Source organism: Lingula anatina, chromosome 1, assembly GCF_051362555.1.
Source record: "Lingula anatina isolate TDL-2025a chromosome 1, LinAna3.0, whole genome shotgun sequence".
In the NCBI taxonomy this organism is placed as follows: Eukaryota; Metazoa; Brachiopoda; class Lingulata; order Lingulida; family Lingulidae; genus Lingula; species Lingula anatina.
The window spans coordinates 22,438,104-22,510,192 of NC_141767.1; the positions used below are offsets into that span (position 1 = coordinate 22,438,104).

At 36.0% G+C, this 72,089-nt stretch overlaps 3 protein-coding genes and 3 long non-coding RNA genes across 11 annotated transcripts in view; 3 read left to right on the top strand and 3 right to left on the bottom strand.

Moving 5' to 3' along the window:
• The first annotated feature begins 4,218 nt into the window (after positions 1-4,218).
• Positions 4,219-28,594, top strand: LOC106168823 (protein mono-ADP-ribosyltransferase PARP14). Of its 4 annotated transcripts, none has more exons than XM_013548020.3 (24): positions 4,219-4,526; positions 6,829-6,965; positions 7,275-7,820; positions 8,132-9,515; positions 9,893-10,102; positions 10,419-10,661; positions 10,761-11,036; positions 11,791-12,048; positions 12,439-12,681; positions 12,957-14,666; positions 15,419-15,913; positions 16,319-16,473; positions 16,603-16,830; positions 17,104-17,328; positions 17,540-17,675; positions 17,984-18,136; positions 18,840-18,905; positions 19,160-19,333; positions 19,652-19,852; positions 20,157-20,323; positions 20,841-21,234; positions 21,386-21,534; positions 27,063-27,237; positions 27,533-28,594. In XM_013548020.3, the coding sequence occupies exons 1-24, from the start codon at positions 4,340-4,342 to the stop codon at positions 27,799-27,801; spliced, it is 8,181 nt and encodes a 2,726-aa protein (XP_013403474.2). In that variant the 5' UTR covers positions 4,219-4,339; the 3' UTR covers positions 27,802-28,594. The 4 variants fall into 4 exon arrangements, with proteins under 4 accessions (XP_013403474.2, XP_086855042.1, XP_086855053.1 ...); XM_086998921.1 differs by lacking the exon at positions 4,219-4,526 and adding an exon at positions 4,609-5,032; XM_086998916.1 differs by lacking the exon at positions 10,419-10,661.
• Positions 28,068-29,760, bottom strand: LOC147764117 (uncharacterized). The gene is made up of 2 exons (XR_015331712.1): positions 29,680-29,760; positions 28,068-29,313 (listed from the first exon to the last, which is right to left on the bottom strand). It is a non-coding gene; the product is annotated as an uncharacterized LOC147764117 (long non-coding RNA).
• A 3,672-nt stretch (positions 29,761-33,432) lies between these two features.
• The window catches only part of LOC147764118 (uncharacterized), a 66,961-nt gene continuing 28,304 nt past the window's right edge, over positions 33,433-72,089 (top strand). Inside the window, exons 1-10 of the mRNA XM_087002133.1 lie at positions 33,433-33,724; positions 35,419-35,555; positions 36,260-36,805; positions 37,065-38,451; positions 39,030-39,239; positions 39,561-39,803; positions 39,901-40,176; positions 41,776-42,039; positions 42,464-42,706; positions 46,270-47,592. Coding sequence (XP_086858259.1) covers positions 33,538-33,724; positions 35,419-35,555; positions 36,260-36,805; positions 37,065-38,451; positions 39,030-39,239; positions 39,561-39,803; positions 39,901-40,176; positions 41,776-42,039; positions 42,464-42,706; positions 46,270-47,592 — 4,816 coding nt within the window. The 5' untranslated portion in view covers positions 33,433-33,537. The remainder of the gene's footprint in view (positions 33,725-35,418; positions 35,556-36,259; positions 36,806-37,064; positions 38,452-39,029; positions 39,240-39,560; positions 39,804-39,900; positions 40,177-41,775; positions 42,040-42,463; positions 42,707-46,269; positions 47,593-72,089) is intronic.
• Positions 49,123-56,492, bottom strand: LOC147764119 (uncharacterized). 3 transcript variants are annotated; one of them, XR_015331709.1, is made up of 3 exons: positions 56,215-56,492; positions 54,703-54,801; positions 49,123-50,067 (listed from the first exon to the last, which is right to left on the bottom strand). It is a non-coding gene; the product is annotated as an uncharacterized LOC147764119 (long non-coding RNA). The 3 variants fall into 3 exon arrangements; XR_015331708.1 differs by lacking the exon at positions 54,703-54,801; XR_015331710.1 differs by lacking the exons at positions 54,703-54,801; positions 56,215-56,492 and adding an exon at positions 50,277-50,340.
• LOC147764120 (uncharacterized) lies at positions 50,907-52,726 on the bottom strand. The gene is made up of 2 exons (XR_015331711.1): positions 52,483-52,726; positions 50,907-51,370 (listed from the first exon to the last, which is right to left on the bottom strand). It is a non-coding gene; the product is annotated as an uncharacterized LOC147764120 (long non-coding RNA).
• On the top strand, positions 57,045-60,509 carry LOC147764121 (uncharacterized). The gene is made up of 3 exons (XM_086999049.1): positions 57,045-57,224; positions 57,353-57,432; positions 57,860-60,509. The coding sequence occupies exon 3, from the start codon at positions 59,465-59,467 to the stop codon at positions 60,362-60,364; it is 900 nt and encodes a 299-aa protein (XP_086855175.1). The 5' UTR covers positions 57,045-57,224; positions 57,353-57,432; positions 57,860-59,464; the 3' UTR covers positions 60,365-60,509.

Sequence of the window (72,089 nt, forward strand, 5' to 3'; positions counted from 1 at the left end):
TTACTGGTAGAAGTGGTACGTGTGGAGATTTTTATTTTCAGGGCTGGCCGTGATACGAGTTGAACAATAGATATCAATGCCTTCAAAATCGTTAGAAACGCTAACATGCCTAGTCCCGATCTTTGTCCGTTATAACTGGTCATTATAATACATGTTTATATACAGAACTAATGGGAAAAGCACAAAAATCAAGTCTTGTAAAGATGGCGCTTGAACATGTATTTCAGAAAATATGGGGAATTTTACTTACCTGTAGGACAACCTGGAGGCAGGTGTGTGTTACAAAAAGCTCTTCTTTGTAAACAACCGCACTCGTGCCTCTATTCCTGAGAAAAGGTATTGAATCGCCTTAGTATAGTTTTCCTGCCAAAACGGGAGGTCGCTATCTTACGTAAAACTCCCAAGTAATCCCCACGAGAACGTGTAAATCGAAATGTATTCAGCAGCGTTTAAATCGGAATAAGTCATCCTCGGGATTGTGGAAAAGAAAATAATAATGATGAGAAAAACAATCGGAAGGAATTCAGGTCACTGTTATGGCAACAGTATTATGTGTTGGATATCAATTGCTCATTAGAGAGAAATCTCAAGAGGGTCGAAACTTATATAACTGGATCGAATATATTTTCTCTTTTCAAAGAAGAAAAATATCCGATCATTAATAATGATTAAAAACGTCGCCCAAGTTAATTTCTTATTTCGGTGGTGGAGGAGTTTTTGTTTTATGGCGAATCCGTTCGGTGACAGATAAAAACATCGTCGGCGACAGGTGAAAAAAAATCCCCTTTCTTGTGGTTTGTGCTTTCGGGTGGTAACCTCATAAAAAGTGGGGTGCTTGTATTTAATGCCGTGTTAATACTGAATATGAATTTAAATGCTACAAATTTCTTTTTTTTTTTTTTCGTTTTATTTAGTTATCGTTGTTAATTTAGTGTAATTATTACCATAATAATTTCGTGTGAGGAGCGGTTGTTTTTTTTAATGCAACCATGGAAAAATTTGTCAAAGTTTCAACCACCATTTGCACAAGGGCGACGGCTGATTTTTTCCGGAGAATGCGTCTGGCTAGTTCACGTGAAAAGACTTGAAAATTCCTACAAGCACGTTGAATACATGTGTTTCTAAGAAATGACCTGGTGAAATATTTGGTCCATGTAATTTATGACCTGTAAAGCATGACAAATGTACCTGGATGAATTCAATACAATCAAATAATAAAATCAACGTTACCAACATAAAAAGTGCCGAAAACAAGATATGGCTTATTTAACTTTTTCAGCCAAATGTACATAATTAGTTTGAATATTGTTATACATTTTACCAAAATATCTGATATAACTGTTTGTGTTTTCGGCATTCATGTCGCTTGGGACGCCCTTTTGACGATTAATATAAAGCCCGTTATACCTGTTATCTATACTCGTCACATCTTATATTTACCCAAATATCAAACTAAGTCTTAATTAATTGGAAACGGATATATAATTGAGAATCCGTCAAAAATGATCCAGATTTTCCTTTTCAGGATACAGAGACTCAACGCTTTGTGTACAGTGAAAAGCTATTTTCACCTCGTAGCCGACTACTTTTTTCCATAGGGTAATGACATGTCCCTCATAAACTAAGCTTTTTTACTTGCCTTTTCTCTTTGATGAACTAGAAACTGAATATCTAATCATATTTTCTCCAAGAAACTTGAAATTCAAGTATTTTATATTTACTTAATTTCTTGCAAATTATCTACTTCCATCAGGTGTAAGTTTTCTATCAATGTTGAGCAAATAAATATGTCCTTAGGCAACCTTCACCGAACCTTTAGTTTATGAGTTCATGGACCAGGTAACTCGCCCGGTTGAGACTATTGAGAGAACACCTGTCCCGTGCTGAGGTCACGTTGGAACATGTGCGGTCCCAGACACACGTTGCCGGAAACGTGTTCAACGTGAGTGACGTTTTATCACAAGGCAGTTCACGCTTGTACATGTAGGCGAGTTTATGTACAAGATGGGGGGTTACTCCTTGGTGCACCCGAGCTGTTTACCCTGCATCCCATGTTGGGACACGCCACAAAGAACACTTCGATCATAGGTTTATTTAAGTGGGGCAGTCCATTTTATTCCCGATAACTAAAGGTAAACTTTGATGTCAGTGTAGAACACCCCGTCGCACCTAAAAGGTATCCAGTGATTACGTTAATCTTGACGCATTAAGGAAAAGGCTTTTTTGTTATTTCGTTTAGTTCGTTGTCTTCAAGAGGGGGGTTACAAAACTACGAAATGTTTTACTATAAGTAATATAACCATTAAACTTTGTGAGTCTTTTATTTAGCTGTGTATTTCGACTAAAATATATAGTGTTAAATAAGAATATTATTTTGCGATTTTATGATAAAACCTCAACTGCACCTTTAAGTAATTTTAAAGATATTGTTTTGTATAAAATTATTTCTAAGGTGGTCTTATATTTGGTGTAAATGTATGGTGGGTTCTATAAATTTTCTACACGAGTGCGTTGTTTCCCACAGTTAACCTTTTAACCTTTGGCATACATTTAAAAAAAATTTTTAAGATTTTAATTATCAAGCGAACAACCTTCTGCGAGTTGAGAAGTTTTCTACACGGGTGCGTTGTTTCCCACAGTTAACCTATGGCATAATTTTTTTATTTTTATTTTTAAAGATTTTTATTATCAAGTGAACAACCTTCTGCGAGTTGAGAAGTTTGTCTGCAAGAATCTGCAACTGGAGAACACAATTATCAGGCTCTTCATTAATATTCCGTTTATTACCTTTGATCCATCCATTAGTAATAACTGGCCCAGGGAATATCTGCCTTTAAATCCACCTATAGATTTGGAGATAGCACGAAGAGTTCAGAAATAAAAGATGATGACGTCAGGAGTTCAGTTGGGGACGATGGCTAGGTCAGCATGCGCAATGAGGCAAGGAATCTAACCTCTACCAGGTTCACAAATTGATTTTTCACTAAATTTATTAATGGATGTGTCTCGGCTAATTCATGACACGATTCTCTGCTGATTATTCTTCGGCCCTGCTGATGTCTCAAAACCGACTGCATTACCACTATGAATGCCTTGATTATCCGTAGGTCTACAAAAAGAATTCGTATTCAATGTCTTATGTCTTCAAAATTTTAATAACGATGCATAATAAACTATATAATGACCCGTCCTTTTAACTATTCATTCATTTATTTATTTATTATGGAAAGTAAGCAAGCAAAATGATGTGATGTAAAAATAAAAAATAAATAAATAAGATAAAATAAAAAAAAGGAATACAGTACTGGATGTAAACTAATGTTCTATGTTTTGTATTGCTGTCCACCAGCAACGGCATTGCATTTTTGTATTGAGCACTCGTTAGGCATAGTTTGAGAACTTTTATCATCCATTGACCGTATATAACGAGTGCTGGTAGAGGACTACTTTATCAGTTTATCTACAAATTTTATAACACATGACTGTTGGTTTAAAAGGCCACTTCAAATACCATACAGGTAATATAGTGTAACAAAAAAGTTATTTGAATATAAATCCGTCTAAGAAATCAAGTGAGTGATAATTAGGCCAAACTAAATGTTTAATGAAGTATTTTACAGCACAGGCATGTTTTCTTTTCTTTTCTTTTCTTTTTTTTTTTTTTTTTTTTTTTTTAATACTGGAGCTTAATTGACACTTCTTGAATGCTTTTTTAAAAAATATTAGCAGTCTTTGCTTGCAACTTTTGATACCAACTTTTATCAGAGTAGAACGTACATGTGAAAGTGATATTATAGAGATTGATCACTCCCGCCCATTCAAATTCTCAAAAAGTATCTCTAAATACAACAAATAGGCTACATATGCTGTCCCAGGCAAAACCTGCATAATTACTGAAAACAATACAGGGCCGTAGCCAGCAAGTTCAAAAGGGGGGTTCTTTTTCAGAAAAAGTGGACCTTTTTCCATAAAAGCTTCATGTACCTAGATGGAATTTTACCCAGAATGGACCTTTTCCCAGCAAAAGGGGCGGTTCTTTCGAACCCCCCGAACCCCCCTGGCTGCGGGCATGCAACAAAAGTCTATTCATAAAAATATGTGTATCTACTCTTTATATCAAAAACTCAAATCAGAAACACGTACTACGTGGACCCCTATGCTGTAACTGCCAATCTGATTTCGACTCCGCCCAGAAGGCAGAGCTATTTAAATATCTCAACACGGCTGACGTCAAGCATTATTCTCGCGGTACAACGTCCTACTTCACTCCTCCATTTTATAATGGCGAATTACTTTCGCTTTGACTTGAAGGATCGAAGGCATTTGTGATTTTCTCGCAATGGCAGAGTTGATTTTGCGTGAAAAGGCGATCATCGTAAAAACTTACCAACCACAAGAACTAGATCAACTGATCATATACTTCCAAAGCCACCACCAAAGCGATGGGGGCGATGTTAATGAACAGCAGTCTCGAGTTTCGGAATGTGATTCAGGCACAGCAATCATTTGTTTTGAAGAGAAGGAAAGTAAGTATAATTACCGCCCGATTCAAGATGCGTTCCGTTTAAAACGATACAGAGTATAGCAGTTGCTGGATTTTAATGGAGTAACGACAAAATGTCCAGTATATCAAAGAAATCGGTTAAGTTTTGGTGTACAAGAAAAGTTCGCGGGTTTGGCCTGCCTGATTGGATCTGATTGCCGAGGTTAATTAGGCCTATTATTATTAATACTTTTTTTGGCAAAGAAAAGAGAGATCAAATAGATATATATGGACAAATGTTTCATGCTTTCTTTAGCCAATCTAAAAGTAGACGTGACGTAGTTTGAGACATGAAACGCACGGAAAACCCTGATGAGCTAATTTTCGTCACGTGACATAACTGGGAATTCCCCCTTCTGCTTCCGCCTTGCATGTTGATGGAGCTGCTGCGTGCATCGTTCACGTTTCTTCTAGTTGGCATATGATTCCCCCCCCCAAAGCATTTTAGAAAGAAAGGATTTACTGGGGTTAACGGCGATTTCCCCATACGTAATTACTAATTGTCCATTAATCCATTAATACTTTGTCTAAAGTAAGTACATGCACCAGTACATGTAGTGTGCACACATGAATTTTTTTTTCTTATTGAGCTAGAGACTTGAAATTTGGTACACAGATATCCACATACTTGACTATGAATAAACGGTTTTGATTTTTAATCCATTTTATTAAGATCAAAAGTTATTCAAGTTTTAGTGACACTGTGTCTATCAATTTTTCAGATGCCACTTTCAAAAATGAGTCAAAAGTTGTCCAACTTGATTTTCACTTCCTAAATAATGTCATTACATAGAAACTCTAAATATACCACATAATAATTAGAGAAGCTGCATGTGAACACTCAATTTTAATATTGATTCTAGGATTTTCCTAAGCAGAGTTTTATGTTTGTGAATTACAAGTGGGCAAAGTGATAGAATTTTCGGCCACAGGTTCATGCAAAAAAAAAAAAAAAAAAATAATAATAAAAATAAATAAATAAATAAATAAATAATAATAAAATAGAAATAAAATAATAATAAATAAATAAATAAGATTTAAAAAATACAAATTGATACAGTGTATCTTTCAAAGTGTATGCTGTAGAGTGAGATATTTTAACATTGACTAAATGGGGAACAAAAAGTTGGAGGAACAAAAGAATTACTAAAAAAAAAGCTATTTGTCCAAATTTCACCAAAAGTCAGAGATGCTGCTGGTTAAGAACCTAAGTACTTGTCCTTCTGTGTGGCAGATATTTTGTCTTGCTGAACTTTGCCAAATTAAAAAAAAAGAAATCAGTTCAGACCTTTCTTAGATCGTCAACATCAGGGGTGAATCCAGAGATATTTTCTGACAGTCTTCCAATTTATCTTTGTTGATCCATCCTCCATTTTTGACTGTCTTCTAACAGAAAAAATTAGATACCCATCAATATAAACTTGAAAATCTGACCGTCTTCCGGAAGACCCAGAAGACGGCCTCAGTCCGCCCCTGAAAATATAGTACCCAAGAGGAAGTCCAGCTGTTATCAATTATGTGCCAATACGTATAATATACGCTTGTTCCCATTGCATTAGTTAAGACAGCAATGTAAGAACAGGTTGAAATCTGATACTCTGGGGACAGCTTCTATGGCCGTTCATGAAATTGAACAACTGGCACCACCATTTTCCATCAGTGGTTGCTAGCTACTAGTACATGTTTTTTTTTAAAGTTTGGGTTTTTCTTTCATAATTTCTTAAAAGTCATGAATTATATTTACATTTTTGATGTCTATTGTATGTGCTAGTATAAATGTAAGCAGGATAAAACAAGCCTTTGGAAATAAAGATAAGGCTTCCAGATATACCTGTAAGAAGCAACGAAAAATCATAATAAGTAATAACACAGAAGTAGAGAATTAATTAAGAAGCTACAAGTACGTCAAATATTGTTTAAAAGAACGTTTGGGAATAAAGCAGCGAATTACACTTACTTCAAAACAGAATAATAGTAGACAACAAATAATCCCCGCTCACAGAACATCAAACAAGACAAAAACTCCAACATCAAACAACGCCGAGAGCGTCACGGCCTCCACGCATGAGCAACATCATCGGCTGCACATGATGCTGCACATCGTCAGTGGTGATGATATGTAACACGGGGTACATATAGTTAGCACATATAAAACAACAGGTCAGACTTTTGTACCATTCACAAAATGTCAGCTAATAGAGGTTGAAGACAGCAGAAAATTGGGATTTGTAGGTTCTACATTTAGTTCAGAAAATAAAGAATGTATTTATACAATTTGCTTCTAGCTGCAAAGAGAGTGTTAGCAAAGCAGGACCATCATTTTGTTGGTGTGAGTGGCATCCCATGTCAACTAACTGTGGAGCCATATGCAGGATCCAAGTACTCACCAGCTGGTGTGGGTTTAAAGTCTAATAAAGAGCAGGTAAACGTACCTGAACTTATCAATGGCACCATCAAATGAACAGACAAATAAAATAGACAATTTGTAATAAAAATACTTATTAGTGAAGTAACAATAACATTTTTAATTCCCATTGAAAAAACTAAATATTTTCACACAATCTCAAATTTGCTTGTGATGTTATATTGTTCATGGTAGTAATCGGCCTTTTTCTTTCTCATTCATCCACATTTTAGTAAGGCTTATTATTCTTGAAAGTCCAGTCTAATGAACATTTACCAGTATTGTAATTGTTGTTGAACATTTAAATTTAGTTTCTAAAATGTTCAGATCATGCCAGGAGCCCCTGATGCCAGGGAGGGAGCAACTGCCAGTCCCAGTCAGCAGTTACCAGACCCAGAAACAGCAGCCACACAAGCAGAAAATGATAGCACAGTAGCTGACAATAAACCATCTTCACCCAAGGAAACCCTTGACAAGCCTGAGATGCAACCACCCTCACAGGAAGGTGAAAGGTTTCAACACCAGCAGCCTCCAATTCAGAGCCCAGGTCAACCACAATACCATGATACTTTTAGTGCTAAATCACATGCAGATCAGCAGTCACCTGAGAATAAGAACATTATTTCTGAAGGATCAGTCACTGCAGAAGCCATCGACATGCAAACCAACAGGAGTAATGGTCATATACCAACAGAGCAGCCACAACTGCCTACAGGAAGTACTTCTGAGACTCTTAAAGCAACCAGCGACAGTCCAGTCAATGTTACATACCAGGGAGCAAGCTATCCCCCACCCACATCCAGTGCATACATCCCATATGGCTATGGAGCAGTGCAATCATATCCTCCTCAGCCGTTTATCCCATACCATCAGGTGAAGATTGTCTCTTTTTTCATATGTATATATATATATATATATACAATTTGAAACAAAAATTATTATTAATGAAGTAACAATAACTTCATCAGTTCCCTTAGAAAAAAACTTTGATTTTCACACAAGCTCAAATTTTGCCTCAAATTTTCCTTGTGATGTGATATTGTTCATGACAATAATCAGCCTTTTTCTTCCTCATTCATCCACGTTTTAGTAAGGCTTTTTAATTTTGAAAGTCAAATCTAATGTTTATTCTTTTATGTTGTAGTTATAGTTGGACATTAACATTTAGTTTCTAAAATATTCAGATCATGCCAGGAGCCCCTGATGCCAGGGAGGGAGCAACTGCCAGTCCCAGTCAACAGTTACCAGACCCAGAAACAGCAGCCACACAAGCAAAGGGTGCTAGCACAGTAGCTGACAATAAACCATCTTCACCCAAGGAAACCCTTGGCAAGCCTGAGATGCAACCACCCTTGCAGTCAGGTGAAAGGTTTCAACACCAGCAGCCTCCAATTCAGAGCCCAGGCCAACCTCAGTACCATGATACTGATAGTGCTAAATCACATGCAGATCAGCAGTCACCTGAGAATAAGAACATTATTTCTGAAAGTTCAGTCACTTCAGAAGCCATCGACATGCAAAGCAACAGGAGTAGTGGTCATGTTCCTACAGAGCAGCCACAACTGCCTACAGGAAGTACTTCTGAGACTCTTAAAGCAACCAGCAACACTCCAGTCAATGTTGCATACCAGGGAGCAAGCTATCCCCCACCCACATCCAGTGCATATGTACCCTATGGCTATGGAGCAGTGCACCCAGAAAGCACAGGGAAAACATCAAATCATAATGAAGTTTATGGAGGATATCCTCCTCAGCAGTTTTACCCATACCATCAACCTATGCCTGGAATGCCAACTGGTTATCCCTACATCAATGGATTTTGGTATCAGACCCCTCAGCATAATGATGTGCAGTCACAACAAAGCATACCACCTGGCCCACAGTATGGCCAACATATGCCTCTAGATCATCAGAATGCTGCCCACATGTATAGTCACATGCAACACAGTGGCCAAGGGTTTAGTCCCTATATGGTGCAACCGACAGGAAATCACCCAGGCAAACAGAATAACCCACACATGGTCCAACAACAACAAAACATAGGTTTCCATAATAGCCAGCATCCCTCTCAAGAAGCACACCATTTTGGATTTCATGGTGCAGGACATTTTCCTAGGCAGCCACAACATCCCACAGATCCTGGTTTCATTTACAGCAGGCATTATACCCAGCAACAGCAGACTTCTGGTTCTTCTGAAAACAAGTCATTCACTCAGAAACCACCGCATTTTGACTCCAAAGCTATGCCTGAGCAACAACTAAACAAAGATGTCCATGATAGCCAGCATCCCTCTCAAGAAGCACAACATTTTGGATTTCATGGACATTTTCCTAGGCAGCCACAACATCCCATATATCCCAGTTCCACTTATACCCAGCAACAGAATTCTGGTTCCTCTGAAAACAAGTCATTCTCTGAAAAACCACCACATTTTGACTCCAGAGCTATGCCTGAGCAACCACAGGATGTAAGGACCCCAAATGCCCCTAATGTGTCTCCACAACAAGAACATACATTGAGAACACCAGCCGAGGGCTTTTTTGCTTCTGAAAACTCTACTGTTGAAGGTAAAGATAACACCATCTTTGTATTTGTGCATATTTAGCTCAATTAACGATGTTTGTATTTGATCTTGTATTTGAATAGGAATCATCATAGTAGTTGAAATAAATGTAATCATATTTTCTGTAAGATCTTCAATGATGGAGATTGTTATGGTTTTTGGTGAAAAAAGATGCTGGTCTTAACATGTTTCATAGTCTATTCAAAACTCACCTTTATACAACCACCACTTGTATGAGGTTTCTTTAAGCATTGATTGTGCTAGATACGGTACATATTATGCTGAGGTGCATTTTTTATGACTCAGATAATTGGATTAAATGATGAACGGGCGGAGCAAGTGTTTGGTTTATTCTCATCTATTTGATTTTGTTTTACTTAGAACCTACCATGCCATCTGTAGAACAGTCCAGTGAAGCAACCACAAGTCAGCAGTTAGGGGTGTTAGTACAAGGCATTGGGACAGACATCAGTAAGGACCACTTGGAGATGTATTTTGAAAGCGAAAAGAGGAGTGGTGGTGGTCCAATAGAAGACCTAGATTACACACCTGGCACTGGCAAAGCTATCATCCATTTCAAGGATGCCAGTGGTGAGTTTGACCAGAGAGTTATTTTGTGAAGCTAAGTCATAAAATAAATTATAATGAATGTAATTGCTATGAAACCTAACTGTTCTTATTAGAACTGTGCATTGGTATTATTTGGTACAAAACTGCACACCTTTGGCTGGGGGTCTTGAAGCTTCTTTAATCCATTTATTCAAATATGTCTGGAGTTTCTGAACCCACTAGCATCAGAGTGACTTGACCTTCAAATGAATATGAAGTCTCTTTCTGTGACTCAAAGCTCTGTTGGCTGGATTTAAACAATACATCCAAGTTATTCTGAATTTTTACATATTTTTAGTGGCTGATAGGTTAGTTAAAAGAGGAACTGTTACCATGAAGGATTCAACTCTAAACATCAGCTGGCTGCCAGAACCTAGTGATGCATGCACAGTCATTGTGACTGGTATCCAGCATTACACAACTGAGGATGCTATAAGATTGTACTTTGAAAATGAAAAGCGTAGTGGTGCCCAAGGGTACAAGGATTTGCAGTATTCTGAAGGAAGTGGATATGCTTTGGTCACATTTGAAAGTCCAGAGGGTGAGTTTTATATCAGTCAGAATATTATAAAGCTGTATTTCTTAGATTTTATATTTTTTGAGCTTAGAACGTACTTATATTTTTAAATTCTAAATTCAGGTGCTGCCAACTTTGTGAAGGCAGGAACAGGGAAGTCACCATTAGATGGAGCCACTTTACAGATTTCTTGGCCTACCACAGAGGATACAGTTGCCACCAATCAAACAGGAAATGGTCAAGTCACTGTCCTGGTCTCTGGAATCAAAACTACTACAAAAGAGGAGACATTGAAGATGTATTTTGAGAGTCGGCGTCGAAGTGGAGGTGGTCCTGTGAAGAAAATAGAATATAAAGAAGGCAGTGGACAGGCAGAAATCACTTTTGAGGCAGCTGAGGGTAAATTATCTTCCAATTATAAAAAAGTTTTTAAAAAGTAAATTTCTTGTATACATACTGCAACTCGGCTGCATATTAGTGTGGTCTACAATAGATAACAATATGTCTGGCCTTTTTTTGTTCTGATAAAGGGTACTGTAAGGTTTTATTATCATCCAAATGCCGAAAATGAGTTTTTTCCTGCATCTGATTATTCAATAATACATCTTCCTTTGTACTGATTTAAAACAATGAAAATTCCCTAGAAATATATGAAATATTGGTTGAATTGGAACATTGGCCATTGACCATTGTCAAATGAAATAACTCTTCCCTCTGATGTTTGACAGCCAAAATATTGACAAAAAGAAAGTGCTAAATGGCATTTTTACTCTTATATTTACCTTTATTTGTAAAAAGGCAGGTTACTTACATAGATCATCATGATCAGATTTTTTTCTAAAAGCATTTTTTTTTGTATATATTTTCATAATGTTCACCCCATAAATACCAACTGAATTTTAGTTTTGCTGATAGGTTTTGATAAAAATCAGATTATTTTCACAAATGCCTTTTTTTCCAATATTGTTTTAATGTATTTTTGTTGTTTGGTGTCTGTGCATTTACCAGCTTTGCTAAGTTGATAGTTCTAATGGAAAGTGAGAAAATGCTGAATATTTGTGATAATATTTGCGTAGTATATAGGTATAGAGACATTTTAATAAGATATGAGAACTGATGCGAAAACTAAAATGCACATTTTACTTTCTTTCAGATGCTGCCAGTGTTCTGAAAAAATCTGAAGAAATGGCTCTCCAACTTGAGGATGAGAAGTTGAAGGCTGTGTCATGTTGTCCTTTACCCTTGAATCCAAAGCTTCTGCTCTTTTCAAATCTGGTTCAATACAAGCCAAAACTAAAATCCACTTTGATGTTGTTCTTGGAAAATATCTCCGGGGTGGATGAAAAAGACATCACTCTTATGTATGGTGAAAGCCCAAGGGTCCTTTTGGTGGCATTTTCAACAGATATTGGTAAGCTAGGATTTCTGTCTGCCTGATTGATGGAATTCACATTAATGGAAAGGTTGATAAAGTATAAATTGATTTTGGGCTTAATCTATAATATTAAGTATTTTGTTGTTGGCATACTTGATAATTTGTGAATTAATTTGAATGATTTATTGTTGTAAAAAAATTAGTACAACTTTTACTACACTGCATATTCACCAAAGTCAAACAAGATTCTCAAAAGCTTTTTATGATAGATTTATAGGCTAAAGAAGGGATAAATATATCTAATATCAATTTTAATATTAGCTCTTGAATTTTATTAGCTCTTGAATTCTAACTACACAGCACAGGTACACTGTAACAACATATGAAGAATTGTATTAACTGTCCACTGTATAAATTGCTTTTCAGATTTTGCCTTATTTAAAGAGAAATGCATGGAGAGAAGAGTAAAAGGCAGAGATGTTAGTTTGGGTGAATTCAACGTAGAACCTGTCTCATATCCAACTGCTGTTCAAGCACATGGTTTAAAAGGAACTACCACTGAATACATCATTCAATTGTACTTTGAGAAACTTGGACGTAGCTGTAAAGTGAATATGGTTTTCAAAAACAGAACCAGAGTGGCTGTGATTACTTTTGATGATTACAAAGGTGATTATTGTGATTGGATGGAGACCATTGTTTTTTATATTTGAAACAAAAATGCAGGCACATGTAACATCATGTGTTTGCCAGTTAGGTACATTTTTTCCTGCCTTTTTGTTGTAAGTAAAAGTATGCTATGTTTGAAAATTGTGAATTTTTAAAAATAAGATGATTAAAAAGATATGTAAAAAACAAATGTTGTTTTGCACTGATTTCTATGATTGGTATATTTTACGTAATACTATGTTTTTAAAAAGCATATTTTTGTACATTTTTTTCAGTGGTGGACAAAATATGCAAAGCCTCTCCTCACACCATTGAAGGAAAGAGTGTTGTAGTCATCCCTTATTATCCTTGCTTGGGTGTCACTGATCCACAAAATACAGATGTCCCATGGTTGACCATTCCTCCACCAGAACACTTCCATGTTGATCCACTGCTCATTGAATTTCTTCAGGCAACTCCCCAACATGATAGAAAACTGAAAGATATGCTACAGAAATACTGTGGTGTTGTTAAGCAAGAAGCGGGTACCACATCCTTGATAGTAGAATGCACCATCAGTCCTGATATGACCAATGCATTTTCTGAAATCGAAGCTTGGAGTGCAAAGGTATCAGAGGCAATGAAACAGTTTCTCCAAAATTATGATCACAAGAAGATTAAAGTCCCAGGTGACATTGGAAGTGTAATTTGGGAACGTGTAGATGAGATGGCTCAGTCTTACCCAGGAAGGTTATTGTTTCACAAAGACAAAAAGAATATGTGCATACAGGTAGTGGGAGAAAAGGGTGATGTATCAGGAGTCTTACAAAGTATGTCAGAGACAATTCATTCTGTTCAAGAAGATGCCCAGTCTGTGAGTGGCCAGGTCAAGATAAAAGACTGTGCAGTACACTTTCTAGAGAATGGCCCATTTTTGCAGCTACTAGGAGAAAAATACCCATTGTTACAAATAGAGCCAGACTTTTCCAATAAATTTGTCAATTTAAAGGGACATACTGCCAGAGTGGATGAAGCAAAAATACAACTGTTTCAATACATGCAAGAGATCAAAACAGAGCGGATTCCAGTTACCAGTGCTGTCCTGGATTTTTTGAGAAAAGAGAGTTGCTGCCAATTTTTGCAGGAAGAGTTCGGGAAAAGAAGCCTCAATGTGCATGTTATGTGTGGGTCTAATGAGGCATACATTTATGCTTTGTCCAGTCATGAGTCAGGTCAATGTGAAATGCAGAAAGCTATTGAATTGATACAACAGAAGATCAAAGAGAAAAAAATGTCAGTACAAGAAGGTGGTAGTGCTGTTATCAGAGAAAGAAAATGGCAAGATATGAAGGACCAGTTGAGTAGAGACTATGAGGACTTGATTGACATACGGGTATCTCCTCAAAAAAAGCATCTGACTATTGTTGCTTTGGCAGATACAATCAATAAAATTGAAAATCATGTCCAAGAATTTTTACGCTGCCACAGTGTTGTAGAACATTTTGAAGATGTCGCTTACCCAAAAGCAATTTACATCCAGAAATTCAAGATGGAGGAGGTCAACAAGGTTGAGCGTGACCTAAGGTTTTCTGCAGTTGATATCAGACTCGAAGTATCAGAAACTGGTAAATGTGGTTTCGGCATTAAGGGGAACCCAGATGGTGTGGAGAAAGCTACAAAGACTGCAATGGCTATTATAGAGACAATTAAAAAAGAAACATATAAAATTGATCGGCCAGTGGTGGCACAGTTTTATAGTGATGAAAGAGGACAGATCCTGTTGAAGAATACTGCAGGCAGTAACAATTGCATTGTTGAGGAATCGGGTAGAAGAGGCCCAGGACATGCTGGAAAATGTGTCCCTCAAGAGTTCAACCATCCGTCTGGTATTGTGTTCAAAGTGCGCCAGGGAGATCTCACCAAGTACCACACTGATGCAGTTGTTAATACTGCAAATGAAAGGCTTGCCTCTGGTGGTGGTTTGGATGGTGCCATTAAAAAAGCAGGTAAAAAAAAAATTAAACCTATAAAATCCATGAGCCAGTGGTGGCACAGTTTTACTTTTACAATTTTGGCAAGGTGTATATACCGGTATATATATATAAGTAATTTTCACTGTATCTTTTTCTGAAAAGCTACAAGCTTTATCTTTTCATAGAGCGCATTCTCAACGAATTGAGCCAGGCTTTACAAAGCCGGTGACCTAAAAATTGGCGGACGTACATGAAAGAAAAACCGCCTAATCTTTTAATAGTCTCTCCGCCTCCCCACACGTCGTCCCTGCGGGGTACAGTAATTAAATTGCGCCTCCGTTCGCCATGCGGAAGCTACCTGAGAAATATTAAGTACGCATGCTCATCAGTTAAACTCGTGGTGAAGAAAGCAATGGCGGCTGAAGGCGATCGAAGGAAAAAAAGCTCTTCTGTTCTATTATCTTTGAAAACAGAAACGAAAAAGGAATAATTTGGCCCGTAGAGCAGCAATGAATCGACTATCTACGGAGATAATATTACCAGTGATATTCACGGAAATATTAATGTTCGAAGCCGAGATTTAATTACTGTACCCCGCAGGGACGACGTGTGGGGAGGCGTGTGAGAGGCGGAGAGACTATTAAAAGATTAGGTGGTTTTTCTTTCATGTACGTCCGCCATTTTTAGGTCAACGGCTTTGTAAAGCCTGGCTCAATTCGTTGAGAATGCGCTCATACACTATGGTGCAGTTAATATTTAGGTAAATTCTACATTTCACTTTTAAGGTGGCAATGCAATTCAAAAAGAGTGTGATGATATCATGAAACGGAGGACCAGTCTGGATGCTGGAGAGGTTGAGGTAACAGGACCTGGAAAGCTTCCCTGCAAGCACATCTTTCATGCAGTAGGACCAAGGTGGAGAGGGGGAAGATCTGGGGAAAGGGAAGCTCTTCAAAGGGCAGTGGAAAATATATTGAAGAAGTGCAGTGAGGAAAGGGTTGAGTCTGTGGCCATACCTGCAATTAGTGCTGGTATATTTGGTTATCCTAAAGAAAAGGCCACAGAGACCATGGTGAAAGCTGCGAGTGACTTGTGCTCAAGGTCAAAACCGGATGGTCTGAAAGAAATCCATTTTGTAGATAAAGGAGAAGACATCATCGATCTGTTTGTATCTGCAGTTGCCAAAAACCTGAAAGATAGTGCTGCAGCTGGAGGCAACATTTCTGAAGATGAAGAAGATGGATACTCCGTGAATGACTTTGAAGTGATCAATTCAGGAGGCAAGTGTATTGTTTGTTTCTTAAAAAACTCAAACTGGTAGCATTTGATTTTAATTTTGCTTTAAATGATGTTTTCTTACTAGTATTGGGTATAATTTTGATATAAAAGTAAAAGAGGAGATATTGATTGGGCAATTTTTTATGTTTGTTTGTTTGTTTGTTTGTTTAACCAGTTAGATTTAAGAAATAATGATAATGTTTGTAAAAAATTTGTCTTAATTGGTGAATAATATTATTGTTTGTCAGGTTTAACATTTTGTTCATGAACAGACACTGTAGAAATAACTTAGACTAACTACTAAAATGAAATCAAAGTACTAGTGTAATTACTTTTCTTTGACTATAATTTGGTACTGAAGTAGAAAAAACTTGTTTTCTATTACAAAGTGTGTGTTCTAATTTTAGGTGGGGATACTGATGCCGACACTGATGAGGAAATAGAGAAGGATATGCAACAGAGTGATGGTGACTTCATTCCTCTAGGTGGAAAAGAAGACATGATAATGACCAAGGAACGGATTAAAGTGACACTGAAGAAAGGCCAGCTTGCAGAAGAACAAGTAATAACGGACTTATTAGATTCTTATTTAATGTGTGACAAGTTGTAATTTACTCATATCTCTGAAAAGTGACAAACTAAGTACTTTATTAATATATACCTAATACATGTTAGAATTTGATTCTTCCAGGTGGATGTTATTGTAAACACTACACAGACAAATCTTGACTTGAGCAAAGGAGCTTTGTCCAGGGTTCTGCTCGAAAAGGCAGGAGATGAATTGCAATCTGAGCTATCAAGGAAAAGACAAATCAAACATGGAGAAATAATTTGCACACAAGGCTACAAACTGCCTTGTCTTGAAGTCTATCATTGTGCTTGTGTTAAATGGGATGAGGACAAGGGTGATTCAGATAAAGTAAGATTTGATAAAAAAGTATTTCAGAAATATTTGTAATGATTTAAAAAGTAAAGGTAATACTGCTCCACCTAATGTTTTGATCTTGCACAGCACTTTGTGTACGTACAAAAGCAGTTCAACTGTAAAATTGATAATAAATTGACTACATAGACTTTTGATCATAAAGAAATATGAATGAAAAATAGTCATTAAATATAGTTATTGTTGAATAGTTCTACTTGGTTTAATGGAAATTTAAAAAATGAGAACTTACCTCTAATTAACTTTTAGGTTTTGAGAAGCATTGTAAGGGGCTGCTTAGAAAATGCACATAAAAGTGGTGACCATAGTTCTATTGCCTTCCCTTCTGTTGGCACTGGAGGCCTGGGTTTCCCTGCAGAGCTGGTTGCGGGGGCTTTGTTTGATGAAGTGAAACAATTTGGCATGCGAAACCCCAATACAAAGATTAAAGATGTTCGTTTGGTTGTTTTTGAGAAGGATGTCCAGACAGTGCATGTGAGTTTATCTTACAATCATTTATGATTTTTAGATGTAACAAGTTTTTTTCATAAAGAATTCCTTTGTTCTTTAATCAAATAATGGACTTCAAATTGTGAAATATACCACAATGTATGTATAACACAACTTTGTCTCAAATCATGTACACTATCAATGTCATGATAACCTGCTACTGTGGTTTAATCAATTTTGCTTTACTTTTTGTTAGGATTTTGAAGCTGAAATGCAACGTTTGAAAGATGGGGGTAAAACAAGAGAGCCAAATGTCTCTAAATCATATTTCTTTGGTTGGTTCTCAAAATCACCAAGCAAAAAAGATGAGGAAGGAGATTCCAGTAAGCCTGGTCAGTATGAGAGTGTTCTTTTTTTTCTTTTTGCCTACACTGTTAAATTTGTCTGTATGCCAAAATCTGCAAAACTGTTCTGCAAAATATGCCCCTTTGATTTATTTATTGATTATATATTTGATCTATGGTATCACATAATATTATTTTACTAAACTACATGTAGCTAAATACTTTGAAGTCAGCAACTCTAAAAATACTGAATATTTAAAATAATGACAAATTAAGATGTATAAAAAAATATTGTAAACATTTAATTGCGTATGTATGTACATGTAATCAGCTTAATGTTTTTCACCATTTATCAGCTTCCATATTCAGCAACTTTAGTCAGAACAGCAGAGGTTATTGTCAAATGAGGGTTGGAAAGATAAAAGTTCAGGTTCAACAGGGTGACTTAACAAAAGAAGATGTGGATGTTGTCGTTAATAGTACCAATGACAAACTTAATTTGGATGCTGGTGAGTGTAAGGTTGACAGTTTTACTGAATAACATAGGTACAGAAAATTAAAAAAAAAAAACATTTCAAACACTGTATTTTTTGTTGATTTTTTTAAACAAATTTTATGATTTTTGGTAATAAACATAAAGTGTTCTTTTTAACAAAAAAAAAGCACTGAATCAAAACTTCTGAATCATCTTTTTAAGGCATACCTAGTAAATACTGTTTTGGGAGATAAATAAATTTGTTCAAAATTACTGTATCTGATACATTTAATTACTTCTGCTATCTAGAATAATCCTCCATTTAATGGCTCTTAAAGGTAACTAGAAAAGCACCCTGAGAGCACAGACATAGGCCAAGGCAGTAAAGTCTCCACCCAATGCCGTTTCACCCCTAAATTTTCATTCAATGATTTAGTTTTTTGATTATTGATTGATTAATGATCCGGATCACCATCAAAAACTAATCATCTTTTCCTTGGTCCACTTCTGACAGTTCCTGAAAATTTCATCAAAATGGGTCCAAATCTTTTTCTGTAATGTTGCTAACAGACAGATAGACAGCCAGACAAACTAACGAATCCAAAAACATCTCCTTGGCGGAGGCAATTATACTGTGGACATATATGTCCTTGCTTTTTTTTCAACAATGGACTTTATTGTTTTGATTAATGAGTCTTAATATATATAATATATGTATAATTAATGTTTACTTTTAGGTGGTGTTTCCAAAGCAATCAAGAAAGCTGGAGGCAAAGAAGTAGAGGATGCGTGTAAAAAAGCTGGTATGAGTAGTTCAGTTTTGAAAAGTTTAACAATGGTTTACACGGGATGAGTAGATGACAAATATGTAGTCAATAGTGAAAGTAAGTTTGATAAGATTTGTTATCATTTGTTATAGATTATTGAGAAAGTATTCTTGCATTGAAAAAATGGTAATACATGATATGTCAGCAAAAGAAAATGAAATTTTACATCATCAGATTCATCAAATTTGATACGACACACCACTTAACTTTTTTGTGCTTTGATACTTCAGGCCAAACAACTGATGGTTTTGCACTCACAACAGCAGGAAGAATGAAATGTAAGAGTATTATACACATGGATGGGAGACATTTCCATCAAAACTGGAGGAAGGCTGTCTGTGGCTGCTTGGCTTTGGCGGAAAACAAGAAGTTCAAGACTGTAGCCGTGCCAGCTTTTGGAACTGGTAAGTTCTGTAAGAAGTGCAAAAATATTTTATGATATATTTTATTTGGAGGAATTAAAAACAAAAACTCCAGCTCTGAACAATCCATAATGAGTGGTATGGCAAGTTAGTAGTGCAGTAATACATATAATTTCAAAAGCTTTTTCATGGACTATATACTAGCTATTATAGGCAATTCCTGATAAGTATCAAGCAAAACAATCTGAACCAAAGGTAACAACAATAATTTAAAAACAGTTACAAGTATAGGAATATAGTTATCCCCAGTAAGATATGCAAGTAAAGGAGGGTAAACAACTCTGAACATGTCCATTTTAGGTGCTATGCATCACAGTCCCCAAGCAATTGCAGATAGCATGCTGGATGGTATTGCAGACTTCTTTTCCCGACATAAACCCAGATTTGTGGAGCTAGTCCGCATTACTCTCCACCAGGTGGAACTTCTTGAAGTGTTCCAAGATTCTATGAAGACGAAACTTAGTGGTAACAGTAGAAGGCAAGAGCAAAATGAGAAAGGAGGTATACCAATAGGAGAGTTGAATATTATATTATATGAAGTTCATTTTATGTGCTGCATAGCATTACATGAAGTGCAAAAATATGAGGTATTATGGTTCAAAATTATTTTGTTTTCAAGAAGAAAGTGCTTACAAATAACATGAATGATTGTGTAACTTGTCGTCCAGACACCCTTTAAAATTTGAATTGATCACAACACTTGCAATTAACTGAAGGAAGGCATACAGACTGAGTTTATTTAAATGAAATTGATGTGATTTTCAATATAATGATCAGCTTTCAGTAGAAAGTATTCTCTTTTTAGGCACCAAGTTCCAGAGAAAAAGAACAATGGCATTATCACTTGATATTTATTACACAAGAAGAGATGATTTGAACAATTTCAAAGATGAAATTAAAAAATTGGCAGAAAAAGAGATACTTACAAAGCCCATTGAGAATGATAACATTGGAAAACTTTCTGGAGACCAGGTAGAATAGTTGAGTCATATAAAATTATACTAATATATACCTGTTTAAAATACAGGTGCACTAAAGCCATTTTAAAAGTTAAATTTCATTTTAATCAAAGGCATTTAAAAATATTTCATCTCAGTATACGTATCTGTTTTTGTGTTATTTTCATTATGTAATTCAATTTTTAGGTTTTAAAAATGTTGGCTTTGTAGACACTGTATTTTTCAAAAAACTTATGTGATATCTGTTAAAACAGACTAGTATATGAATTTGTTGCATTTTTTCAGATTCTTTTGACCTGAAGAATATTGTTTTCAAAATGGTAAAGTAGATCTGGAACCTGATGTGTATCTTTATGTTCATCAGTAAATACCACACAGCCTATTTGCATCCTGGAGATACACGTGTGCTGTCACCAACTCAGTATTAATACTGGCAATTGGTTGCACATTTCTCAGCTTCAGCTGTATGAATATATAAATTTTTGGATGAATTTCCTTGATGTGCCACATGTTTCTTCTTTTATTTTTAGATGAAAAAGATAACAGATGTAGCTAAAGATGCTGCTGTGGAGGTAATTGATGAGCGTTCTCGTAGCAAAGTAATGAAGCTCAGAGGTAGACCTTCTGATGTCCTTAAAGTCCAAGATGTGGTGCAGAAGATGCTTGATGAAATCGCAAAAAAACAAAACCAGAAAGTGATTAATGCTGCAAAATTGAAAGACATCCAGTGGACCTTCTTCTATAAGGACAAAGAATATAGCTACAACCCATTTAGAAATGCAGAAATTGAAGAAGCTTATAAGAAAAAGAAACCAGAGTATGAATATTCAGATAAAGGAAGAAGGTTCAAACTAGATTTTAGTAACATGCAAGTCTGCTGCCAAGGTGGAAAGAGTGAGATTGTTACAAGAAAGGATTTGAAAGGTATTGCATTCCATAAAATGTTTTCTTTAAGGATGCATTTTCAGTTTTATTAAAAGGTTTTCATTCACTTATTTATATTACAACCCTATGTAACAGTTTTCAGTCAAAAGAGACTCTCTCTGTTTCTGTATCAATTAATTTATTCATTCAGCTAGTGGGAACTTTGCTCTGCCACGTCATTGGAGTCCCATGCCAAAAGATACCAGTGTCCTTCTTGTTCCCCTGAACTCCTCCTCACCAGAGTATCAAGAGGTGGAAAAGAATTTCAAGGCCACTGGGAATGGAGTATCTCCTCAGAAAGTAGGTCTCATAACAAATAAACATGAAGTTATATATATATATATATAGAGAGAGAACCAATTCCTAAATAATCTTGACCAATTCCGCCACTTTCTTTAGGATGAATGGGACAATATCCCACATAACAGAATTGTTACCCATGTTGAAGTCTTGTCGCGCCATCTACAGGATATAATTGCAGTACGCAGTAGACGCACACGCTGTTAGACACGTGACCTTTAACAAGCACACCCTAATGCTAATTGTGTGTGACATTTGATGGTGTCTTTTCAATTTTATAGACATTTCTTTACATCTGTAGAAGTCACAGTGAAACAGTCGATTTGAGGGGGTATCTCTTATAAATTTTACTAAATGGTATAAAATATGTATATTTTTACCACTATTTTGTATTTTTTAAACCATTAATCACGTTAGACACTCTATCCGTAATAAAAAGCACTATTTCTAACAATTTACGGCTGTAAGGTTATCATTTGTAAATAAAAGTACATGGAAATGGGGGTGGGACAACCTTTTTGACCAATGCTATTAACCCATTGTAGCCCTCGTCATCAAAACAAACGGCAGCCATACTGGAGGGAGACCGGAATCGTCTGCTGCGCATGATCATGTCTACATGTACAATTTAGCATTTAATTTCTGTGTTTTCTTTGATATTAAACCGAGTAAAATGATGAATTACTGCAGGGTATATGATAGAGAGAAGATAAATAACTTAACAAGCGTTCACAGACTGCCTGCAGTGGTAACAATCCAAGGTGTAGGGACGAAAACCGTAAACGGAGGAGAGACTGAGGAGTGGCTTTGAATCAAGACTCATCGGACAAGTAAAGGATAAAACTAATTTATTTTACAGCAAAGAATGAAGAACCAGCTGTGCAGCCTTTACCATAAAAGAAAAAAAAAGTAGAAAACCAATGACCGAGGTGTATAAGATATGAGCACACGTACACTGCATATTAGTAGTGCCCAAAAAGTCTTGGTGGAGAGTGTGTTGTAAAAACGTGTGGAAATACCCAGGCAGGGTTTCGACTTTCATTATGAAGACTCACTTATTGCCTTGGGTGTAATTTGTTATCAGTTATGGTGCTCTTTGGATTTTATCTGCTGTCATCTACCTCTTTAATACCTGGTTAGCATTATTGTCAATTAGTGTCAAGGCTACAGTACAATGTACACAGCTCAGCTGGGCCAATTAAATCAATTACCTGTGTCATGTGTATTTGGAAGTTAGTGGCTTGATTTTAGATTTAGTGTAGTGTTAAGAGTAAATCTGTTTTGTTAGTATATATTCTAGCTCAGGTACCATTTAATTGAATGAACTTATGAAATGAATTTGAAAAATGTTGAATTCTGTGTTTTCCTACTGTATTATGATGCAAGTTACTATATGAATAAAAATAACTATAGTTACCTTTTTTTGTTAATTTACATTTAGGAAATTGATCTGACATTTTCCCACCAAGCCACACTGAATGATTGGGTGCAAATAAATCTTGGTTATCAAAAAAAAAAAAAAAAAAAAAAAAAAAAAAGGTGACAGGTACAAAAGGCAGCTAGATGGCACACAAGGTAGAAGCAGCGAAAAAATATTCTCATATCTTTGTGACCAGCTGAGGAGACAGGATCTGAACATCAGGAGAGTGAAATTCAGTGCATGACAGGAGTTATTTAATTGGATTTGTTTATTTATTTAATTGTTCATTTGTTGTTTTAAAGTTGTTATCCTGATAGCTTGCATACAACAAGGACAGGTTTTATATTTATTTAGAATTTTGAGCAGAAGCACAAGAAGAAATGAAAACACTTTTTTCTTTCTCATATTTTTAAAGGCTAAATGGAAAAGTTTGCAAGAAATATAAAATTTTGTATGGTGCACCTCCCACAGATGGTCTGATATGCAGAAACAGATGGCTGTTGTACATGTAGGTTGTGCATTTTTAAATTGTGACCACCAGTTGTGGAATTCTCCTAAATAAAATTACAAACTGCTTAGTAACACCATCTAAGGCCTTATATGTCCATACCCACACAGCACATATCAATTGTGAGTCTTCAATCAAGCATTTCTCTAGACATAGATTAAAAATATACTAAACAGGTTTCTCAAATCATGGTGGCTTGATTCGACTTAATATGCTCATGTACATGTTGCATTGCATCATTAAAAGTATGGAAATATTTTTCATGTCAGTGTTATCAACCAAAAGGAAAGGGACCCTGATAATCTGTCATTGAATTGTGCAACAATGTTTTGCATTTCATGTTTACTTTTATCCATACAAAATGTGCATTTTCCTATATTTTCAATCAAATAAAGATCAATTCATGAACTGACTTGTTGTTATGTTACATTGAATGTCATAAGTTTGAAAAATACATTGCTTCTGTGAAGGTCTGGACTAATAATAAAATGCTAACAATGTTGCTACTGTGAATGGTTGAATTCATGGTAAAATATTGAACTCTCAAACAACAGTCATGTTTCAAATACTTCCTAATGAACCAAAATGAAGCACAAGAATGCTGAAATAATTTCTGACAGCTTCATGATGTACAGTTAAATCATATCTGACAGCAATATTTCTTGTCACAACCCTGCATACTCTCTTCTTTGAGTCCGTAAGGGTTGATCCCGATAGTCAGCTCAAATTTCTCCTTATATCTATCCTTTATGTACAAAGTTGCTTCTATGAAAGGTTGAACTTATGATTACACAGTAAACTCTCTAAAACTATAACTTTTATTACCCAATGAACAAGAAAAATGAAGTACAAGATAACTGAACTAGCTTCTGACAACATTCCACGATGTTGGGATACAGGGGTAGGTCAGGATTTCACGTCTTTGGACTGTCTTGAGTTTATATGGGTCAATCACGCTGATCAGCTGAAGTTTTCACATGTATATACTATTTTCCTTTTGGTGTACTTGATCACGATATGAAGATTATTTCATTTTATTTGGTTCACCTATGTTTACGCTACTATTCCCCGTCGTTCTTTCCCTCCAGAATGGCCGCTGGATGAGTGTTACGGAGCAAATATGACGTCACTGTAATGGGTTAATATATATATATATATATATAGAGAGAGAGAGAGAGAGAGAGTTAATCATTACATAGTAATGCATGAAAAACAAACTTACTTTGTGCACTGCAACCACAAACCCTTTGAAAGGAAAACTGTTACTTATCATTTTGTAACTTAGAAGAATGATTCTTAGGATTGACACATACCTCGAATTGGAAAACCAGCTTCTCTTGAAGTAATGTATTTTTCAGCATTGTCGCTGGCGGTACCCATGGTTTTAGTCCCGACCCGTATGTTCCGCCGGCTCCACCGCCAAGTCACCGTTACCGCTTCTCCTCCTAGACAGTAAGGGCCCCTGTACCCATCTCTTGGATTTAGGTCACCTATAATCTCAACTCGTTCCACGTAAAATTTGGGCTTTGCCGGTATTGGGGTCTGGGTGTGGCACTCATTGCAATGCACCCTTGTCCAAAAATGGCAAAATTAAATGCTAATTATCTACCCTACGGAAGGGGTTATGGGAAAAATTTCTACAGACGGCTTTCCAAAAGTCATATGTGTAGATTTCAAATATGCCCTTGGATTTGACCTTTGACCTTTACTTCAAGGTGAAACGGGCCAAAATTTTCAAAAAAATAAATTTTTTTATGAAAAAAATTTTTTTGCCCTGTTATTCAGACACCACACAGACTTAACCAATAATATTATTGGAAAGTGTTACCCTTTAGGTCATCTTTCATCTCCGTGAATTTGGGGTCAATCAGTGCATTTTCACTGGAGTAGCAGCCATAAGATGCCGAAACTGAAAACTGTCTCTAATTCGAAAACCGCTAGAGACCCATTCTTTTTTGCTTTTTGTAGAGCATGTAAAGCCCAACACTGGAGGTGGTCTCCGTTTTTTTGTATTTCAAACGGTTTTTGAGTTACGCTATCAAAAAGTGCATATTGGTGGTGAAAGCAAAATGTGCAGTACGGTATAGTTAGGTGGCTAAGTCCAAATTTTATCCAGAATTGTGCAATAGATGATAAAAGCATGAAACTTTCCACGATGAATGACCATTGGGTGTTCGTCTATTTTGGATCAGGGGGTTGACAAACACCCAATGGTCATTCATCGTGGAAAATTTCATGCTTTTATCATCTTTTGCACAATTCTGGATAAAATTTGGACTACTTTTCACCATGAACTAAACTTTGCATATTTTGCTTCCCTTTTTTCTCCAAAACTGGCAGAGATAGGTCCATAGTTACTATTGGACTTGAATAGGAAGTCATATACTGACAATCTAAACGTGACCTTGAGATTGACCTTCTTTTCACCATGAACTGAACTTTGCAAATTTCGCTTCCCTTTTATCTCCCAAACTGGCAGAGATAGGTCCAAAGTTACTATTGAAGTTGAATAGGAAGTCATATACTGGCAATCTTAATGTGACCTTGAAATTGACCTTTGACCTACTTTTCACCATGAACTGAACTTTGCAAATTTTGCTTCCCTTTTATCTCCAAAACTGGCAGAGATAGGTCCATAGTTACTATTGAAGTTGAATAGGAAGTCATATACTGGCAATCTAAATGTGACCTTGAAATTGACCTTTGACCTACTATTCACCATGAACTGACATTTGCAAAATTTGCTTCCCTTTTATCTCCAAAACTGGCAGAGATAGGTCCATAGTTACTATTGAACTTGAATAGGAAGTCCTATACTGGCAATCTAAGTGTGACCTTAAAATTGACCTTTAACCTACTTATTATCATGAACTGAACTCTGCTCATTTCTTTCTTTTTTAACTTCAAACTTGACAGAGATAGGTCCATAGTTACTCTTGAACTTGAATAGGAAGTCATATACTGACAATTTACTGTGACCTTGAAATTGACCCTTGACGTACCTTATGAAGAACTTAAATTTGATTGTACCATATATATTTTTTGCAATAGTTTAAAAATTCTTGTTGATTGCATTTTTACAGCTTGTCAAGCACAAAACTGGTGGCTGTGTCCCTTATTTTGTGTATGTGGGGGTCTATACGAATGCGCTTGCTCCAGCTGGTTGTACAATATTCGGAGGCGGTATCGCCTCTCTAATCCTCTAGTTATACATGTACTTTATGCAATAGAAACACCACATGGAAAAAATATTCCTAACATCTATGTTTCATGTTGTGCATAATTCATATTTGGCATTGACATTGCTGCTAAGCATTGTTTTATTGCACTTAAATTGGAAAAATTACCTTCTTTTGTGGATCTTTCTTTTCTGCTCTTAGTCTGTACGTTTGACAACTTCACTGCCTTGTTAATTTTTTACCTGCTTAGCCTTTTATTGCCAAATATATCATATGTGTGCTGGCTGCTGTGCTTGACCTGTCCAGTTCAGTAGTGGCTAAAATTACCAATCATCCACATTTTTAAATTTTTTTTTATTATTATTTATTTTTTTGCTATGATTACTAAATATATTATATAAATTGCACATTTCCCATGTAGATTGAGCGCATCCAGAATCCAAAACTTTACCTGCCTTACATAGCCAAGAGAGAGGAGATGAAGAAGAGGTTACCTGGAAAAGTTATTGAACACATATGCTATCATGGAACAGATAACAACAGTACACAGTTTATCAACCATAATGGTTTTAACAGAAGTTACTGTGGAAAGAATGGTAGAATAAAATTATACAGCAATTCATTTAACTTGCCAAGAAAAATTAATAAGCGATAAGTAAATGCACGAATCTAAAGATAAACACCTTAATTTCAAACATTTTCAGATTAATTTCATCCAACATGTGTCATTTAATTGAGGTACACATTCTTTTTATTTTTTTTATTTTTTCAAAATGTTAACTTGCATTACACTTTCCATTGAAAAATCTGTATGGGTTTTTTGTAAAGAATATATAATTATTTGATATAGATTTAACATGAAAATCCGATTTCAATTTGCTCCCTTTCTAGGTACAGCATTGGGAGCAGGCGTTTACTTTGCCACTCAGGCTGCAACTTCTATTGGATATGCCTCAGGTGGGACAGGATTAAGAATCATGTACCAAGCAAGAGTTCTCACTGGAGATTATACTGTGGGTAGTTCATCAATGAAGGTTGCTCCCAAGAAACCAGACAATGTCACAGATTATGACTCTGTTGTGAACGTTACTGGCAATCCGTCAGTTTTTGTCATTTTTCATGACAGTCAGGCTTACCCAGAGTACCAGATAACATTTTAGACTATTTTTGTGATAATTCCAAATTGTTCAGTCCAGTCAAGACTAAATTTAATTTGATGGAATTTATGAGCTGAATATTTGCTTAATCATTGATTTCACATAAAAGTTTGGCATGGTTGTGTTCATATCTCTAAATTTTCTCTGATTTTAACTCTATGGCCTGCAAGTAAAAGGAGCTGTCTGAGCAATGAAAGGGACATCTGGAGTAGACCTATAGATATATCTTAATGTTTAAGAACAACTTTAACAATATTCTGTCATACTAAGTTCACTGATATGAGTGTATGTCTGAAATGTCGATTTACTTATTTAATGTTCGTTTTTACTCTTGGAAAACTCCTGAAAGAATCTTAGATTAAGACAAGAAAAATTCTTGCCAATAATTCAAACAATTGTTATTTCCCCATACAAATATGAACTTTTTTCAACATATGAGGAATATGTGCAAATCTTCAATTAAATGATCAAAGAAAAATTGGCAGGAATTTCAATATTAAAACCATTCTTTAATTTCATATATAATAGATCAGTGACATTACAGTCAAATTCAAATAAATATTTTCATTTCTTGCATAATCATACTAAGCAAGACAATTGGTTTCTCAAAATCATTGGTTCACAAGATTTTAAATATAAATTCTTTTGTGAATAGTAATGATTTCAAATTTCTTTTATAACCACCTAACAACATTCCACCCAACATAATACAATTACAGCTTTTTCTTGCTAAGTTTGTTACAAATGTATATGTATTGCCACCTGCTTAATTGTGGAATAAATTTCTTGATTATCAGGTTCCTGTGTAGCCTTACTGGTGCCATTATTTTGATTATTTTCCCAGGAAAAATTTTGTGGTGCTGTTGACTCTGCTTTAAGTAGGGGTGACAGCTGATGTTGCGAATGAGCAATAACATTGTATAAGTGGCCTGTGCATTCAACGCAAATCAAGTCCACAGCATTATGTAAAATGATCCCTTACAGAAAAACTGGACAAAAGTTCCTACACAAACAAATAGTTGTACACTAAAATCTTTCATAACTTTCTTAGCTTTCTTAGAATGACCATGAATGGTGAGCAATAACAATCTGCAGCATTTGTAACTGGTTTTAATGCAAATTGTATTCCTCTTAGCACTACCATACTTTTGTTTTCCATTCTCCATGGAAATGACTTCCCAGCTTTTGGCACAGTGGTATTGTCACCACAGCCTGTGATACAGTAATGCAGTGATCAATGAATAACATCACTTAATGTTGGGGAAGGGAAGCCATGACAGTCCATTACAATATCTGATGCCTTTGCCATCTCATCAACATATATATAAACTATCTGCAGTGATAATTATACCAACTCATGTTATCACATCTTCTCGTAGGACATAATGTGCCCACATGATTTACAGGTTTTATTATACGTATCATTATCTTCATCATAAACCTCTTCCCCAAACTCGTGTTCATGGTTTCAGAGGTCCTTGGTCCACAAACTGCTGCGGACTGCTTTTCTGAGTGCTGAAAAGAAAACATACTTATATCCTTCATGGATTAATCATTGGCTATATCAAGAATTGATTATACAGGCTGGACAAGGAATCATATAAAGCAACATACTAACCATGGAACCTTGTTGTTTGCAACTGTAGACCTTTGGCTTTGCTACTTATAACCCAATATGCCAACTTATATTAAGCCGAAGTCAGCATATAAATGTTTTTAGTATTTTGACAAAAAGCATAATTTGAGATCCATGTGAAACTCAACTTGGTTAAATAGTTCTAGGTAGGCTAAATCAAGGAGTCACAACAGAGTTGAAATTGTTGACTTTAGATAATAGGATAATTGCAAAATTTATATGACTTGAATATTATTATTTTTTACCCTGCACTTTCTTGTCAAACATTTTCTGTTGTTGTTTCTCTCTATTTTCTGCTCTCCTTTCTTGTGCCTCCTCTAATATTTTCTTAATTCTGATCCTCACACTTGCATTGCACGGTTATATACCTGTGGAATAAACAAGGTTCCAAGTAATTACATTTTAAAGTTCTTTCTTGTGGGATCATGTGATCAAGTTTATTAGTCTTTATTAAATAAAAACATTTAATGAAAGGGGAGTATTTTCCCACCATAAAAGCCTGCACTTTTCTACTCCTAGTCTTACCAATCACTGCAAGAAAGGCAACATAAGGTGGTTTTGCTTATTTTTTAAGATATGTGAATGTAACAGAAGGGAAACAATATCACAGACAAGAAAAATATATTGAGTACTATGACCAATGTTTTGGGCAGAACTGAATTTAATCACCTTTTTAAATACTGGTAGATAAAATTTATGCTAGGAAGAATTTTTTAAATTCCAAGAATTAATCCTTATAAAGCTTAATTCAGCAGTATGAAAACTTACATCAGATTCTAAATACAATTTCATTTCTCCCCACCTATTATTTTATATAATAAACTTCTCACTGGGTTCTCTTCTATCAAAGTCTGCATTTTTCAAAAGATATTTGTTTTTGGCATCTGTTTTAATTTGTAATCAAGCTGTGCTTTTCTTCATTATCCCTTCAACATTAAATGAAATAACTTGGTCAGGAACAAAGTACACATTCATGAGTGTCATATGAACACAAGTCTTTCCAATAAGAAAGTGTAAATTGAACATTTTTACTTTTAAAATCTTTATATATCATCTACCCAACAAGAAGTCCTTAAGATCTACTAGTAGTCCTCAAAACTCACAAACATGGACATATGCCTCTAAATCCTTTAGTCAAGAATATGCAGTTTATATCATCTGAGATCTCTATAATGAAAATCAAATCAACAAAATACTTCAGAGATAATTGCATTCAATGATTCATCATATACAAACTCTTCAAAATGACTGTAGAGTAATGAATCCATAAATTCTTTACTACATTCATTGCAGATCAGGAGGTATGTGCTTATCACTGGAGCTGATAAAAGAGAACATGATTATCTGTACAAAAAGAATTTGTGTTCAATGTCTGTCTTCAAAAGTTCAATGATGATGCATTATAAACTATATAAAATACAATATAATATAATATATAATACAATATAATAATATTTATTATGATATAATAATATTATTTATTTATTCATTTATTTATTATGGAAAGTAAGCAAGCAAAATGATGTGATAAAAAAATAAAATAAAATAAAATAAAAGTAGTATGGTACTAGTACTAGAATTAAACTAACATCCAATGTTTTGTATAGCTGTCAACCAACAGCGGTATAGCATTTTTATTGAGGACTCTTAGGCATAACACAGTTTAAGAATTTTTATCATCCAGTGACGGTAATGATCGAGTGCCGGTGTACCATGAAAATCTGACTCCCCTAAAATGTGACTCCCCAGTCAGATTTTCATTATGAAAATGTGACTCCCCAGTCAGATTTTCATAATGAAAATCTGACTCCCCCTATGAAATTTTGACTTCCCCCCAAAAAAACATTCATAAATCTTATTTTATTTTGAGTATATGACTGTGATCCTGTAGCATGTAAAATGGTTGATAGATTGGCACATTTTTGTAGTTTGCAGTGAAATTTTTCATAAAAAAATGAGAAAATTAAAAATGTGCACATAATGAAAATCTGACTCCCCCATGAAAATTTGACTCCCCTACAAAAAACATTTATTAATCTCTAATTAATTTAGTATATGACTGTGATCCTGTAGCATGTAAAATTGTTGATACATTGGCACAATTTTTGTAGTTTGCAGTGAAAATTTTAATGAAAAAATGAGAAAATTAAAAATGTGCACATAATAAAAATCTGACTCCCCCATGAAAATCTGACTCCCCCTCCACAAAACTTCATAAATCTTATTTTATTTTGAGTATATGACTGTGATCTTGTAGTATGGAAAATGGATGATACATTGGCACATTTTTTGTAGTTTGCAGTGAAAATTTTAATGAAAAAATAAGAAAATTGAAAATGTGCACATGGTTAAAAAATTGAGAGAAAAAAAGGAATAAAACACATGAAAATAAGAAAAATTAATGATTTGTTTTCTAACACCAAATGGCATCAAACTTTCAAATAATGACAAAATATCCATCTCTATGCAAACTATGTGGAAAACAGTGGTATGTGACTGAATATAAAATAGGTCCTTTTCTCCATGGGAGTCCAAATCTCATGGGTGTAAAAATAAAGATTTTCATGATTTCTTTTTCATGCTTTCACTATTTTATCATCAAACCTTTAAATATTTCCAATATATTTTTCATAAAGTATCCTAAAAGAAAAGGTGTTGAAATGATCATCAAATATTAAATATCTTTTTCATAGGGGAGACAATAGGCGATTAAGTGGACATTTTTAATTTTCTTATTTTTTCATTAAAATTTTCACTGCAAACTACAAAAAATGTGCCAATGTATCAACTATTTTACTTACTACAAGATCACAGACATATACCCAAAATAAAATAAGATTTATAAAGTTTTATGATGGGGGAGTAAAATTTTCATGGGGGAGTCAGATTTTCATTTTGTGCACATTTTTAATTTTCTTTATTTTTCATTAAAATTTTCACCTTCAAACTACAAAAATGTGCCAATGTATCCTCCATTTACATACTACAAGATCACAGATATATACCCAAAATAAAACAAGATTAATAAAGTTTTATGATGGGGGAGTCAAATTTTCACGGGGGAGTCAGATTTTCATTATGTGCACATTTTTATTTTTCTTATTTTTTCATTTGAATTTTCACTGCAAACTACAAAAAATGTGCCAACGTATCATCCATTTTACATACTACAAGATCACAGTCAAATACTCAAATAATATAAGATGTATGAAGTTTTGTGGTGGGGGAGTCAAATTTTCATGCGGGGAGTCAGATTTTCATTATGAAAATCTGACTGGGGAGTCACATTTTCATAATGAAAATCTGACTGGGGAGTCACATTTTCATGGGAGTCAGATTTTCATGTTACACCGGTAAAGGATTACTTTAGCAGTTTATTTGCCTTTATTACATTGTTTATAACATGTGACTGTTGATTTAAAAGGGTACTTCAAGAAGCTTTTAGTGTAACAAAAAGTTATTTGAATATTAATCAGTGATAATAATTATTTGGTATTTAATAATCAGGGCTATGCAAATATTTCAACAAGGCTTAAGTGAATGATAATTAGGCTAAACTAAATGTTTCTTCAAGTATTTTACAGCACGGGCGTATGCTTTTTGTTAATATTGGAGCTTGGCACTTCTTGAATGATATTTAAAAAAATTAGTATCTTTGCTTGCAACTTTGGATAGCAACTTTAAACAGAGAAGAACGTACATGTCAAAGTGATAATAATTATATAGATTGTTCCTTCCCACTCATTCAAAATCTCAAAAAGTATCTCTAAATACAATAAAAAAAGCCTATACATGTGTATATAGAATCGTAATTTTTAGATAAGTCACATATGCTGCCCCAGGGCAAACCCACATCATTACTGTAAACAATAAAATCTGTTCGTAAAAAACTCAAATCAGAAATCAGAAACACGTAGACCCCTTTGCTGTAACTGCCAATCTGATTGTGACTCCGCCCAGAGAAGGCAGAGCTATGTAATTTTAAAACACGGCTGACGTCTCCATTCTCGCGTTGCAACGTCCTACTTCACTTCCCCATTTCATAATGGCGAATTACTTTCGCTTTGACTTAATGGATCGAAAGCATTTGGGATTTTCTCGCAATGGCGGAGTTTGTTTTGCGTGAAAAGGCGATCGTCGTAAAAACTGACCAACCGCAAGAACTAGATCAACTGATCATATACTTCCAAAGCCACCACCAAAGCGATGGGGGCGATGTAAATGAACAGCAGTCTCGAGTTTCGGATTGTGATTCAGGCACAGCAATCATTTGTTTTGAAGAGAAGGAAAGTTAGTATAATTATCGCCAGATTCTGTTTAAAACGAAAGAGAGTTCATCAGTAGCTGGATTTTAATGCAGTAACGACAAAATGACCTTTTTGGTGTAAAGAAAAGTTCGCTGGTTTGGCCTGCATGATTGGATCTGATTGCCAGTGGATAATTATTATTATTATTATTATTATTACTATTTTTGCAAAGGAAAGGGAGCTCAAATAGATATAAATGTACAGATGTTTCATGCTTTCTTTAGTCAATTTAAAGGTAGACGTGACGTAGTGAGAGACATGAAACCCCTGATGAGCTAATTAATTTTCGTCATGTGATATATATCTAGGAATTCCCCGTTCTACTTCCGCCTTGCATGTTGAACCGGAGCTGCTACGTGCATCGTTCACGTTTCTTCTTTTTGGCATATGATTCGAAAAACTTCTTTAGGGATTTACTGGGGTAAACGGGGGATTTTCCCATACGTAATTACCAATATTGTCCATGAATCCATTAATACTTTGTACATTCAAAGTAAGTACATGTACAGTACAATGTACATGTACATTCACGTGTACCACTGCACACGGATTTTTTTCTTATTAAGCTAGAGACTTAAAATTTGGTACACAGATATCCACAATTTTGACCCTGAATGTTTTTTATTTTTAATCCATTTTGTTAAGATCAAAAGTTATTCAAGTTTTAGTGAGACTGTGTCTATCAATTTTTCAGATGCCTCTTGAGTCAAAAGTTGTCCAACTTGATTTCACTCCCTAAATAATGTCATTACATAGAAACTCTTAATATACCGCATAGAGGAGCTGTATGTGAACACTCAATTTAAATATTTATACTAGGATTTTTATGTTTGTGAATTACAAGTGGGCAAAGTGATAGAATTTTCAGCCACAGGTGCTTGCAAAAAAAGAAAAAAAAGATAAATAAAATTTAAAAAAATAATAATAAATAAATTTATTTATCATTTAAAAATAAATAAATAAATAGATAGATAAATTAGATTAAAAAATACAATTTGATACAATCATAAAGCAATTTGTCCAAATTTCACCAAAAATCAGATGCTGGTCAAGAACTTGAGTTATAAGTCCTTGTTCTTCTTTGTAGCAGATATTTTGTCTTGCTGAACTTTGCCAAATTAAAAAAAATAAGTTAAAACGTTTGCCATTACAAATTTCACTTTCAGACTATTCTTGGATTGTCAAAATAGTACCCAAAAGGAAGATCCAGCTGTTATCAATTATGTGCCAATATACACTTGTTCCCTGTGCATTTGTAGTTGAGACAGCAATGTACATGTAAGAACGGGTTGAAATCTGATACTCTGGGGACAGCTTTTATGGCCGTTCATGAAATTGAACAACTAGCGCCACCATTTTCTGTCAGTGGTTTCTAGCTACTAGTCCATAGTTTTTTCTAAAGAGTTTGTGTTTTTATTTAATAATTTCTTAAAAGTCATGCATTATATTTACATTTTTGATATCTACTGTATGTGCTAGTATATAGGTAACACATATAAAAGATGTAGGTTTAAAATGTTATAAAACACATATTTACCTACATGGGTAACAGGTCAGACTTTTGTACCATTCATAAAATGTCCGCTAATAAAGGATGAAGACAGCAGAAAATTGATATTTGTAGGTTCTACATTTAGTTCAGAAAATAAAGAACACATTTATACAATTTGCTTCTAGCTGCAAGGAGAGTGTTAGCAAAGCAGGAACATCATTTTGTTGGTGTGAGTGGCATCCCATGTCAACTAACTGTGGAGCCATATGCAGGATCCAAGTACTCACCAGCTGGTGTGGGTTTTAAATCTAATAAAGAGGAGGTAAACGTACCTGAACTTACTAATGGCACTATCAAATGAACAGACAAATAGAATAGACAATTTGTAATAAAAATACTTATTAGTGATGTAACAATAACTTTAATTAATTCCCATTGAAAAAAACTTTCACACAAATTTTCACACAACCCCTTATTGCTTATGATGTTATATTGTTCGTAGCAATAAGCAGCCTTTTTCTTTCTCATTTATCCACATTTTAGTAAGGTTTTGTAATCTTGAAAGTCTAGTTTAATGAACATTCTGCTAGTATTGTAATTGTCGTTGAACATTTAAAGATGCATACAAAGTCAATTTTTGTCACAAAAACCAACCAAATACCAGAATATAGTTTCAAGTAGTATAACTAAGAGAATTACCAAAAAGCATTGTTTAATCTTACCCAAAAATGCTGTTTGAATGGATTTGTCTGCTAGCATTCTATGCTGTACTCAGTATGTCAAAGGGGCAGAAAAGTAGGTCACAAAAGTAGGTTAAATTTTCGACCAAAAAATTTAAAGAAAGGAGCAGTCTGAAGCTCTTTTATGACTGATCGAGTGATCTATTCAGTTTATCCCTTGGAATGTCAAATTTATTTGAGACGTATAAGAAAGTAGTAGAAGTAGTTTACATGTGTTACTGGGAATCCACGCTCCACTGATGCTCAGTTCGTATCTACCTTTAAATTAAGTTTCTTAAAATTTCAGATCATGCCAGGAGCTGTTGATGCCAGGGAAGGAGCAACTGCTGGTCCCAGTCAGCTGTTACCAGACCCCGAAACAGCAGGCACACAAGCAGAGAATGCTAGCACAGTAGCTGACAATAAACCATCTTCACCCAAGGAAACCCTTGACAAGCCTGAGATCCAACCACCCTCACAGCCAGAAGAAAGGTTTCAACACCAGCAGCCTCCAATTCAGATCCCAAGTGAACATCAGTACCATCATACCGACAGTGCTAAATCACATGCAGCTCAGCAGTCACCTGAGAATAAGAACATTATTTCTGAAAGATCAGTCACTGCAGAAGCCATCGGCATGCAAAGCAACATGAATAGTGGTCATGTACCAACAGAGCAGCCACAGCTGCCTACAGGATGTACTTCTGAGACTCTTAAAGCAGCCAGCGACAGTCCAGTCAATGTTGCATACCAGGGAGCAAGCTATCCCCCACCCACATCCAGTGCATACATCCCATATGGCTATGGAGCAGTGCACCCACATCCTCCTCAGCCGTTTTACCCATATCATCAGGTAAAGATTCTCTTTGTTCATATTGAGTTAATAAAGTAACAATAACTTCACCAGTTCCCTTTGAAAAACCTTTGATTTTCAAACAACTTCAAATTTTCCTTGTGATATGTCATATTGTTCATGACAATAAGCAGCCTTTTTCTTCCTCATTTATCCACAATTTAGTAAGGATTTTAAATTTTGAAAGTCAAGTTTAATTAACATTTTATTATATTGTAGTTATAGTTGAACATTATAATTTAGTTTCTAAAATGTTCAGATCATGCCAGGAGCCCCTGATGCCAGGGTAGAAACAACTGTCAGTCCCAGTCAGCAGTTACCAAACCCAGAAACAACAGCCACACAAGCAGAGAATGCTAGCACAGTAGCTGACAATAAACCATCTTCACCCAAAGAAACCCTTGACAAGCCTGAGATGCAACCACCCTCACAGGAAGGTGAAAGATTTCAACACCAGCAGCCTCCAATTCAGAGCCCAGGCCAACCTCAGTACCATGATACTGACAGTGCTAATTCATATGCAGCTCAGCAGTCACCTGAGCATAAGAACACTTCTGAAAGATCAGTCACTGCAGAAGCCATCAGCATGCAAAGCAACAGGAGTAATGGTCATGTACCAACAGAGCAGCCACCACTGCCTACAGGAAGTACTTCTGAGACTCTTAAAGCAACCAGCAACACTCCAGTCAATGTTGCATACCAGGGAGCAAGCAATCCCCCACCCACATCCAGTGCATATGTGCCCTATGGCTATGGAGCAGTGCACCCAGAAAGCACAGGGAAAACATCAAATCATAATGAAGTTTATGGAGGATATCCTCCTCAGCCATTTTACCCATACCATCAACCTATGCCTGGAATGCCAACTGGTTATACCTACATCAATGGATTGTGGTATCCGATCCCTCAGCGTAATGATGTGCAGTCACAGCAAAGCATACCACCTGCCCCACAGTATGGCCAACATATGCCCCAAGATCGTCAGAATGCTGCCCACATGTACAGTTGCATGCAACACAGTGGCCAAGGGTTTAGTCCCTATATGATGCAACCAACAGGAAATCACCCACGCAAACAGAATAACCCACACATGGTCCAACAACAACAAAACATAGGTTTCCATAATAGCCAGCATCCCTCTCAAGAAGCACAACATTTTGGATTCCATGGTGCCAGACAGCCACAAAATCCCACAGATCCTGGTTTCATTTACAGCAGGCATTTTACAGAGCAACAGCAGAATTCTGGTTCTTCTGAAAATTGGCCATTCACTCGGAAACCACCGCATTTTGACTCCAGAGCTATGCCTGAGCAACAACTAAACAAAGATGTCCATGATAGCCAGCATCCCTCTCAAGAAGCACAACATTTTGGATTTCATGGCGTCGGACATTTTCCCAGGAAGCCACGACATCCCGTATATCCCAGTTCCATTTATACCCAGCTACAGCAGAATTCTGGTTCCTCTGAAAACAAGTCACTTACTCAGAAACCACCACATTTTGACTCAAATGATGTCAGAGCTATGTCTGAGCAACCACAGGATGTAAGAACCCAAAATGCCCCTAATGTGTCTCCACAACAAGAACATACATTGAGAACACCAGCTCAGGGCGTTTTTGCTTCTGAAAACTCTGCTGTTGAAGGTAAGGATAACACCATCTTTGTATTTGTGCATATTTAGCTCAATTCATGATGTTTGTATTTGACTTAATAGAAATCTTCATAGTAGTATGAATAAATGTAATCTTGTTTTCTGTAAGATCTTTATTGATGGAGATTGTTATCATTTTTGGTGAAAAAAGATGCTGGTTGTAACATGCTTCATAGAGGGCATTTCCAGAGATTTAGATTGATCTTACTAGATCGACCTAACTCCCTAACGACCTAACTCCCTTGGGGTTCACGCTAAATTGCAGTCAGCCGACCCAGTTAATTACCCCCTTACAGCTTGTAGTAGGCGGGACGGACATTTAAGCTGGATTATCTGATAGTAATCTAGTGAGACTCCCCACGGGGATAGATTGATCTAAAATCTATGGGAATGCGCCCATGGTCTATTCAAAACTCCCCTTTATACAACCACCACTTGTATGAGGTTTCTTTAAGCATTGATTGTGCTAGGTACGGTATTATGCTGAGGTGCATTTTTAGACTTGAATATTTTGAATGGGCCAAGCAAGCGTTTGGTTTATTCTCATCTATTTGATTTTGTTTTACTTAGAACCTACCATGCCATCTGTAGAACAGTCCAGTGAAGCCACCACAAGTCAGCAGTTAGGGGTGTTAGTACAAGGCATTGGGACAGACATCAGTAAGGACCACTTGGAGATGTATTTTGAAAGTGAAAAGAGGAGTGGTGGTGGTCCAATAGAAGACCTAGATTACACACCTGGCACTGGCAAAGCTATCATCCATTTCAAATATGCCAGGGGTGAGTTTGACCAGAGAGTTATTTTGTGAAGCTAAGTCATAAAATAAATTATAATGAATATAATTGCTATGAAACCTAACTGTTCTTATTAGAACTGTGCATTCAATTTGGTATTATTTGGTACAAAACTGTACACCTTTGGCTGGGGGTCTTGAAGCTTCTCTAATCCATTTATTCAAATACGCCTGGAGTTTCTGAACCCACTAGCATCAGAGTGACTTGACCTTCAAATGAATATGAAGTCCCTTTCTGTGACCCAAATCTCTGTTGGCTGGATTTAAACAAAACATCCAAGTTATTCTGCATTTTTACATATTTTAGTGGCTGGTAGGTTAGTTGAAAGAGGAACTGTGACAATGAGGAATTCAATTCTAAACATCAGCTGGCTGCCAGAACCTAATGATGCATGCACAGTCATTGTGACTGGGATCCAGCATAACACAACTGAGGATGCTTTAAGATTGTACTTTGAAAATGAAAAGCGTAGTGGTGCCCAAGGGTACAAAGATTTGCAGTATTCTGAAGGAAGTGGACAGGCTTTGGTCACATTTGAAAGTCCAGAGGGTAAGTTTTATACCAGTCAGAATATTAAAGCTGTATTTCTTAGATTTTATACTTTATGAGCTTTAAACATACTTATATTTTTAAATTCTAAATTCAGGTGCTGACAACTTTGTGAAGGCAGGAACAGGGAAGTCACCATTAGATGGAGCCACTTTACAGATTGCTTGGCCTATCACTGAGGATGCAGTTGCCACCAATCAAACAGGAAATGGTCAAGCCACTGTCCTGGTCTCTGGAATCAAAACTTCTACAAGAGAGGAGACATTGAAGATGTATTTTGAGAGTCAACGTCGAAGTGGAGGTGGTCCTGTGAAGAAATTAGTATACAAAGAAGGCAGTGGACAGGCAGAAATCACTTTTGAGGAAGCTGAGGGTAAATCATCTTCCAATTATAAAAAGGTTTTTTAAAAAGTAAATTTCTTGTATATATACTGCACTCTGCTGCATATTATTGTGGTCTAAAATAGATAACAATATGTCTGGCCTTTTTTGTCCAGATAAAGGGTACTGTAAGGGTTTATTATCATCCAAATGCCGAAAATGAGTTGTTTTTCCTGCATCTAATTATTCAATAATGCATCTACCTTTGTACTGATTTTAAACAGTAAAAATCCCTTTGAAATATGTGAAATATTGGTTGAATTGGAACTTTGGGCATTGACCATTGTCAAGTGCAACTAGAGGATCAGAGAGGCAGTACTGTCTCCGGATATTGTACCACCAGCTGGAGCAAGCGTATTCGTATGGAAAACCAAAAAAAAGGGACACCACTATTGTCAAGTGCAATAACTCTTCCCTCTGATGTTTGACAGCCAAAATATTGACAAAAAGAAAGTGCCAAATGGCATTTTTACTGTTATATTTACCTTTTTTTTTTTTGTAAATATGCAGGTTACTAACATTGATCATCATGATCAGATTATTTTTCTAAAGCAACCCAGCAGGCATAGTTGCGTTGGATCAACGTTGAAAACAGGTTGATACGTTGAATTGCCGTTGATCTACCGAAATTCAACGTAATATCAACGTTGATCCAGCCACGTTGACTCAACGTTGTATTTTGGTCAATGACACAACCTTGCAGTTATGGATTGTAATTTAAAATATTAATTATTGAAAACGTGATACTTTGTTTATCAATACTGTATCTAAATTTATCAAAATAATAACAATGGTTTTAAAGTAAAAGTGACAGTTGTTTTGTGTCTTTAGTTAACTATTGAATTTTCTTAACTTGTTATTCAGAAATACATTCCAATAAACTGAATTGCTTGCAAGGTCAGCTAACACTAGGATGAATAAGTTGCTGTAAAAGTGATAGAGTTAACAGTTCTTGGTAACCTGTTATAGATAGACAGGTTGAGGTGACTGTGACCTTGTTACATATATATATATATATATATTAATCTGTACCTTGGAAATTTTAACTTAAAGGCCATACATTTATACCCTATATTTAGCCATCAAACATGTCCTACTGCTAAACACATCCATGATCCAAGCAAATTTCCCGCTGGGTGGGGTTGATATAACATTGTTTTCTGACTTTGATTCAACGTTGTTATCTGAGGTTGACATAACTTTCAAATCCAACGTTTATTCAATGTCCTTTCAACGTTATGGTTCAACGTTGTTTCAACGTTAAAACAACATAATTTGCCTGCTGGGAATTTTTTGTATATATTTTCAAAATGTTTGCCCCAAAAGTACTAAACTGAATTTTAGTTTTGCTGATAGGTTTTGATAAAAATCAGATTATTTTTACAAATGCCTTTTTTTTGTTTTAACATATTTTTGTTGTTTGGTACCTGTGCATTTACCAGCTTTGCTGTTTAGTTGATACTTCTAATGGAAAGTGAGAAAATACTGAAGATTTGTGATAATATTTGCATAGTATATAGGTACAGAGAAATTCTTATTAAAATATGGAAACTGACACGAAAACTAAAATGCACATTTAACTTTCTTTCAGATGCTGCCAGTGTTCTGAGAAAATCTAAAGAAATGGCTCTCCAACTTGAGGGTGAAAAGTTGAAGGTTGTGACATCTTGTCCAATACTTGTACCCATGAATCCAAAACTTTTGCTCTTTTCAAACCTAGTTCTATACACACCAAGCCTAAAATCCACCTTGATGTTGTACTTGGAAAATATCTCTGGGGTAGATGGAAAAGACATCACTCTTATGTATGGTGAAAACCCAAGGGTCCTTTTGGTGAAATTTTCAATAGATATTGGTAAGCTTAGAGTTCTGTCTACCTGATTGATGGAATTCCCATTGATAGAAAGGTTGATAAATTTGATTTTGGGCTTAAACTGACAAGTACATGTACTTTGTTGTTGGCATACATATTAATTGGTGAATTATTTGAGTGATTTATTGTTGTAAATTTAGTAAGTCTATTACTACACCATATTTTGTAATGGTACTTACAGAATATTTATAAGTTATCAAAATTCTCTATAGCTTTTAGAAATAGATTTATAGGTTAAAGAAGAGATAATTATATTAAATGTTGATCATGATATTATAATTAGCTCTTGAATGAATTCTAACTACACAGCGCAGATACACTGTAACAACACATTATGAATAATTGTATAAATTGTTTAACTTATGAAAAATTGTATTAATTGTCCAGTATATATATTCCTTTTTAGATTTTGCATCATTTAAAGAGAAATGCATGGAGAGAAGAGTAAAAGGCAGAGATGTTAGTTTGGGTAAATTCAACATAGAACCTGTCTCATATCCAACTGCTGTTCAAGCACATGGTTTAAAAGGAACTACTACCGAATCCATCATTCAGCTGCACTTTGAGAAACTTGGGTGTAGCTGTAAAGTGAATATGGTTTTCAAAAACAGAACCAGAGTGGCTGTGATTACTTTTGATGATTACAGAGGTGATTATTGTTATTGAATGGATATTTTTTTATGAAATAAAAATGCAGGTACATGTAACATCATGCATTTGACAATTAGGTACATTTTTTGTAGTGGATGAAAGTATATATATATATATATATATATATATATATATATATATATATATATATATATATATATATATATATATATATATATATACGGTAATGTGCCATGAATTTCGAACAGTAGAAAATAATTAAATTTGGGAAAAGATCGTTCTGGCCGAAATTCATGAAATGGAGGTGCTCAGAACGTCCGAAAGTTCGAATTTCATGGAATTCTGTAAATTTTTACCGGAAGTTGTCTGTTCGTCGCTAGGCCTTCTGTTATCTTCTCCCGACGAATATTTAGAGTTACCATAATGTATGATGTGTGAGTGTCGGTAATTGCTACCAAAGGTATACACGTACTTTCACCCGATCACTGTGTATGGCCCATAGATAGAGCGGTACTGTTGTCTAGGGACGCAAAACAGCATCGTTATCAATAGTGTCGTTTTTCAAAAGCGATTCAGGCAGCCAGAAACTAGTGTGGTTTTTCAAAAACGATCCTGGCGCTCAGAACGGGAGTGGACGGAGGGAGAGACGGCCGACGATTAGCGTCTGCCACGGCCAGATAACCTTTACTATGGAAGCTAAGTGTTACCGTGCACTGAAACTGAGACGACAGCCGATCAGTGTCTATGCCGCACGTGCAGGTAGCCTTCATCTGCGATAAGTGTCTTCCGCGACCAGGTTCGTTGCCTTTACCGTTAAAGTCGGGCGGAGCTTTACGCACGAATGCGTCCTCATCTCGCCGTTCGCGGGTCGGTGTCTCCGACGCATACGTAGCCTTCCCTGCAGAAGCCGGCCTCGGCACTACGGCCTCTCCTCCGTGCGGGGAGGCCACTATGACCGCAGATCGGTATGTGCGGCGCACAGGTAGCCTTCGCCATGGCAGCCGAACTGTGTATTACGGTCTCTCTCCGTCGTGCGCTGCGACCAAGATGACCGCTGATTGTTGTCTGCGATCAAATATACTAGGTTTGGGGGGTGGGGGTGGGGTGCAGGGCCGTTTTTTTTTTTTTTTTTCGCTCAGGCAACCCAATCTTAACCAGCAGCAGCAACTGATTTCCTGGCGCATAGTTGCGTCAATGTACGCATTTGAAAAGCGTGTACGTTTTGTCATTGAAACCATCTTCAAACAAACGCGAGAGATAGGTAATCTAGAGTTAACCGAAAAGGCAGCTTTTATATTCGTTCAAGGGACTGGAAGATCGTCAATGGGAGATAGTGAGCGATCTGAGCGCGACAATAAGCCAATTTCCACACTAGTTCAAGGGACTTCGTTACTATATTCGTCAGCAAGAGATCGTCAGCGATCCGAGCAAGCATAGAAGCTTGGACTTTTTGTCCATGCTAGAAGGCAATTTTCATGTAGTCAGCAGGATATGGTTTGCTGGTTTGCGAGAGGGGCGTAACCAGGCATACGCACGGATACACTGTGCGTATATAATTTTTTGGCCAACCATGATATTATTCTCTATAAATCTAGTGTACTTTTCAAGGAATATTATCGAAAATCCCCTTCGATTATAAGCTAATGTCACCTGAATGTACAAATTCTCTGTATAATTTATATATGCACCATTGTTCTGACACCCTTCTCGTTTGCTTTCACAGAACTGAGGTAAACAATACTAGTTACCATCTGAAGTCCGATCTTAATCGTCCATCTAGCTGGAACTTCCTTTACCTCTTAATTAGAGGGTAAAGTGCCCTTCAGCTCACAGGTAGCTTTTGTCTTGAGTGTATCGAACGCGATATTTATCTCAGATAAAAATCTACCTGTGTGTTATTTCAAAGAGCTGCTCCAGCAGACCTGGGGGCACTAGATAAATCTGATCATCGGGCTAAAAAAGGAGCCAGAGAAACAAAGGAAGATTGATTTTCCCTGCAAAGTTTCAAAGAATTTTGACACGGACTTGATCCAGCTTAACCCTCCAAACTAACGGGGTGGCACGGGCAATTTTTACAAAATTTACAAACAATTAAACTTAGATATATTACAATTTTATCCTTTCCTATAATTTTGGGAGGCATGCACCCGCATGTAAGCTGGGTGATGTCAGTAAGCCCCTAGTTAAATAAATATACCCTTATGAGCAAGGCTTTTAGCGAACCGTCCAGCCGTCATTTGGACGGCCTATATTTTCAAAGACGGCTAGACGGCTTGCGACTTTTTTTTAATGACGTCTTGGCTTGTCGGGACAGCCGTGGACGTTGTAAGAAATTTTCTTAGAGTAATTTGACGTACCTAGCTTTTATGATGCGTCACAGATGAATGGTACTACTTTGTAGTGTACGCTGATATTCAGTCACGACACAACTACCTAAAGCTTACAAAACACAATAAAATGTTTCTATGAAGTTTAAGATACACATTCCACGCCGTATGCAGCAGTGACAAGAGTGACCTTCATGCGGTACAAAACACTAAGCAAACTACAGGCGAATTTGTGAAAGGGGACACCTGCCGGACCTTCATACGCACGGCAACTGACAAAACTGATTGACAAAAAGGAAAATTTCAAATTATCAGCGAGAGATCGTTCGCAATCCGAGAGAGACCAGGAGGCAATTATCATATTTGTTAAAGAGACTTCGTAAGCCAAAGGGCGAGACGAGAACGCAATTTTCGTATCGTCAGCGTCGCAATCCGAGTGAAACGAGAAAGCTCATACTCGTTCAGTGGCTTTCGTTTGCGGCAGATCGTCAGCCGGAGATCGTTCTCGATTGTTTTTAACCCTCCATCCCTCCCCATTGGAATTTATAATTTTTAAAAATATTTTTCATTTCATTTGTACATTTCAAGGGACTTCATTAGCGGAAGATCGTCAGCGGGAGATCGTGAACGATCTGAGCGAGACAAGAAAGCAATAATGGTAATCTTTATTGCAGCTCTTAATATTGCTCTTTTGTTCTGTTACTGAGGTCTCTACTGTTAACAATGCTGTTGTTGGCCCTCAGCAAAACTACCGATCGCTATCTCACACCGAATACTGCGGTAAAGAAACAACAGCCCGACAGTACAACTCTTAATAGATTCTCCTGTTATCTGAATGAATGGATATGACGATGTTGTTTAGCGTCCTAAACTAACTGTACTGATCGTTATCTTGCACCTTGGGCCGCACACGTAGTACTCAGGTAAAGGTACGCTAGGGCAACATTGCCGACTGTTAGATCTTTATAAGCGCGAGAATAGCCCGGTGGCCGATTTAAAGGTGTACGAAATTCACGAAATGAAGATCGCGCAAAATTGCTTACTGGCCGAAATTCATGGTCCAGAAAAAACTCCAGACGGCCGATTTTAAGATCGTTCGAAATTCAAGAGCCGTTCGAAATTCATGGCACTTTTCCGTATATATGTGCTTTGTTTGAAAATTGTAATTTTTTTTATAAAATGGTTTAAAAGATATGTGAAATTAAAAGTGTTTTTGCACTCATTTCTTTGAGTGGTATGTTTTTTTAATCACATATTTTGTACATTTTTTCAGTGGTGGACAAAATATGTGAAGCCTCTCCTTACACCATTGAAGGAGTTAAAGTCCTCCCTTTTTTTCCTTGCTTGGGTGTTACTGATCCACAAAATACAGATGTCCCATGGTTGACCATTCCTCCACCAGAACACTTCCCTGTTAATCCACTGCTCATTGAATTTCTGCAGGCAGCTCCCCAACATGATATGAAGCTGAAAGATATGTTACAGAAATGCTCTGGCGTTGTTAAGCAAAAAGTGGGTACCACATCCTTGATAGTGGAATGTACCATCAGTCCTGATACGGCCAATGCATTTTCTGAAATCAAAGTTTGGAGTGCAAAGGTATCAGAGGCAATGAAACAATTTCTCAAAAATTTTGGTCACAAACAGATTGATATCCCAGTTGACATTGGAAGTGTAATTTGGGAACGTGTAGATGAGATGGCTCAATCTTACCAAGGACGGTTATTGTTTCACAAAGACAAAAAGAATATGTGCATACAGGTAGTGGGAGAAAAAGATGATGTATCAACTGTTTTACAAAGGATGTCAGAGACAATACATTCTGTTCAAAAAGATGCCCAGTCTGTGAGCAGCCATGTCAAGATGAAAGACTATGCAGTATACTTTCTGCAGGATGGTCCATTTTTACAGCAACTAGGAGAAAATTTCCCAATGCTACAAATAGAGCCAGACTTTTCCAACAAAGTTGTTGATTTTAAGGGACATCCTGCCAAAGTGGACGAAGCAAAAATACAACTGTTTCAATACATGGAAGAGATCAAAACAGAGCGGATTGCAGTTACCAATGCTGTCCTGGATTTTTTGAGAAAAGACAGCTGCTGCAGATTTTTGCAGGAAGAGTTCAAGAAAGAAAGCCTCAATGTGCATGTTATGTGTGGCTCTAATGAGGCATACATTTATGCTTTGTCCCATCAGAAGTCAGAGCAATGTGAAATGCAGAAAGCTATCGAATTGATACAACAGAAGATTAAAGAGAAAAAAGTTTCAGTACAAGAAGGCGGCAGTGCTGTTATCAGAGAAAGAAAATGGCAAGATGTGAAGGACCAGTTGAGTAGAGACTATGGGGACTTGATTGACATTCAGGTATCTCCTCAAAAAAATCATCTGACTATTGTTGCTTTGGCAAATACAATCAATAAAATTGAAAACCATGTCCAGTCATTTTTATGCTGCCACAGTGTTGTAGAAAAATCTGAAGAAGTCTCTTACCCAAAAGCAATTTACATTCAGAAATTCAAAATGAAGGAGGTAAACAAGGTTGAGCATGATTTAAGGTTTTCTGCAGTTGATATCAGACCCAAAGCATCAGAAACTGGTAAGTGTGGTTTTAGTATTAAGGGGAATCCAGATGGTATAGAGAAAGCTACAAAAACTGAAATAGCTATTATAGAGACAGTTAAAAAAGAAACCTATAAAATCGATTAATTGGTCTGCAATAGGAAATGGATATATAATTGGAAATCAATCAAAGATAATCCATTTTTTTCCAGGATACAGAGACTCCATGATTTGTGTACAATGAAAAGCTATTTTCACCTCGTAGCCAACTACTTTTCCCCCATAGGGTGATGATATGTCCCTCAATAACTCCACTGCAAAACTTTTTCACTTGCCTTTTCCTGCTTTGATAAACTAGAAATTGAATATCAAATCATATTTTCTCAAGTAAACTTGAAATTCAAGTGTTTTTTTCATTGCAAATTAATATTTGTCATTAATACCGTCTATTCTATTTTGTTATTGACATATAAGAAGTGTGTTTTACATCTGTGAACTCTTTATTAGAGAACCCTATGCAAACAAGCTGATTTATCAATTTTGCCTGGATTTTACCTTTTTATATGGTCTTTTAAGCCCGTTTCAACGGCCTTTGAAATTTCTGAAGAAATAGGCTGTTTTAAGCATAGTTTGTTGACCAGTTGCGACATATTATATACTTTTCATTGATTGCTGTTATGTTAGTTATAAAAAGAACTACGACCATGAAGAATTCAACTCTAAACATCAGCTGGCTGCCAGAACCTGGTGATGCATACACAGTCATTGTGACTGGTATCTAGCTTAAGACAAGTGAGGATGCTTTAAGATTGTACCAAGGAGTTATAACAGAAGGAGATTACACGCAAGCCTTTCTATTGTCCGATGTCTGTTACGGTGGGCGGAGCTAGCTACGGGGGGCCTCCGGTCTCAAGGTTTCGTCTGCGTCGCTCTCCTCAGCTTGGAGATAAATTTCATATGCGTTATTTCGTGTTAGAATTCGAGATCAGTAATGTCAAAGCGCCGCTGTATGCTGACGATTTTTTTCACAGGTAATTATTTGGACGATGTGCTGGAAGGGAACGATATCATAGAAAGCGATTATAAGGTGGTGACTGAGGATGGTCGCCATGAGCTTTTTTTAGTCGGTGATAGATGGCTTTTTTATGGCACAACCCGGTGAAAAATCACCAAGGAGAAGTCAAAAGAAAACGTCCCAACTGTGGTTTGTGAAAATGACATTCAAGTGAACGTCTGTCCTCACTGCCAAAGAACATATAATATTAATACATTAACGTTTGGACCCTCCTGCCTTTGGGTCCCATAAACATATACATTGTGACAGTGCCTACGCTTTGTGTCTGGTTTTAAATTTCTTAAAGTATTTTTTCTCTCACTTGGTATAATTTTAATATTATAATGCATTTAATTAAAATTTTAATCCAAGGTTGAGGCAATGCCACGACACGTCAGTTTACTGAATACTCGTTATAAATTTCTTTATCTTGGAAATTTCCCTTTTTTTTCAGGATTATTTGACACGTACTAACACTGTTCATATTTGTCGGTAAACAAGTGCACAGTGCTATACATTAAGAATAATTTTTATTCATTCATAAATATATTTATGTACAAAATATATCAGAAATTTTAGTATTCACTGAGCTCTTTAAAGTGAAACAAATAAAGATGAGAATATTGAATTTCAAACTATTATTTACTATATTAACTTAAAATATCTTTTAAGTCAACTCTATACTCAAGCACTCTATACTCATGAAAGTAGCATCTGTGAGTAAAACCATTTTATTATATCAATAGAAGAACAAAAACAAAAATTTTACACATAAGCAGTAATAAATGAAGTCATAAGAATGATTAAGTTGCTACAGTTTTCCAGTTTTATGCAGTCTATGATGGCATTTTTTTCAACCGTGCCAATAGAAATAATTATATTCTTTTTTATCTGACTTGCTGATACCAGTCTGTGCCAGATACTATTCCACTTACAGGCCAGCAAGGTCTGAGAATCTAATGGGCCGAATGAAAAAAAAAATCCTAGAAGATAAAGTGGTTAATTCTTACAAATAGGATAAAAAACATGGGATTCTCAAAAGGTTATTATAGATCAAGACAACACTTAGTAAGAACATTTATAAAATGTAACAGCTGAAAAAATTAACTGGTAAGTAAGCAGTAAGTGACTGCTTTAAAGAAATTTCACTGAAACAGAAATTTCACTGGCAATCAGGTAGACTGTTATACCATGGCACTCAACAATTTATATATAGGTTTTGAATTTTTTTCCACGTAACAGTAACATAAAATTTATGTCCACTTTTGCAATGTATAGAGTCGGTTAGGTGACTGAAAATATTTTAAAATGTCATAAAGGAGCACTATTAATTTAATGCAATCTCTGTTGGCCAGTCTTATCCAGTTTCTTCTCCAAAAAGGACAACTCAAGTGAGAATTTCTTCAGGGCCTTTTCTTCTGCCTTGCTAATGCCATGCCACTCAGAAAAGAGAGAAACCTGTAGGTTAGAAAAAAAAAACATAATAATAGCATTATGAACTACTAGTATCCATGTAGACATTATGGAATTACGCAGTGAAGTTTAATGTGTCTTGTTATGACTTGACTGAAATAATGTTCACCACATAAATGAACAATTTACAACTAAATTTATATAGAACATCAAGCTAATAACCCCAAGAAATTGAAAGAAATTGTACTTATTACAAGAAATTATTTAAATCCGCCCTGGTTCCTACTCTTCTGACAGGACAAAAAGGGGATTTCAGAGATCGACCCTTACGAAAATTCCCTATAGGATTTCCTATAGGATTTCCTATAAGATTTCCTATAGGATCCTATAAGATTTCCTATAGGATATCCTATAGGATCCTATAGGAATTCCTATAGGATCCTATAGGAAATTGTCCCTTTTTCCTATAGGATCCTATAGGAAATCCTATAGGATCCTAAAGGAAATCCTATAGGATCCTATAGGAAATCCTATAGGATCCTATAGGAAATCTTATAGGATCCTATAGGAATTCCTATAGGATCCTATAGGAAATCTTATAGGATCCTATAGGAAATCTTATAGGATCCTATAGGAATTCCTATAGGAAATCTTATAGGATCCTATAGGAAATCTTATAGGATCCTATAGGAAATCTTATAGGAAATCCTATAGGATCCTATAGGAAATCTTATAGGAAATCCTATAAGATCCTATAGGAAATCTTATAGGAACCTATAGAAATTCATATTAACTGCTTTGAATATTTTTACAGCTTTTTATATATTGTTGGATCTTTGGCAAAATTGGTAATAGGCACTGGTCCCTCAAAACAAAAGAGAATATCATGTTTACATTCTTTATTCAATATGTATAAATGTATGTACATATTCCACAGTATGGTATGCAACCAGCTTACTAGAGAACTGTTTTATAGATTTTTGCAAATTTAATGGTGTTGCTACTGCTTTTTAATTATAAGTTCTATAAGTTATCACAAGTATCCAATATGTCTTGTCAAGCTGTGGCGTCACTGTCTGTTTCTTGTGTGAGTTTGAACTCCTGCCAGAATGAGTGGCTAAAACCTCCCTTGGCCAGACCATGTCCATTGTCAGCATACTGCTTTAGTCACTTAATAATTGAAGAATTTCAGACAAAAGTCTTTTGCACATTGTTCAACTTTACTGTGATAAGTCTTTTGCACATTGTTCAACTTTACTGTGATAAGTCTTTTGCACATTGTTCAACTTTACTGTGATGGCCTTCTTAACCTCTGCCTGAGTTGTGTTGAACCATTTGCAGATGTATTCTGAAAGATAGACATTGTGAATTTCAATTAATTGTACATATCTACAAAAATGCAAAATGATGAAGGAAAATTTTTCTAATGAGATCAATAATAATCATTGCACCAATTCTATTTTGAGCAATTCATAGCCTTTATTAGTTTACTGAATTTTTTTTCAAAGACAAGGTATTAATTTGTAAAAAAAAAAATATATATATATAAAGAACATGAACATATTTCATAGGACCAAGTCCACAGGAACAATCAGAAATGCATTTTAAAATGCAGAAATTTGCATTGTAGAAAACTCTACTCTGGTTAAATATGCAATTGGGCCATTACAGAGCTGCCAGGGCCAAAAAAGTCCCAAAAACTATAAGAAAACTCATTTCCGAGGGTAAACAGTAATTCCCTATTCTCACCTGTCCTTGCTTGACCTAAATCATCAGTCCAAACCACAAAAAAGCAATCCCCAAGTTAAAATTTATAGCTTTTGTGTAAGCAAAATGGTCAGATTTTCACAATGCACATTTCATTTCCGTTATGTATAGGTTAGCAAAAAATATTTTTAAACAAACTATGGTGTTTACCTCACATTAAGGGTTGAAAAGAAATTAAAGGGAAAGAAAACTTGGCAAATAAACGATCCTGAAGAACGTGTGAGGTAATGAAATTTGCCCTGACAGCCCCTCTAACATGTTAATTGTATGTTATTTATTAGCATGGGTCTTCCTCAGTTATATATCATGATGGTCCCTTGGAGGCAGTTGTGGATAACATTAAATAGATAATTTTTAATAAATCACAAACCAAAAGTTAAATGAAATGACATTTTTTTAAATTCAACTGCATTTAAAGAAATATGAACAATTGATCACAGTTTTTATCCTATAAGAAATAAAGAGACTAAACACTGATTGCATTATGTATCCTTTTTTCTTCATTATAATATATAACTTGTTTAATGTAATATATATATATATATATATATATATATATATATATATATATATATATATATATATATATATATATATATATATAATGTTTACAAGGTACACTACAAATTAGATCAATTAATTATCTCATTTTCAATTTGATTAGATGATCCAATGCATTACTGTAATACATACCTTCCTCAATCCGATTTTTCTACACTCTTTACCCTTCCACTTTGCTCCTGAATTTAAACTGTCTTGATAGCTGTATACTCATTTGCTGCTTGTCTCATAGAAACAAAGACTTAGACAGGATACCACACATCTGATAACACCTAATTGGCGGTTACTGTTACTAGTGTAACAATAGCTACAGGAGTAGTGACCTAATAATAGGTGCCAGGCTAACAAAAGAAATTCACAGTTGCTTAGTATGTGGTTATGGCTGGTGGAGTAGGGCATTCTCTAGCTAACATCAGTTGACTGTTAAACCTTACAAGTGATTGAGCATGGTTTATAATGTATCTTTATATTATTTTAATTTGTCTTCATTTCCCATCCTTTATGAGGGACATTACTATACCCATAATGTTCACTTATACTTTTACATTATATTTTATATATTAGGCAGGATTGCATTTTCACTTTTTAAAACAGCCAAGGTCAAGTAAAATCCGATTAGATAAGGTTGACGTTCAATATAATAGAAAAAATATGAAGTAAGTGAATATGATCACACAAAAAGTAAAAATACATTATACTGAGTATACTGATATTAAGACCAGTTTCATTATTTTTCATTCAACCCGGCTTTATAAAAAATCACTATATGAATTAGCATAGGTTCCTATAGAAATTCCTATAAGATTTCGTATAGGATCCTATAGGAATTTTTGTAATGGTCTGAAAATATATTTAAAATTATATACTGATATTTAGACCAGTTTCATTATTTATCATATAACCTGGCCTTATAAAAATTTCCTATATGAATTAGCATAGGATTTCCTATACGTTCCTATAGAAATTCCTATTAGATTTCCTATAGGATCCTATAGGAATTTTTGTAATGGTATGAACATAAGTAAAAAATAAAAATTATATACTAATATTTAGACTAGATTCATTATTTTAATTCAAGCCGCCCTTATAAAAATTCCCTGTATGAATTAGCATAGGATTTCCTATTGGTTCCTATAGAAATTCCTATAAGATTTCCTATAGGATCCTATATGAATTTTTGTAATGTTCTGAACATATATAAAAAATCAAAATCATATACTGATATTTAAACCAGATTCATTATTTTTCATTCAACCCGCCCTTATAAAAATTCCTGTATGAATTAGCATAGGATTTCCTATAGGATTCTATAGGAATTTTTGTAATATTCTGAACATAAATTAAAAATCAAAATCATATACTGATATTTAAACCAGATTCATTATTTTTCATTCAACCCACCCTTATAAAAATTCCTTATATGAATTAGCATAGGGTTTTTCCTATAGGTTCCTATAGAAATTCCTATAAGATTTCCTATAGGATCCTATAGGAATTTTTGTAATGGTCTGAACATAAATTAAAAATTAAAATTATATACTGATATTGAGACCAGATTCATTTTTTTTCATTCAACCCAGCCTTATAAAAATTTCCTATATGAATAAGCATAGGATTTCCTAAAGGTTCCTATAAGATTTCCTATAGGATCCTATAAGATTTCCTATAGGATCCTATAGGATTTCCTATAGGATCCTATAAGATTTCCTATAGGATCCTATAAGATTTCCTATAGGATTTCCTATAGGATCCTATAAGATTTCCTATAGGATCCTATAGGAATTATTGTAATGGTCTGAACATAAATTTTAAAAAATAATTTCAGCTTCAATGATTCCTAATGATAAAATATTTCTCCATAAAAGATTACTTTACAAATGATCAATTTTTCAAGATTTCTTTAAAATAGAAATTAAAGAATATCTATAGAATCCTATAGATGACTATAAGATTGTGCATTATAAACAATAAAAAGCATTTTTGCTTTAACAGTGATATATAATTGACAATTCCACTGATAAAATTGACCTATATCAAATATCTTTTGTTTAGAATTATATTTGTTCATAAGATATGTATTTTTCTCAAGATTTTAACTTACAACAATTTCCTATAGGATCCTATAGGAAATCCTATAGGAAAGGTGCCCTATAGGATCCTATAAGATTTCCTATAGGATCCTATAGGATCCTATAGGAATCCTATAGGATCCTATAGGATATTTTCGTAAGGGGAGGCTGGTTGCTAAAAGGAAAATGCCCAAGGTTGTTGTATTTTGAAAAAAAATTAAAAAGGGTACTGTTGTTAGTGAATGTTTAATGCATCTTAGGCATTATGACAAAAGTAACTTACCCCAGACACACTGACCTCCTTTTTTTATTGACATATTTTAATTTTTTCCAGCCTGACAATACATGTAATTCATATATTCAATGCAGCCTTCTCCCATATCTATAATAGAAAAAAAAACTTGAGTAGTGTTAAGATATGCATGTCAAATTCATTTTCAATTTTGAGAGAATTTCTGTTTCAACACTACAAGATGAAATATTTAATTTCAAGTAATGAATAAACCTTAATAGAGTTCTATTCTTTTGTAACCACCAAGGCAAAGCTTCTTTCTTAAAATGAACTGAAACATCCAAGCTTGCCACCTAACATGCCAAAGTAGTGAAGTATAATTTAAGTAGAGAAGCAAGTACCCCTTAATTATAGAGGTATCTTACACAATAAGGTGTGTCTTACACACCTTGACTCAAAGAGAGATGTGTAGTGAGATAACAGGTAAAGTAATTGGTGGAGCCTAGGTGAACTTAAAACCTTAAGACTTTAAATTAAGAAGCACCAGGATTCATGTGTGTTCTTTTTTCAAAGGTTTAATATGAATTAAAACATATATATGTAAAAAGAAGACTAAATAAGTTAAAAATAACTATACCAAAGACACTGTGAAGTCAAACTTCCTGTTAGACCGCCATGATGGAAAATGCTGGGTGGAGGCAAAATTTTCCAGTCAAAAAAACTGAGCACTTTACTTTAACAACAAAGTTACCACTCCAAAGCCACCCACCATGGTGAGAAGAAAAATGATGACCAACTGTCATGATAAGTCTTCTTAGATTTAAACATGAAAAAGGTAAAGGCCAAAATGGTACATTTACCCATAACACTAGAGTAAAAAATTGGTATTCTGAACAAATCAGGTTATTTTTTTCAAGAAATATTGGAGCAGTATCCATGCAATATATACCACGCCACGACCAAGATGTTCAAGAATCTAAACACACCAAATTTTTTTTATAATCTTGCATTTGAAAAGTACAAAAAGCGGTAAGGCTTTTGGCCGTAACAAGCGTAACACTTTTTGATCGGAACTCATGAAAATTGTCAATTGTCGTATCCAAGCTAGACCACATGTTAAATCGCAAAAAAAAACAATACTGCTCAAGCAAGTGTGTTGCACACATAACAATTAGTTAAATTTTATGACTGTCATGTGACACAAGTTTCAAAAAGTAGGAGGAAAATGTCTTTTGGAGTAATTTTTTTTCGAAATATTAACAAGATGGCGGCTTAAGCATCTGCTTGTTATTCGGCTACTGAAAGTGCACCTAAGTTTTATTCTTTGCTATTGCCACAAATTACTCAACAATTGCAACTGTATAAAGACCAAACTTTTTTCATCTGATACTATATTTATAGGCACTTGTTATGAGTGGGAATATTTTTCGTGCAATATTTATTCTCCACACACCACCTCGCGAGATCAACGTGTAGCTGGACACTTACACAGTGAGACCCTACGACATAAAAGTTGCAATTTATCTTCATATTTCGTGTAGTAATGCATTTAAAAGCACTTACCTGTTTTTTGAAAACCTTGTCCAACGTAATATCATATAAATTCTGTATTTCTCTCATTTTTTAGAAACTTGGGACTCCGTTTCTGTTTCTGTCCTCAAAAATCAACAGACGAAGGCACAGATACTAACAAACGAGATTTAAACGAGAGTAGCAATTAAGCGTAACAGAGATAGGCATCCATTGTTCTCTGGGTTCTATTCATTCCGACCAATGAGAGACCGTAATACGGGCTCCGCCCCCACGCGTGTAATCTCCTTCTGTTATAACTCCTTGATTGTACCAAGGCATGATTATAAAAGATTTTGGTGTGTTTAGATTCTTGAACATCTTGGTCGTGGCTTGGTATATATTGCATGAATATTGCTCCAATTTTTCTTGTAAAAAATAACCCGTTTTGTTCAGAATACCAATTTTTTACTTCAGTGTTATGGGTAAATGGACCATTTTTGCCTGTACTGTTTTCGTGTTTAAAACTAAAAAAAACTTAACATGACATTTGGTCATCATTTTTCTTCTCACCATGGTGGGTGGCTTTGGAGTGGTAACTTTGTTGTTAAAGTAAGGTGCTCAGTTATTTTGACTGGAAAAGTTTTGCCTCCACCCAGCATTTTCCATCATGGCAATCTAACAGGAAGTTTGACTTCAAAGTGTCTTTGATATAGTTATTTTAAACTTATTTAGTCTTCTTTTTACATATATATGTTTTAATTTATATTAAACCTTTGAAAAAAGAACACATATGAATCCTGGTGCTTTTTAATTTAAAGTCTTAAGGTTTTAAGTTCACCTAGGCTCCACCAATTACTTTACCTGTCGCTACACATCTCCCTTTGAGTCAAGGTGTGTAAGACACACCTTATTGTGTAAGACAACTCTATAATTAAGGGGTACTTGCTTCTCTACTGTAATTATACTTTACTACTTTGGCATGTTAGGTGGCAAGCTTGGATGTTTCAGTTCATTTTATGAAAGAAGCTTTGCCTTGGTGGTTACAAAAGAATAGAACTCTAGTAAGGTTTATTCATTACTTGAGAGTAGATATTTCATCTTGCAGTGTTGAAACAAATTCTCTCAAAATTGATAATGAATTTGACATGCATATCTAAACACTACTCAAGTTTATTTTCTTCTATTATAGATATGGGAGAAGGCTGCATTGAATATATGAATTAAGGTCGGGCTGGAAAACATTTAAAAAAATATCAATGAAAAAAGGAGGTCAGTGTGTCTGGGATAAGTTACTTTTGTCATAATGCCCATGATGCATTAAACATTCACTAACAACAGTATGCTTTTTAAAATTTTTTCACCAATTTCAAAATACAACAACCTTGGGCATTTTCCTTTTAGCAACTGACCCTTAAATCCCCTTTTTGTCCTGTCAGAAGAGTAGGAACCAGGGCGGATTTAAATAATATCTTGTAATAAGTACAATTTCTTTCAATTTCTTGGGGTTATGAGCCTGTGATCATGAATCTTGATGTTCTATATAAATTTAGTTGTAAATTGTTCATTTATGTGGTGAACATTATTTCAGTCAAGTCATAACAAGACACATTAAACTTCATAATTCCATAATGTCTACATGGATACTAGTACCTGTAGTTCATAATGCTATTATTATGTTTTTTTTTCTAACCTACAGGTTTCTCTTTTTTCTGAGTGGCATGGCATTGGCAAGGCAGAAGAAAAGGCCCTGAAGAAATTCTCACTTGGGTTGTCCTTTTTGGAGAAGAAACTGGATAAGACTGGCCAACAGAGACCGCATTAAATTAATAGTGCTCCTTCATGACATTTTAAAATATTTTCAGTCACCTAACTGACTCTATACATTTCAAAAGTGGACATAAATTTTATGTTACTGTCATGTGGAAAAAAATTCAAAACCTATATACAGTAGTAATAATAATTATGTTTCCGTTGTACGACATTTTAAAAACGTCAGAAATGTTTTAATCCCTATCCTGTGAATAGAAGGGGGTGGACAAACAATGGAGAGCCGTCTAATCCCTTCAAAATTCGAACGCAAAAACACAATAGTTTAGGCGTAATAACACACAATACCTTAGGCGAGTGAACCCCATGACGCCTGTTTCTGTGGGCCAGCGCGAGCGCGACAGTCCGCTGTAACTAGGTGTAATTAACAGCAGGATACATCAGCCAGAAGGTCCCCATTGTTTGTTGCGGCACAAGGATTAAGAGGCTAGAACCCATGCTAACACGTGCCACTCTCGTGGCGAACTATCCTTTTGTTCACTAGCTTGGCACGCGCAGCTGATCATGTTTTAAGTGTTGCAAGAAAACTGCTAGTTTAATTTAGTATCAGTTATTTAATTCAATATAAAGTGTTCCGTGGTCAAAAATTGAATTTGATAAACATGCATCAGCATCCTTCATAAGCATGATCAACAAATCACCCCGTCTCAAAAAGTTTAAAGATGCTCCGTACATAAATTTCCATCATCGCGACCTGTGTAAAAATAGATTACAGTTTAGAAATAGGCCAAACAAAGAAAGAAACATTATTAAAACAATTTATTCAAGCTCAATTACTATATTGTAACGATTTTACATAGCTTTAATTCATGGAAAAATTACTGCAGTAAGCTATAGCCTTTTGTTTACATTCGGCTAGTGTGTTGTTGAACTTTGAACCTTAAGTTGGAATGGCTTGTAAGTGGTATCAGTTTACTAAAGAGGGGATTGTGGTGTCCAGTAGAGGGGTTGGCGGTCAACCATTCAAGGCCGTCCACTTTTCCTCTGCCTGCCAGTCAAAGTAGCAGTGAACCATTCAAGGCCGTCCACTTTTGAAATGTATAAATGCAGCTGCTCTACGCAGTGTTGGCCAGTTAGAATATAGTGGCAGTACTCAGTTAGAGTATAGTGTCAGACTTAGTTTCACAACTTAGTTTGAGTCAGTTTGAGTCAGTCACAATATAGTTCCAGTTAGTTTATTGTAGTTGAGTTGCAGTTGTTTAAGTTAGAAGTACAGCAGTACAGCAAGATAACCAGAGACAGTGTTCAGTAAAAGATACAGAAACATGTACATTTGTGTTGAGAATTGTGCTTAGAAATAAAGATTTACAAAACAGAAACCTGTTTTGTTGGTGGCAGCGATTCCGTTCCTTTAAAAGAACAAGAACCGTACACTGGTGGCAGAAAAGCGGAGACCTTTACACTGGTGGCAAGCGCTGGGATACAGACTTTAACACGCCAAGAGAAAAGCTCAAAAAAAAAAGTGAAATTCAAAATGCCTCCTAAAAAGGACAACAGATCTGACCAGGAGGAAGTGAGAAACCTGGAGGAACAGTTAGAAGAAGCCTGCAGAGCTCTTGAAGCTGAAAAAGAAAATTCTACTCACAGAATACAAGTTGCTGTAGAAGAAGCAGAGGCAGAAAAAGAAAGATTACTAAGAAATGCTAAAGAGAATGCTGACATCCTAGAGGCACGTGCTGAGGCTGCAGAACAGAGAGTCAGAGCCCTAGAGCGACAGAAAGAGACAGAAATAGAACACAGAGCCCAGAATGAACGCATATCAGAAACAATAACCCCTACACTTACCCCATTTCACAGAATTAACGGCCAAAACCGATTTCAAGAAAAGCGTACTACAAGCTCCTATCTATCAGAGCTAGAGAATAGAAAGCTTAGTTCAAGAGAGAAACTGCCAGAGTACATCTCCGATATTAGAAAGTTAGTGTTAAAAGGTTACCCGACGGCTGACTGCACCACACGTGAGACCATTGCATTGCGCCACTTCATAAAAGGGTTGCCAGACCATCAAGCCGCCGTGGCAGTGGGCATGAAAACGCCCAAAAATCTAGACGAAGCAAGGGAGGCCCTTGAAATGTATAACAGTCTAAGAGAAGAGGCAGTGAAAAGACCAAGTGTTAGGGCAGCAAATCCTGAGGCTGTTGTAACAGAAAGTCAGCTACACCAGCTTGAAAAGAAGTTTGACAAGAAGTTAGATGAAATTAAAGACTTGATAATGAAAGAGAAAGCAAAAGACACGAAAAGTCCTCCACCACCCAAGTCAGAAAATTGGAAAAACAACGTAGAGTGTTTCAAGTGCCATAGATATGGGCATCTGGCAAGAGAATGCAAGGCACCTGTGAAAGAGGCTCCGCATGTAAACAACCAGGGAAACTGAGAAGGGGCATTCCAGCCGGCCAGAATGAACCCCTAAAACCACCTGTTGACAGTGACATTGAAACCGTCAGTTGTAGAAATGCTAGTGTTTCTTGGCCAGTGAAGATTCAGGGCCAAGAAGTGAACTTTATTGTAGACACTGGTGCGTCAAAAACAATTATATCATCCCACATTTATGAACAAATTCCCCATGATTTTAGACCTGAACTGAAAAAGACTAATAGAAAACTGCAGTTGCAGGTTGCAGACAGTAGAAACATTGAAATTGAAGGCCATGTAGAAATAAGTTTTCAGTCTGGCGAAGAAATGTTTGTATGGGACATGCTTGTAGCAAAAATAAAGGACGATGGTTTGTTAGGAATGGACTTCCTGTGCCATCATGATTTTTCACTGGGTGTGAACGGACTGAAACTTAATGGGAAGAGAGTGCTCTGTTTGGTTGAGAGGGAACCAAAGCATGCCTTTAGAGTGACAGTGACTAATGACGTTATTATTCCTGCAAACAGTGAGTTGATCATAGAAGGGACAGTCGATTCTAGCAAAATAAAATCAGGATTGGGACTGGTAGAGGAAATTCCAGAGAAGTCAAGTGATTTTCTGATCGGACATGTGTTAGTTGATCCTTTCAGAAGAGACAATAAAATACCTGTGAGACTCCTTAACCCTTCTAATGAAGACATTTCACTTTTGAAAGACACCTGCATTGCTCATTTACGTGAAGTAGACCATGTAATTGCTGAGAAACTTGAAGAAAGCCATTCTGTACCCACCTTACGAGCAGACTTAACCCCTGGTAAACAAAATTCAGACTTAACCCTTCATAGCCCAGAATTGCCTGAGTACCTGGCTGACCTCTATAAACAGTCAGGTGAGAATTTGACTGACTTTGAAAGATGTGAATTAAAGAAACTCCTGCAGAAGCACAGTGATGTTTTTGCCAAGTCTTCCAGTGACATGGGTCACACATCTGTCGTGAAGCATAAGATCGTCACTGGTGATGCAAGACCCATAAAACAGCAGCCCAGAAGACCCCCTAGAGCGTTTGCTGGAGAAGAAGAGAAAATAATTCAGGAACAGCTCCAAAATGGTGTTATTAGAGAGTCCACCTCACCTTGGTCATCTCCACTAGTTTATGTCAAGAAAAAGGGTGGAACAACAAGACCCTGTGTTGACTATAGACACTTAAATGATGTAACAGTGAAAGATGCTTACCCTCTTCCTCGATTAAATGACTGTTTAGACTCTCTTGGTGGTTCAATTTTCTTCTCAATAGCTGATTGCCAGAGTGGGTATTATCAAATCGAGGTAGCAGAAGAAGATAAGCCAAAGACTGCATTTGTGACCAGAAATGGTTTATACGAATACAATGTTATGCCTTTTGGTCTTTCCAATTCTCCTTCAACCTTCGAACGGTGCATGGAACTGATTTTACGTGGGTTGCAGTGGCAGACAGTGTTGATTTACCTTGATGACATTATTGTGTTTGGTAAATCATTTGAAGAACACTATAAGAGACTTGACGAGGTTTTAAATCGTCTTGGGAAAGCAGGACTAAAACTGAAACCAAGCAAATGCAGGTTGTTCCAGACTGAAGTTCAGTTTTTGGGACATGTAGTGACACAAGATGGCGTTAAACCAGATCCTGAGAAGGTAGAGTGTATAAAGAAATGGCCAGTTCCCAGGAATCTGACTGATATACGTAGTTTTCTAGGACTGTGCTCATATTATCGTAGATTTATTAGAGGATTTTCTACAAGAGCTGCTCCAATTAATCATCTGCTCCAGGCCGGCCAGGCGTTTACTTGGACGGACTCTTGTCAGACTGCATTTGAGGACCTCAAAAGTGCCCTTACAGGTAATGAGGTAATGGCTTATCCGAGAGACGAATGACTGTATATTCTTGACACTGGTGCTTCAGCCACGGGCATTGGTGCCGTTTTATCTCAGTTACAGTGGTGTGAGAAGACCCAGAAAGAAATAGAGAAACCAGTCGCGTATGCAAGTAAGTCATTGACGAAAACTCAACGCCGTTACTGCGTGACTAGAAAAGAACTGCTTGCCGTTGTTACCTTTGTTCAACAATTCAGACACCATTTATTGGGTAGACAGTTTTTGGTACGAAGCAATCACAGTGCCCTCTGATGGGTTATGTCCTTTAAGGAGCCCAATGATCAGATGGCCAGATGGCTGGAAGTGCTATCACAGTATGATTTTAAAATAGAACACCGAGCAGGGGCCAGGCACGGTAACGCAGATGCAATATCGAGATTTCCATGCGACCCAGATGAGTGTTCATGCTATGATGGAGAGTCCATTTTAAGCAATTTGCCATGCGAGGGTTGCGTACAGTGTAAAAAGAAACATGAACAATGGTTCAGATATCTGGAAGAAGAAGTCGTCCCGTTAGTTATAAGAAGAACGACAGAAAACCAAAAGAAAGAACTAAAATCAGACAATGGAGTCTGCGGCAGTGGTCAAGCATCGGGAAACCAAGGAAAATGTCCAGTAAAACGTGTGTATACAGCAGCTTGTTCAGTTTTATTGACAGGCCTTTACATCCTACTGACATTGTTCTTTGCAATCCTGAGCTGGGTGACCATGAAATTCAGGTGTATCTTTAAGGAAGTTAGAGCACTTTCTCTTCGAAGGATGAGAGTTTCCAAGAAAAAGGAAGTGCTGCCTAGAGAAAAGTTGACATTCAAGGATCAGGATTTTTCTCATGGTGATGAAGATACAGATCTCAGTGAATCCGAGAGTGACAGAGATAGACTTCCAGCCGAGTGGCTGGGCAGTTACACTGTGAATGAATTGTTTAATTTGCAGCGTAAAGACCCCGAGTTGAAGACTGTGCTGGACTGGAAGGAACAGTCATCACAGAGACCAGAAAGAGATAAAGTGGCCGCAGAAAGTCCTGCAGTACGACAGTTATGGTTGCTTTGGGACCAACTCGTGCTGCAGGAGGGCATTTTATATAAAAGATGGGAAACTTTAGATAAGACAGGTTCCTTTTTACAGATATTGGTTCCGAGAGAGATGAGGAACGAGGTGATGAATGGCGTGCATGACAAAGTCACGTCAGGTCACCTTGGCGTCAAGAAAACAGTGAGCAAGTTGAAAAGACACTTCTACTGGTACAAGATGAAAGAAAGTGTAAGAGATTACATAAGAAGATGTGCTATTTGTGGTGGGAGAAAAAGGCCACGGTCAAGACCCAAGGCTCCTTTGCTAAGATATGCTGTAGGCGCTCCCATGGACAGAGTGGCAACAGACATCTTAGGACCTTTTCCAGTCAGTGAAAGAGGCAATAAATATATTCTTTTAGCAATAGACCAGTTTTCCAAGTGGGTGGAGTGCTATGCCATCCCTGACATATCAGCTAAAACTGTAGCACAGAAACTAGTGACAGAGTTTTTCTCTAGATTTGGCCTACCCCTTGATCTCCATTCAGACCAAGGTAGCAACTATGAGTCACAGTTATTCAAACAAGTATGTCAAGTATTAGAAATAAATAAAACCCGAACATCCAGCTATCATCCCTCAGGAAATGGAATGGTGGAGAGATTCAATATTGTGTTATGTGACATGATATCAGCTTACGTGTCAGAAGATTGGGACATTCATTTGCCTTTATTGACTGCAGCATACAGGTGCTGTAAACATGAAAGCACTGGTTATTCCCCTAATTTGCTTATGTTAGGCAGAGAAGTTCACACAGCTTCAGAACTCATCTTTGGAAAACCACCAGAAGACCGATCTGTGACGTCTCCTTCAGAGTATGTCAAAATGTTGCAAGAGAAAATGACTAGAATTCATGAAATAGTGAGATTGCATTTGAAAAAGGACTTTCAAAGGCAGAAAAGAGACCATGACACCCGTATTTCGCAAAACAATTATAAAGTTGGTGACTTGGTGTACTTACTAGATAGCACTAGAACAGTGGGACTGAGCCCAAAGCTGAAACGTGATAAATGGCAAGGACCTTTTGTTGTTGTCAAAAAGCACAGTGATTTGTTGTTTGCAGTGAAAGGCAAGCCTAAGTGTAAAATGAAGATCGTGCACCATGACCGTCTTAAGCCATTTTTAAGTGACCAAGTTCCAGATTGGGTGTCCAGTTTGCAGAAATGTTTACATAAAGTTAATTATGTAGAAGGTAGTCCACTGAAACATGAAGAAAGTGCTATCAAACACAGGATGAAGCAGAGTGGCCTATCTAAACAAGTGCAAGTACCCAAGAACCAACCTGACAGTAATTTGAGAAATGAGGGAAGACCACAAAGGAAAAGAAGACCTCCCAAGAGATTTGCTGATTGACTGTAACAGACTATGAACATTTAAAGTGACCATTATTATTAATCAGCCGATGAACTTTAAATGATTATCATTATTAATCCAATGTTGAACTTTAGAGTAATTTTATTAATCAAAGTGACACTGAACTTTTGAATGAACTTTATGAACTGACTGAATTTTTATCTGTTTAAATGATTCAGAATATGTTTAGTTTTAACTTTAATGGGGCAGATCCCCGGTGGGATCAAATCTAGGGGGGGAGAGTGTAACGATTTTACATAGCTTTAATTCATGGAAAAATTACTGCAGTAAGCTATAGCCTTTTGTTTACATTCGGCTAGTGTGTTGTTGAACTTTGAACCTTAAGTTGGAATGGCTTGTAAGTGGTATCAGTTTACTAAAGAGGGGATTGTGGTGTCCAGTAGAGGGGTTGGCGGTCAACCATTCAAGGCCGTCCACTTTTCCTCTGCCTGCCAGTCAAAGTAGCAGTGAACCATTCAAGGCCGTCCACTTTTGAAATGTATAAATACAGCTGCTCTACGCAGTGTTGGCCAGTTAGAATATAGTGGCAGTACTCAGTTAGAGTATAGTGTCAGACTTAGTTTCACAACTTAGTTTGAGTCAGTTTCACAATATAGTTCCAGTTAGTTTATTGTAGTTGAGTTGCAGTTGTTTTAGTTAGAAGTACAGCAGTACAGCAAGATAACCAGAGACAGTGTTCAGTAAAAGATACAGAAACATGTACATTTGTGTTGAGAATTGTGCTTAGAAATAAAGATTTACAAAACAGAAACCTGTTTTGTTGGTGGCAGCGATTCCGTTCCTTTAAAAGAACAAGAACCGTACACTGGTGGCAGAAAAGCGGAGACCTTTACAATATTAAGTCACATTTTATATAAAATAAAAGAGCGAATCTGTAAAACGATAAATAATAGAACGTCTTAATAAATAAATAAATAAAGATTTTAAAGAATTAAGTAAAAAATTAGATGACATTAAGAATCAAATAAAAAATAGATAAAAAATAGATGGTATAAATCATTAAATGAAATATAAATTATTTTAAATACTTCAATAAATAAATGATGATTTTATAATTAAATGAATAAATCGCTGTGAATAAATAATCATTATCGCAGCTAACGCGGTGAGTGTCTACCCATTATCAGGGCCACAGATAGATTTTCACTAGTTACCAGTATAGACAGATATGTATCTGGTTATTTGATGGGACTTTTTTGCAAGCGCGTTAGGGGAACGTGCACATAAACTAACTACTTTTAAGATAATAGTGAGTGTCCTATCATTTGAAAGCCAACAAAATGTTTCATTCCACATTAGAGAAATTAGCCTCGTAATTACATTTGTAATTTTATAACCGGGTGTATGTAACTTTTCGCTGTTCAGTAACATTTATAAAGGAAAGTTACACCCCATTTCCATAGATTTTTAGATCGATCTATCCCTGTGGGGAGTCTCACTAGATTACTGTCAGCTTGGTCGGCTTAAGAGTCTGTCCCGTCTACTTAAAGCTGTAAGGGGGTAATTAACTATGGTGCCCGCTCGGCTGACTGCAATTTAGAGTGAACCCCCAGGGAGTTACGTCGATCTAAAACTTTATCTTTAGATCGATCTAAATCTCTGGGAAAGCACCCTTAGATTTTGCTTGTATGAAACACACTTTTTTATTTCGATAAAAATCGACTGCGCATGGAGCATAATGATATAAAGCTCTCGATGAGGATTGTGCATGAAACGTCAAGTCATTTTTCTTTTCCTTATTAGTGCTGGGCACCCAGGTGTTGAATCTTTTAATCGATGTGCATCTCCTACTATTGTAAAGGCATGATTTCAGGTTGTTCGGGAGCGATGACGATTGTGTTCAAAATAGGTTGTTTGCAGCATAAGGCCCTCTGGGCCTTTCTTACTAGAGTGATCTAGAACAAGTCGCTAGTTTACACTGTTTGTAACTGTAGCAAAATATGTTCCACTTGACGTTTCTGCACGACAGCCGGAGACACAGTGATTGTATAGGCATGGTTTAAGCTTGTTCGAGAGATAATAACAGTTGCGGTTAACAATAGATAGTAAGACCCCATTCTCTTTATCTGATGTCTTACACTGTTAGTTGACCGTACTTTCATATATTATGTGATACACTGTCAGACTTTCCCCTATTGCACGTTGGCGTTGGATTGTACTTGTGCCTCTGTCAATGCACTTCATTTAGTTTAAATAGTTTTTACCGCATAAACCTTTGTGTTTTAGGGTTATTAGTAGAAGTAGTAGGAATAGAATGCTTGGACAAAAAACTTCTAGTCAAATCTCCTAGACCTAGGGTGTGATGCTGCTATCATCCGAGGAAACACCTACACTGAATCCTCTACCTGAAGTCCCCCGAGCTGAAACGAAAACAGCCCCTTGAACCTGTCCATTTTTTAAAGCGTCAAATCATTTTTGATATCATTGAGCGTCTTTAAACGAAAGCTTTCAAGTGACAAAAACAGAACCGTGTGGTGGTTATTTATTAAAGCGTAGGTTTATTCATCATGATCTATTTTGTAAACAATACTTGCCTAGATTGTACTTGGATTGATCATCGTCACTGTCTGGCTACTCGCCTATAATGCATGCTGAACGACAGACAACTTATAAACATTGTAAATGTTTAAATGACCACATTAAGTTAAAATATAACAATGTCGGTGATTTGATCCATCCAACATATTTAATTTATATTTAATTTATATACAAAATTTATATTTGTTCTTTTAAAACCAGTGTCAGGTTAACACCAAGTCAAAGCAAGCCTTGCAGACTGATTTTGTTTAAATTGTCATAAAGCTAATTAAAGCCTGTTTCTAGTTCATCTAAGCTATGAAACTGCATGAAGGATAACAAGACTCTGTAGCCAATTAACTTTCACAATGCCCTGTGCTTTAGGTATCCAACAGTCCCGCGTAACACAATGAAATGAGTTTGGCCTGAGAGAAATATAAATATGAGGCCGTGTATGAAAGGTTTTTCAAATAAAAAAACAAGAATTTTAACATGTTAGGTACATGCACATCACTTAATAAGTCATTTCACAAAAATCGCATCTAATTTTTCAGATTAACCTCCACTTTTATCGACCTTAACGCCATGTCTGATGTTTACATGTAGGCGAAGGAGGTATACTCCAATATTAATAGCGAACAATAGAATAGAATAGAATAGAATAGAATAGAATAGTTTCTCATTTACTGTACATTTACAGTTTAGAGAGCATATATATATATATATACATCAACCTGAAGGCTTGACCCCCTTATTCACAATACTAATGAATTTGTACAAATTATTCAGTTTTTTCTTATTTTTCGTTGAAAATATTTCATACATTTTAATTACATTCGGTCTAATACATGCTTTTTTTTGGAATATATAAGTTTCGACTTTCTGCAAAAAAGGTAGATCTAAAGACATAATGAAATTCATCCCCTATTTCATTTTTACACAAGTTGCATAATCTCAAATTTCTAGGTATTTTTTTCCATCTGCCCGTTTCAATTGGTAATCTATGATTTGTTGTTCTGAATCTAGCTATTGTAATTATTTTGTGTGTACATAAAGTAGAAAGTATATAATTCCTGCATTTAAACTCTGAGTTTGTGAAAATACTATAGCTTAACCCTTTACTAGAGTTGTTACAATCTGAATTCCATTCTTGTATATACTGATCCTGCAATTTCTGTTTAACACAATTTATAAGCCATTCCTTGTTACAGACATCCTGTGTGCTAAATATATTACTTAAACCACAGTTATCCAGAATGGATTTCAGATTTCCCATCCACTTACATTCACATCCCTGCATAAATTTGTTATAAACGAGTTTATACAATATATATGAAAATTTACTTTGTTTACCTGTGAGCAAGTTTGTCCAGAATGATACAATTCTTCCTTTTATAATAATACTTAATGGCATTCTACCTAATTCCCCATATATCATTATCTTGGAAGTGCTGGTTTTTAGATTTAATAGATATCTACAAAATTTCAAGTGCACCTGTTCTATGATTTCTAAATTACCAAATCCCCATACTTCACATCCATATAATAAAATCGGAACAATAATCTTATCAAAGAGATATAGCTGATCAACAATGCTTAGATTTAGATGCCTTGCTTTCTTAAATATCCCATACATAGCTTTAGTTGCTTTCTTTGCTGAATACCTTTTTGTTTCTGAAAATGATCCCGTTTTAGAGAAATAAACTCCTAAGTACTTGAAACAATTAACTATTTCTACATTTTGGTTATTAAAAGTAAATTTTATATTCTTTTGGGTGCGGCCCTTAGAAACTATCATGATTTTTGTCTTTTCTACATTTACTTCTAACTTCCATATCTGACAGTAGGTGGAGTAGCAATTAAGTTGATGTTGTAGGTTTTCTTTTGAATCTGCTAGGAGAACTGTATCATCTGCATATAGTACAGCTAGGCTTTTTAATCTGTTCTCACTACCGTGATCGTGTCTACGGACACAGTTACTCTTCACCGTGACCAAGCCTACCGCCCACTTTTTGAACAATGGAAGTAGGAGGATCGTTTAACAATGGATATTTAGCCAGTCGCGTGGCAGGAGAGCGTGTCCCGATCTCTCAACCTGGCAGGGGGCGACCGTCTTATTCAGGAAGCGTGTGCATTTAGGCGTGATGTCATTAATAGCTGCTAATTGCTGTACTTCAAAAATCAAAGCATCTACTTACTGTACTTCGTCAGTTAAACGGGAATATATAAAGCGGGTTTAGCAGAAAATACAATTAACAGCATATTCACTTAAATAAACAAGTGTAAACACAAACCAACGCTCAATTTGAAGAGAATAAATAAAAAATGATAGTACACTGTATGACCGTTTTGATTTGTTTGGATGTAAGCTAATGGTATGGAAATGGCGTGAGTAATAAACAGAACAGGAAGAAGCAGAAAAACTTACGTTTCAATGCTATTTCGGCGAAAGGCTTTTTATATGTTGATTTACTTGTAGGACTGGTTTAGTGAGAAATAAAAAAAAAACAAAGAATACATAGAAAATAATCAATTTATCCATTTTATTCTGTACATAGACTGAGGTAGTACTTTATGAAGGTGGTTACACCATAAACTGTTATTTAATAAATGTTCGTATTACCTAGTCACTGTAATTTATTTTTGTTTTGATTAAAGGGATTATAACATTTTACTGCCATATGCCATTATCGATAGTAGTGAATTCTTCCTTACACTGCACTAAACACTTAAAACTCATCTTAGCCTCTGGGAACGAGTAATTAATGCTGTATACGACCAAAAAGGATTACAAAACTGTCTAATTTTAAATTACAATGGAAGTATAATCACCTAAGTGAATATAACAATTTAAACAAACATCAAAAGAGTAACTTTGAGCGAAAAAATGTTTTGGCATTTAGTAGGATGGTGGTAGAAAGTAGCTAGTGACCCCAGGAAAATTAATTTTGGTGAAAATTTAAGAGTTATCGTTGTATTAATTGTTGTGATGTTTCCGCCTCAAATTCCTATTGGCCGTATTCATGGCAGTTGTGCATTTTGACCAAAATCCTGGTAATCTCGCCTCGTCAGGATAGAATTTTTTAACAGAGCGCTCTATGTACAACATTCTCTCTTTGCACATGGGCTCCTTCACCATATCTGCTCTCCTGCACCCCAGTATGTTGCGCGTCGGATCAATCCTCTCCTCAGCTGAGAAAATCGTAGACATCAGTTTTACACAGAAGTTTGTGCAACTGCTTGCTGTTGTTTTCATGTTTAATAGTTTTCTGTCTGATAGCTGGTATGTTTGCGGTACTGGTGGTTGATATTAAAAAATTTACTAGGAAAAGCATCGCCACTACAGAGATTAGGAAGTAAACTCTTCATGACACTAAGATGGGTGCAAATGTGTACCCTCTCCAGCACTGTTAAAGGTCCACAAACAAATATACACACATTTGTCAAGACGACAAGATAGATTTCACTACGATGTATCAAGTGTAATAATTGTTACATATATATTCTAAATGTTGCTTACTTATAATTGCATTAAGAAAAAATCAGTATATCAATTAATTTAGTTTAAATAAAATCATCTGCAACAGAGGCTAAAAGCTGTGCACCTGGGACTAAGGGACTGCCTGAGCTCAAACATATTGAAGACAAAGACAACTTCCTTTCTTTTCCGAGAGAACAATAACGGGGGGCGAAAGGAGCAATTACAACGTGCAAACGTGCATCAGATAAGAAGCCCTACAATGTAGTTGCGATTTTATCTGCAATGGTGGTCACAAACTCGTCTCATCCTTCAATGCGATGGAGTTTGATACACCACACATGTAAACATACATATTTAAGAAAAAATCGAAAAACATTTGTACAACTGGTCTGTGGGACAGTCATTTACTTGTATTGAAACTTAAAAAGCATCAAAAAGGGACTCACTTGTACAGTTGATATTTGAAGAATGACGCCGAAATATTTTCCTGTTCCTGCAGCGTACATTAACTGTACTTGTGTATACATGTAATTACGTACGTATTTATTCTCCTATCGAAACATATCGCGCACAATTCTCTCGACAACTATCATCTTTATATGAGGAATGTTGAGGACATTTTGAAAAACAGGCAGTCTCAAAACAATTTTATCACTATTCTAAATATTTAAATACAAATGCATTTATAAGGGCAACTACTGTATATCATTTTGCTTGCTTATAGCCCGCATTTCTGAAGAAATGCAGTAAGTCACACTTTACAAAGGTTGAAATGGTGTCGCCGACATAAAACAACCACACTTGGCAATCAATGTTATGCTGGAGTTTTGTTAAGTGATGTCAGGCATAGACCTGAAAAGGTTAATTTGATCTACATTAGTGCGTTAAACATTGAAACGAGGTAATTTCTGGTCGTGCGTCTCCGTCGATAATTAATATACCGGTATGATAGAAGAAAGAGTCTTGACAATTTCCCTTAAAAGTTATCTCTTCATTGTGTCGAGACGGGAGATTTGCATTTACTAAAGCCCCCTTTACACTGAACGGCGTCCTCTCTGCGTCCAGCAGTCCGGCCCCATTTGAGAGTTTAAAAATTGTAATGCTTTACGTGCCGACAACTGGCCGATCATTGAGCATTCATTCTGATACAAAATCAATGCTTTTGCCTCCTTATTAAGACCACAGCGATTCCAAATTTCATGGTCGCAGAGAGGACGCAGAAAGGACGCCGTCCAGTGTAAAGGGGGTATAAGCAACGTTCGTACATAAACGTTTATCTAAACACATCTGTCAGGACGTCAAGATAGATTTCACTTAGATGTTTCAAGTATAATTTCATATTTACTCCAAATGTGGCCTAATTAAAAGTCCCTAAAGAAAAAGCAGCATATCAATT

Coding starts and splice junctions, on each gene's coding strand:
- LOC106168823 (XM_013548020.3), top strand. CDS start 4,340: ATGGCAGAGTTGATTTTGCGTGAAAAGGCGATCATCGTAAAAACTTAC. Junction 21,235..21,385: donor TACAAGAAAGGATTTGAAAG/GTATTGCATTCC, acceptor TTATTCATTCAG/CTAGTGGGAACTTTGCTCTG. Junction 21,535..27,062: donor ATGGAGTATCTCCTCAGAAA/GTAGGTCTCATA, acceptor TTTCCCATGTAG/ATTGAGCGCATCCAGAATCC.
- LOC147764121 (XM_086999049.1), top strand. CDS start 59,465: ATGCCTCCTAAAAAGGACAACAGATCTGACCAGGAGGAAGTGAGAAAC.